Below are 72,089 nucleotides of genomic sequence, written 5' to 3' on the forward strand. Positions count from 1 at the left end.
TCTATACAAGTTAACTCCATTAAATAACAATTTAACAAATAATCTTGGATAAGTAAAAAATCCTTAGTGGATTTTACATGACCTCTTCCACTCAAGTTAACATCATCAAATAATTCTTTGGAAAGCAACCTTAGATGGGTCAAATATCTTAGGTGAATGTCTCTCAACCTCTTCTTAATAGGATAACTTCATCAAGCAACTTCCCAACGCATAGCTTGGGATAGTTTGAATAATATTTGATAAGCTCTCTCTAGCCTCCAAAGATGCAAGTCTACCTATGTGAGAAGCTTCATTATGAATCACACAACCTTAAAATAACCAGCTATTTTTCTATAAAAAAATATCATTAATCTAAAATCAAGAGTAGACATCTCAAGTGGCCAAATATACAAACAAAAATTGCTAAGATAAATAAAAAAAAATAATCAGGTATCCTAGAACACTCCATAATAAAAATATCACATGATATTAATATCTTCATCACCACTGGACAAGGCCTTTCTCAACTCACTTTCAACACCATTATTATCAAAATCAAGAGGGGAGTACTCGGAAGCCTAACTAGGAGATAACCCTTCAACCACAACCCCTGTCTTGTATTGTAACAACCAAACTCATTTTCAAAAGTCATGAACAAAGCCGTCCTTAAGGCACTAATGCTTCAGATCATTCGCTTCAACATCAAACAGTTTATCATATGTGTCTTCAGCACAATTACAAATCTCTCGGTGATATGCTAAGGACTTCATGAATTCTTCTAAGGCCTTCAGTGATATGGCCTATATATGAGCATCAACATCTAATATGACTGCCTCTTTCTCCATGTGATGATCTTATCGTTCTTTATTCTCCTTCTCAAGAGATTCTTTATCAACTGGAAGGGTTCTCTTCTCTATTACAAGTTCTTTCAAAGCTTCATTTCACTGATTAGCATTTGTAAGAGCCTCAATCAAATCAATATGAGAGCAGTAATATTTTTTTATTTTGTAAAGAAAGAATGTTAGACATCATTTTCAGCTTGACACTCTTCTAGTTGGCTTTTCAATGCTGACATCTCTTTAATCTTTGCCTTCAATCTTCATGCATACCCTCCTTATAGATATTTAACATTCTTAAACTTAGCATTCCACTCATCCAACATTATACCAAATTAGGACTCCACATCCATCTTCCAGATCTTGTAGTAGATATACAATTATGAACATATGAGAAGAAAAAGAAGAAGAAGGGGATTAATGTAACTAACTGCATCATTTACACATTGTTGTCTGGTACAAGCATGCTTTAGCACCTCTTCGAGGAAAATCTCACTATCTAAATTAAGGGAAAAAATATCAGTCATCAAAGGAAGAACAACCTTTTTATATATTTTGCTATCACTTGGCATGGTCACTACATCATTTACTCTTCTCTTCTTTATGAATAATGATCAATCATCCCTTTATCCTTCTAAACGATATTTGAATGAATATCTACATCATTCACTCTTCTCTTCTTGATGTAGCTCATCGTGAAGACTTTTTATATCAAAAAAATTAAGAGTTTTTAATATCTCCTCCTCTCATATATAAGGAAAGTATGGCTGATCCTTTAACCTCCCATATCTCTTAGGAAGGCCCCAATCATTCTTCATAAAAGGAATGAGCTGGACCAATTCTTAGAGGGATCACATGTTAAAAACTTCCAACCATTATTTATCGTTTCATGAAACATGCAATCAAGAATCACTTGTAAACCTACACACCTTCAATAAATGATCAATGATCAGCCTTGCATTCACACTCCCTGTAGAAAATCGTCAAACCCATAATAATTGTGATAGCTGTACATAAAAATTGGGTCAAGGTGACATCACATGCCCTTAAAATCTTAAGCAACTTAGGGGTTGTAGGGAACCTCAACTCGGCGCCAAATATCAGCTCGTATATGGTAATAAATCCATGAGGAGGGGCCTATGCTCATGTGCAATAATCACTAACTCATTGGGTAGATAAAACCTTTTATGAATAATAACCAAATTATCTGAAGTAATAGAGGATGCAACTTTGGCAATCAGTATTAACTTCCTAGTGTCATTTGCCTTCGAAGGGACTAGCTCAAGCTCTAACACTTCACAAGTAAGATGAACAACTTCTGGCATGTTTTTCGACCTACCTGGAGAAGAAAAAAGCAATAAATAGATAAATACTTGAATAATTTCATAATCATGGTATTAAGGAACTTTGAGGAAGAAATTTATTGCGGCATAAAGAAAGGAGAAGAAGTAGAAAAGAAAGTAGAGAGAGTATATTAGATGGATCCTCTAGGTTTTACCAAAATTGTCGGAAAATTAAAACCACTTTCTTTAGATACTAGTCAGGGCGCTCTAACCTTTAGTCAATTACATCACTTTCCACTGAGGGAGAATTAGAGCTTGGCTAAGTGTGCCCGATCTTAATCCCTGCAATAGGTATTTAACATCACTTTCCAATTTGCGCGCCCTCTTGGTTCGTAACCCAGAGGGGATGCCCACATTGATATCTTGGGAGCAATCATTCCTCATGATTATCTAATAATTTTAATTTTTCATCACAACTTTGTAAAACAGTTAAACACATATTTTCAGACTCAGCAAGTTATGACATCTGAAAACATGGAGGTAACTAATACATCATCAAAAATTGCCTTGATCGAGCATGAATCTTAAGGCATATTTTATTTGGCAACTTCTAAAATAAAATTTGGGACAATCCAAAGTTTAACTTTAACAAGTTTATAGCCAAATTGAACATCTCAAGGAGACGAGCTCAACGATACCAAAATCGGTCCAATCCGAGCCCAATGGATCAAAATTAGGGGACCAAATCATATTTAGAAGGTTAAAGAATAAATTGGATGATTAAAAGATCTCAAAGTATGTCATGCTTATAGTCAAATTGACCAGCTTGACGAGATAATTACAACGAGCCCAATATTGCATTATTTTGATATCATTATAGTACTTAAATGCTTGAAAAAACTCCATGATAGAGGGAATCAGAATGGGTTGCCTGATGGAGCACTCCATACCTGCCCTATATCTTATCCATTTAAAAAATAATAAATAGGACCATACTCCCTTCATGAGGGGGACCTTTTGCTAGAGATTGGAGAGCTTTGAGGCTTCAAGGATCCTACAGTTCTACTTAGGCACCATCGCTAGACCTTCGCTCGGCCGCCTATTGTCATTGGTTCGACGATCATTGTCGAACCATCACTCGACCACCATTAAATCGTCGATTGTCATCTGTCTTCCGTCTAGCTGCCTACCACCGTCAGACCAACACTCAACCACTGATCTCCATTGGACCATCACCTGGAAACTAATCTTAGACAGACCTTCACATGGTTGTGGATAGCAGATTGTCATTGGACCACCAACTGACACTGGACTTTCATCAAATTTCCAACCATCGAAAGACCTTTGACTGCTACCAGACCTCTGTCGAAACACCGAGCATTGTCAAACCTTAAACTGCTGCCAATCCTCCGTCCCATTGCTGACTCTGTCAGCCTTCTCCCGACCGCTGCCACCAAACTTCTTACCCGACCACAGACATTACAAGCTCCTGAGTATTCATGCAGAGTCCGACGGACTCTCTAAACTGTTGTAATTTCATCATCTCCAAGTTAAGAGACGGTCCAACCTTTGTAACTCCCTCAAATCTAGTAGAATCTTATCATCTGAGTCAGACCACATGATTTTTCCCTTTTTGAGTTTTTTATGTAAAAAAATTATGATGTTTCAAAGCTCTCTCTAACTATTTATTTGTTTGCTAGATATTCATGCATCGTTAGGACGAAAAACTCTCATGCTACCGCCGTAAATATTCTAGCCCGAAACAGATACTATGAGTGATTTCATTAACTTGTATGGGAGTGTAAGAAGTTGGGTAGTACTCATGTAGCGAGGAGTGTCTTCGATTTTCTCCTATTAAAGAGAGAGATGATGCAAACTAAAAATAGTGAGAATCCTAATCTGGATGAGGATTGAACATGTACATAGGCTTCGTTAGTGGTTGAACCACATGAATATCTTTATAGCTAGTTTACCTTACAAATTTACTTGTTCAATCACTTTAATGCTCGAGTGATATATGTTCTGGTTGGAATTAATGCTTAAGTACTGTTGTGTAGAGTTAAAGAACTTAGTTGTGCTTAATTCTCGTTTTCATTCACTCCTACCAAATTCTTGTACTAGTGTCATATCTCAAGTAATTTCACTATTGAAAGATTTTGTGGATTAATATGTATGATTCACGATCAACTGATGAAAGATCCAATGACTAGCGAAGCTCAAAAAAACACTCTTGACAAGCTTAAGAGAAGATTATATAGTACTTTAGAGCATATTAAAATCATTAAGAAAGTCATGTATTTGCATAATGATTAGCTCAAATTGGCTCAAGCAGTCGGGCCATAATATAAAAATCTTCAGAACATCAATATGTGTATATTTTATTTGTTTTCCAGTGTAAAATTTTCAGAATTTTAAAGAGCTTTAGTTATTTTAATTTTATTAACCTAAGGAAATATTGAAAAGAATTCTAAGAGGCCGTCATAATCCAAGATACATTTAAATCCTTTCACAATGGAAAAATTATCATGCATGGAGTCTAGACATAGAGTTATATCCCGACATGAGAGTGTACACAATGTATAAATACTATTTATAAAAATACAATATGTACTTTTATATATAATGCATAAACACTGTGTTTACTCACAACCCGAACATAAAATTACACATGGAGTAATTTCTCTTAGCAATGAGAGAGCAAGTCCGCTCATGAGGAGAAGCCCTGTCAATTCATACAAGTAGGTTGCCAGGTATTTCACCAAATAAAGGGGTCAAAAGCGAGTTCCTCCCTGCTTCGAAAAAGCTTTTCGCTTGGGGCGAACGCGGATCTAAATGACATGAGTGAGCCTCGAATAATTTTGAAGCAATATTTTTAATCAGCTTATTAAATAAATAAGCCAATAAGATGACTTGAACGCAATTATCAAGCCAAAAACATTATTGATAAACACAGACAAAATTGGAACCCCAATATCACATCCTCACCATAATAATTTATGACTCTTGAAATATTCAAATGAGAAAATATTTGTAGGTGTCAATCACATTAATATACAACAAGGATCAGTTAATACAATATTTCTTTATATGGAAAAGAACATAAGAAAATTATGCATGGCTTAAATTAACCCATCCCAGATACATCTAAAGCTAATTTGAAGTCAAGCACCACAATATAACAAACAACAAGAGTACTTTTCAAGTTACAATCTAATTTTTGTGGAAATTAGTCATTACAAGGGCTTACTGGCACTGTTTGACATTAGCGATGCAGCAGCCGCAGTAGCAGTAGCAACGATGCCAGCCGAAACTCCTGGTTTTGAGAGATGCAATAACCTGTGAAAGAATAAAATATTAAGTCCAGTTGCCAACCAGAATAACTCATACATGAAACACTTACGGAGCTAAGTATTCACAAAAAGCCGAAACTGCTGCGACAACTTCATTATAATTTTCAGCAGTTGCAGGGGCTGTAATCTCCACCATGTGTATGTTAGGAGTAATGGGCAAAGCTTCCTCTATGGCATGAAGCTTTGGCATTTTATGTGCTGAAGTTACAGTGACAATGATCTGTGCACCTCGATGAAAGGTAAATGCAAAGCCCACCTTCAAGATTTCATGGTCCAATTTATAGCCAAGGCCGTAGAAGAAACGCAGCACATTATTGCTCACTTTGCTTTCCACCACAGTTCTAACCAAAACTGAAATTTGGTCGGCTCCAGATCCTCTCATTGCACCCCCAACATGTCTCACAGTCCTTTTAAAGTTTTTAGATTTAGTTTCTCTTAAATAATGCCAATGTTGATAAGGTGCTCAGAAATATGTAATAAAAATGAAAGTTTTTACCATGATGGTGTTGGGTGCGCCAAATCACACAATAGACGAACCTCAGATGGCACAACACCTGAAGTTATGAGAAATCAGTTCATATATCTGATGACATGAAAGCTTCAGGCTTCGTTTGGAACGACTTTCTTACTGTTTGTTAAAGCAATTTTTTAGTATAAATTTTTTTTTTGTTGTACTAAAAAGCTGCTTTCAGAAGCAGTAAGAAAGTCGTCCCAAACGAAGCCTAAATATGATGAAGCTGCTTCAGAGTTATTGCTCACCAAGATTTGGTCCACTTTTTAGGCACAGTTCATGGACTCTGACTTGCTCTTTGGGAACACCACAAAGACCATGAAGAAGGATCTCCAGGGCATTAACATGCTGAAAAAGTATAATTGCCAGAATGATCAAATGGAAACAGTTAACCAGATTATAAAAATTATCATTATTAGCTTTACCCCTATATTTGGAGCCAACTTCATGAATCCAGATTTCTTTTTCATTTTTTTCAAGTGCTATTTAAGGATTTAAACATATTCTCTATAAATAATATTGAATAATTTGTATCCACATTATTTTAGATCAATATGATCTTCCTAATCTTCTAAAATTAATTTTATTTGTTCTTCTAATAGGTGCATTTTCTATCCTTCAATATATCTATACAAACAACCTATATATTTTCAATTATTTTATTTTCAAGAGAAACTATGCATATTATTTCTCTGATATAATCATTCCTTTTTTTTTTAAATTTCTTAGTTATAAAAGCATCAGTAGCGCCCATAGTGAAACTAAGCAATGTATTAAGACCTAGCTAGTTGGGCTGCTAAGCCCTACTTTGAAAGAATGTGGAAAGGATTGTCAATAGAACTGTCGCTAGCATTACCAAAATTTAGACAACAGGTACGCATTTATTTATAGACAGGAGCTTTTAAAATAAACATAAGTGAAGGTATAATGTTAATAAGATTATTAAGCAAATATATGAATTCAAAATTGAAAAAATCAGAAATAATCAAGTTATGGAGATGGAATTCGAGAAGATTGTGGCCAAAGAATAATGGATTGCAAGATTTAAGAGAACAAAAAAGGTAATGATATAGCGTATCATATGAATGAAAATAATTAAGATAAAAGATCAATTATAAGAGCTAGGACTAAAGTATAAGGAAAAAAATCAAAGAAAAAATACTTAATTAGAAGAGCTCAATCAAGAGCTTATAATTTAAAATATTTTAAATGTAATTTGTGTTTTATTTTTTTACCTAGAATTTTGTATGGAAAACCATGACATGTTTGGTGCGGATGAAATATTACTAATAAGTGGTTGGAACTCTTCCTCCCTAATGAGAACCGACCCCTTTTTTACTTTTTTTTTTCCTTCAATTTTCTCCTCCAAAGTGGTTGCCTAAGAATCTCGTAATGCCTGTAAATATGGAATAAAATACTATATCATATACTTTGATGAAGAGCATATATTTTGATGAAGAAATGCTCTTCATTTATTTGATAATTGATAAATTCAAATAGATTGCCTAACTTGTTGAGTTAGATAATTATCTTTATGTTTCTTTAAGCTATTATTAATCCTTTTAAACACGTGCTTCAAACTCTTCGCATCTTTTTCTCCATTTCATAAGCATCCTTCAACAACAATAAACAAGCAACCAAAATCTTAGAACAATTCCTAACACTTCCTCATAGCTCTAGGCCAAACTAGGAAACATTAAGACCAAGTATTGTTCCCTCCACCCCGACATCCCTATGAACTCTATCAAACTCTATCATCAACTTCGGAACATAAATTCATATCGTAAGCTAACACTTCACCATCATTTTCAGCCATTTACCCCACATAAAACTCAATCCCTAAAAATGATCTTCCAAATCAGCACAAATTAATTCAAACTGGGTTAGAATTGGCATTCTTATTAGTATATCCCTTTAAATCCCTAAATATTTCACCTTAAATTTTAATACTCTTATTTGAACATTAAAACAATGATTCTTAGTCTTCTATAGCCATCAATATCATCAAAAGGCTACCCACCACCATTATTTTTTGTATCAAAGAGAATCTAGCAAAGAGCAAATCTACTTAAAGCATTTGGAAAACCAAGGAAATTTTTTTCAAGGTTAGTAAATCCCTTTATATGAAAAATTAATTTCATATTAATAGCAAGGATATCAAGTGCATTACTTGCAGGCCTATTGTGATAGTATTGAAATCTGGATAGTGAGCTCTACATATATAGCCTAAAAAATATCCCTGGTATGAATCTATCTTTAATATTTTTTTCATGAGTGATAAGTCTTGATAAGGGAGTGCACCATTTTAAGAGAATAAAAAAATTCCCTTGATGCAAACAAAACTTTGCGAAGCCTTCTTTATTTTTATATTAAATGCTTATAGTAAAATAAGCTCCTTATTTATCAAAATTTAAACATTGTCATCTTAAGAATTTAAGCTAATAGATCTAGACATATCTTTCCTACATTTAAAATTGCAAATAAAAATGTGTATAAAATTCAATATGTTTAAGTTAAAAAGAGCTTTATCAAAAAGATCTAACTAACTGAGAAACACTGATGACATAAGAGATCTTTATATCCCCTCCTCTTCTAAAAGTTAAATCTAACTTGGAATTCATTTTATTTTTACATATATATTTTAACTTTCGCTCTCTCTCATCTATAGCCCTTTCCCTCTCATTTCTTTTCTTATTTAAAAAAAAAAAAAACTCATGGTACCCAAATCCCCACGCCAAAAGGGTTGGCAATGCAGTAATGAAAGTAGGCATTTGATTCGTGAGCAATAACAACACAGATGGAAAAAGTGAACATACCATGCATTAATTCAACAAAAGGTCAAAAAATTAACAAGAAATGTTAAAAAAATATATTACATAGACTGGGGATAATTTCACAAGTATGACACATCTCCACATCCCTCCACAACTCCTACAATTCCCTTACAACTTCACCCTCTAGTAAACCCACAATCCCCATGCCAAAAGCCCATTATAGGGTGAAAATATTGTATTGTGAACAAGTTCAAAAAAAAAAAAAAATCGTAACTCCAAACCACTTATCCAAAACTAATACAACAACTCCCTTATTTTCCTAACATTCTACACCTTTGGTCTAGAATTCCTCGCTTTTTTCCTCCATCGATATTTTCTTTTTAAAAACAAAATACTTCAGCTCCAAATCTGTCCAAAAATTTTAATATCAATCCCATTTATCCCTATCTCAAGGGGTCATCAATCTAGTTAACACCTTCACCTAAAAAATCTTATAAAACCTACATAAAAAATGGGCAAGCCTAATCTGAGTCATTTTGAACATTTAATCTTGTAGTGGAAACTTGAGATGGATTGTGCATGAGGGGAAATTGAATTGATGTGCAAAAACGTTACAAAAAAACAGCATACTACAAGAATCAAAAGTTATTAACAAGCGTGACTAAGATTTCAAAGCCAAGCGGTAAAGAAATGGCAGACAATATTATTAATATTTCTAAGTTGCAGGTAATTTCTTGCTAACCAAAAACTAAAAATTCTTTCTTCCCATCAAAGCACAAACGATGATTGGTAAGAATTTTAACAGATTGGTATGAATTTTAACAGATGTTAACAATTTATTTGATTATACATGCTAATCTAAGTATATTGCAGAATGATATGCTGGGTAAAGAACCTTACTATTTTTGAGTTGCAAAGTCACACCCACAAGTGCCAAGAGGACCATTAGTGAGTGGATGTGCAAGCGAAGAGGGTCTATGAAAGTATATAAGATAACAATACTTAGAAATATTATAAGTGACGATTATATGATGATGAATCTTATGTTATGTTTTGAAAGATGAATATATACGGCTTTGAGAAAGCTAGGTTATGGTTTGTGAGGAATTCTCAGGGGGTTTCCCAGATATTTCAAACTACTCCAGTTGGTCGTAGGCGGTAGGCAAATGCAAAAGAAACGAGTTTATAAAATAGGCTCACAGGCCTACACCTATGAGGGACAATCCTCTTCTTCCTCCAACAACTCTGCAAATAGTCATAAGAGTTTGTATAGTCAATAGGTGGATAACTTGATAGCAAAATTGCCATGTTAGAAAATCACAAATGGATATTAACATTCAGATACTAGATGAACTTCAGAGATTGAGAGATCAGATTGGTGAAAATCAGCCTGCGTCTGTATTGGCCAAGCAGGAGAGTGACGATACAGATTCCGCTTAGATTGTCCTCTTAGGTTTTCGATACACTTTACTTTTTTATATATAAGAACTATGTTTAATTTAGCAATGTTGTAATTATTGTAGAACAATTGAAATGTGATTGTAGAACAGTATGTTTTTTATATTTATTTTAACAGAGTTTATTGAAATATTAGCATTATTAACTACTACATTTAGATTATTAAGTACTAATTTTAAACTGCCTGAATTGTTATTGTTGAAAAGCTAAATAATAAATTGTAGGTGCTATTTTTTTTATTTATACTATAGGTTTTCGATGAATTTACGGCGGAATTTCCACCCAAACATCGAAACGACGAAGGTGTATCGTATATGGTGACGAAAAAATTCATCGCAAATTATGGCGAATTTGAAGCGGCAATTCTGCCACAATTTGTTAAAGCATTTCAGCCGCAAATTACGGCGGCATTTGCGACAGATTTTGCTTGTTTTGCAACACGACTTTTACCATCAGAATGTATTCTGTCGCAAATCTGACACGGCTACATTTGCAACAGATTTATCTGCCGGAAATAGCTGACATACCTGTAGTACCAATTTTTCTCTCCAATTTTCTTCTCCTTCAGATCTGCCACAGCTAAAAATGTAATTATGCACTTCTTGTGTTAGTGACCTCATTTTCCAAGGAAATATTCATTTGAGCTTGCTCAATTTGATTTTTCTTCTGCTTCCTCCAAGATTTTTAAGTTACTACAGGCCAATTAACCTTTTTAAATTACAATAATAGTCCCCAGTAATAAAATTCTTAGTAGTTTGAATGCAACTATAGGTGTCTGTGTAACAATAAGATTATAGATATAGAACTAGGTGATTTGGGCATGTAAAGCAGAAGGATCGAATTAATATGAAACAAAATAAAAAGGTAAACCATTAACAACATGGTTAGAAATAATAACAATTTAATTAAAATTGGATGAAGGACCGAGGCTTCGCAAAACCGAACAAAACGGTTACATGCTATATTTAACTATAATGAAGCGGGGAAAGAATGATTCATACAGCGGAAGGGGGCAAAGAATGATTCATACAGCGAACCAAAATAAGGCCAACGATAATATTAAGTCAGGAAAGAATGTGGACAGAATTTCCTAAGCGTGACATGTTCATAAACGGGAGAATAAGATGCAGGACTATACACTAAATGCATTTTAAAGTGTAAAACCAACAGGTATTTGGAAACTAGGAGCATACCTGGGTTTCAATAATCCCTTGCACGACACACTCCATTTCGACAATGTCCTGTATGTGAGAGAAGAAGAAATCATCAAGCAATTCGAAATTTTTTAGCATTGTTCAGGTAGAATAGTTGGTTTGTTAACATTAAAATTCATTAGATGTTGTACTGTGCCTAAATTTATTTGACGAAACATGTTCATTTGCAAAGGATTCAAACTCTGGACTTTTACATTCTACAAGAACATAAATCTAAGTAAACAGTAACCAATACATGTAAAAAGTTCAATCCTACCACTTTTTTCTCTCTAGATGAACTCCATCAGCTTAATCTAGAATAACAAAATACAAAGAAATCAACATGCCTTAACCAGAGCTGTAAATACTTTATTCCCATAGAAATGTAAGCACATTCTTCAACATAGAAAAGGCCTCATTACTAAACAGACTCTCCGTAAAGTTTTCTATAAATTATGAGTCACTTGAAATCAAATTACAATTCATAACAGCAGTATTGATCCTTCCCTTACCATTCATAGCAACAGCATTGCAGAAGTAATCCAATTTGCATGGGAAATGCTAACGCTAATTCCATGTTGCCCTTTTAGGCATTTCCACAGACATTCCGAGGAATAGTGGCGGAGCCAGAAATATTTTTTAGAGTGGGCACAAATTAAAAAAAAAATCCCTCAACTTTTTTCATCCGGGCTTGGGACCGGCATAGGCAGTTTTAAATTTTTTTTTTAAACATTGAATATTAAATATAAGATAGAAAACACTTATAACTTATAGCGTCTACTCTTCATATTTTTGAAAAAGATTAACAATTACATCGTTATCAATACAATCTAATATTTCCTTCTCAATATAGGCGAGCAAAGTATCATTCATCCACTGATCTCCAATCCTATTTCGCAGTCGAGTTTTAATAATAGCCATTGCAGAAAATACTCTTTCTACTCCTGCTGTTGCAACCGGCAAAACTAAAGCAAGTTTCAATAGCCTGAAAATAAGAGGATATAAAATATCCTTCTTATGTTGTATCATTGTCTCAGCAAGACATTCAATATCTTTTAACATTGAGAAATGTGAATCTGACTGCATATCCATGATATAAGTTTCCAACTGATTATCTAGAATTTCCAATTCAACAGGAGTAAAATCACATGGATGAAGATGTGCCATTTGAATTAATCTGTCTTTATTGAATGCACAAAAAGCATTATTTGGATTCAAACAGGCAACTGACAAAAGTAACTCAATATTTGTCTTTGTGAAACGATCATTTAACTCTTGAAGTTGCATATCAACAACAGTGTATAAAATTTCAACTTGATAGTGATGTAAATTTGTCATATCTTGAGCTCTACGACGAGGCCGTCCCCGAACAACCCATCTATCATTCATGTGAGGAATATCAATTTTTTGTTGCTCACAAAAATAAGTTAGTTTGGTCATAAACTCTTCCCATTTATAATCTCTCATATCTTGCAATCTTTTTTTACATATTCCAACCAAGGACATAGCATTTATAATGTCCTGTTCTTTTCTTTGCAAAGCTTGTGACAACTCAGCTGTTATACCAAGCAACTCCTTCATCAATAGTAAGCAAAATGAAAATTCGAACGATTACATTGTTCCTAATAAAGCGAATGCCTCACCTTTTTGCTCAGAACTTACACCATCTTCAACAACCACTTCTAAAATATCAATAACTGAGGGGAACATTGTAATCAATCTAATAATTGATTCATAATGTGATCCCCACTGTGTATCACCTGATCGCTTCAGAGTTATTTTTTGATTCAACCCTTGTCCAGTAATTAGTTCTCCATTATGTAATGCCGTTAAAGTCTTCTCCCGTTGTTTATCTCGAAGTTGGTCACGATGCTTGCATGAAACACCAACAATATTCATCATATTCGCAATTGCTGTAAATAAAAGAGCAATTTGAACATGATTTCTTGCAACAGATACCAAGGCTAACTGGAGTTGGTGATATTCTTTTGAATTTCTGGTGCTGTTAAGTTAAAATTTTCTGTAGCATTTTTTAGAACCACATTGTTTATCTCATTGTTATGTTCAGCTAAAAAGTGTAATAGTTGAAGAAAGTTTCCTTGATTCCTGGATGTGTCAGACTCATCATGGGCTCTAAAAGCAAGTCCTTGCCTTAAAAGAAAACGTACACAATCAACTGATGCATTTAGACGAGTGTGATATGCAGCTGTGGCATAATCTGTTTGCTTCTTAAACACAAAACTGTAGGCTCCAAAAAATTCCATTTTGTGTTTATGATGATCCCAGCCTCTCCGCGCCATCGGTTTATTTTTTTTTTAAGTGTTTATGTGACGATCACGGCAGGGAGTTTTAACGAGATTAGGTTCCGAGGGAATTTTCAGAAGGCAGATTGAGTTTTAGATAAGACACTACCCAGAAATTTCGCCCTCATTTTGTGGGACTTTTTGATCTGAGTTCTGGTTTCCTATAGGCGCAAGCCCCTATAGTTAATTACCCCTCCTGATAACAGAAGAGAACTTTCGATTAAGGCTAGTCGTTAAGGATGTCGTATAGGTTATGAACCTATCGTATAATAGCAATAATTTTAGGGTTTAAATTTGATCTTATTGATTTGGATTTTGAAATTTGGAATTTATAAATTATCACTATAAACTTAAAACTTGTGGTGGGGGGAATGAAGGCGAGCCCGATCAAGATCCCATGGTTCCGTCGTCCCGGGCTGTCATGATCCCTAGTCTACTTAGTCAGAGGAGGTAGTCGACCCAACCTGACAGAAAGTATCTTGTCGGCAGCCATGGGTTGCTTCGTCCAAGAATACCTTGTAGACCTGGGTTGATGTTTGTCTAAGGCGATATATCTGAATCCACCTTAGCTCACAGAAAGCTTTATGCCTATCGAACATACCCTATGATTCATAACTCAAGGGTTTGACGCCTTTAGGGAACATACGGGCTTTGGCCGTGATCGTAATATAATGGTGCCATTTTGCGGCAAAACCATCCGATCAGAGTGCACGTGCCACGTCCCTGTTGGCAAGAGACTATTTGAGGATGAATCGTAGTGATACATCCGACATACATTTGCTCTTTGTGAGATGAGGTTAATTTCAAATTTATCACTCCCGATAAGCGATTGCGAGAGGCGGATGATTTTTAGTTTTGAGTTTTTTTTTTAAATGATAGATTTTATTTCAAAAATTTGAGTTGTTATTTGATTTGAGATTTGACCCCTCCGGTTGAGATTTTCTGTTAACACGGCCATCATCGGGGTAATATTAAGATCACTTGTATTTTTGTACGATTTTGGGAGGCATTTTATGATTCAAGTTAGGTCGATTCCAGTCCTTTCGAAAAGGAGGATGAAACTTGAATATTAGACCAGCGCAGCATTCTCGAATCATTATATTTGGGACTTAGATATAACGATTGGAGCACATGCGGGTTGTAGCATTTGACCCTGCGCAACATTCTCGATCATTGGTGTTTATGCTTTTAACATGTTGACCGGAGCACATGCAGGATGGTGTTTAGGTTTAAGGGATCATATTTAATACATAATGGGCATTTTAAAATATTTAAATATAAGGGGCATTTTAAAATATTTAAATATAATCAATCTATGCAAATGATTTTATTTTAACAATGCCCAAGATTTTATTTAAGGGGCCTACGAACGCCTTCTGTCCGCTTGCACACATGTTGCGGATTCGGTGGCGTAGTTTTCAGCTTTTTAGATCAGCACAATCAAATGAGTGTTCTAGTATATTTGAGTCAAAGGAGACATCTCATAGCATTGACAACTCATGAAAAATTGATTTAAACATGTTATATAACTCTCCAATAATTGAAGGGATTAAATTAGACCATCTTTCTTTTCATAGGAATTAACTCATTATTTTCCTATGCCATATTCATAACATCTCCTAGAATATGGGTTGTGAACTTCTTGCACACTCGCAATAGTTTTGAGGGGAAACAATTTATAATAATATGCATAACTGAGTGTGAAGGTAAGAAATTTCATTCCTAAGTTAGATCTATCATTTGATATTACTATTGAATGGAGATATGTGAGACTCAAAACTACTCAAGTTTCCTTTGAGTGCTAATTTAATATATGAATGTATAAAATCTCAATATGTTTGAACAATATTGATCTATGCTACATAAAAAAAAAACTTATTTGGAAGGTTTCGCGTGGAACTCCTTTGGAATGACACCAAAAAGGTATTTTCTCTGTCTTCATGATGTATTTCAATTTGGTTTGCAACATGTAGATGTGTTGTTGGTTCATTTGTTTGAGAGAGCTACGTAGAAAGTTTGTGTTCCTATGTTTGAGTTAATCTGTAGCCCTTAGGATAGTTGCCAATTTGAAGGTTTGTATATAGACTAGACTAAAAAAATATTCATTCTACACTTTATTTGATTTTTTATTGCATTATTTAATTAAGTGAATTATTCGTTAATTGGTTTTAAATTAAATTCTTATTTTACAAAATTCACTTAAGTCCAAAAATTCAATCCCGATTGAGAGGAGGGGGTCATTTTGTGTCGTGAGAGGCGGTTTCTGCCGAGAAGAGTGTGATCGTGGGTGGTTATGTGCGGTTGATCGTGGCTGATGTGGATTGAGCGGTTGATTGCCTTGGGTAGTTTTAGTCTAAGTCGTTGAATGGACGACAGTTTTAGGTCAACAAATGCCCCCAACAAATATGATATGCGCTCTATAGTAGATCATGTTTGTTGCAAGCTGGTTAACTCTACAGATCTCTAAAATTTGATTTTAAATGTCATGTAGAGAATCTTTTTAGAAATCCATGATTTATCTTTAAGATTTGTCATGAATTAACATTTCTTCTACCCTTGTGCTTTCATGGGTTTGATGAAGAATATATATCAGTAACCTATACACTTCAATTTTGTATTAGGTCCGTGGCAAATAGTTATCAGTCCGGGGCTTTATGCATGATGGACTTTGACGATAACCATATTCCCTTTAGTTCAGTCTATGACTTTATAAGAACTGTGGGATAACTTCTTCGGTCCTAAGCTTTGTGCTTTGTCGGACATGCTGAAGAAGAGAAGCCCCTTCGATCTTAGCTTTGTGCTTTACAGATTTATTGAAGGACAATGCCACTAAGTTTGATAGGAGTTTTCATTGTGGCTTGATGCTTTTGACTTGATTGAGATTTTTCTGAATTTTGCCTCAATGCATTTGTTAGTTAAGAAAATCTTCTAAATCAGAAATGATTTGATTTGTTAAATTTGACAAATATCAAACTTGATAGTATTTGTCATCATTCTTAACAAAATAGGTGCTTTTCTACTACGGCATCTTATTTTGGCTTGTTGAGTAGTCAAAGCTGTCAGTGACTCGGCCGCATATAGGCTTGTTGAGACTGATATCGTATCTGTTTAAGCACTGGACTTGTACTATAACAACTCATATTTATCAAAATTGATTTGTTGAGGTTGTCAGATAAAAATATTTTCTCAATCTGACTTCAAAATTTTGGCAACTTCGAAGATTAATCTTCACTTTTTGTGATGATCATATATTTTCTTGTTTGAAGGCACCAGCTTCTGTCCTGTATTTATGTAATTGTAGCTTCATGAATAATTTTAAATATTTATTTAGGGTTCCATGATAACCCAAATAAATATTTAAAATGCCCCCTGCCTTGAAGGGAAATTTCATCCGTCATCATATTTTTGACAATTTTAAATTTAAAAAAATGCCCCCTGTCTTGTGGGAGAATTTCTAAGATATTTTAGAAATATTATCTCTCTTTACAAGGGAATGATTTTCAACTTGCTTTTTCTAAGAATAATACTTCTTCAGATATCTCCCATTGATTGGGGGCATAGGTCGTCGACCTTCCAGATCGATGAGTTGATAAGCCCCTCCTTGGTATACCTTCTCGATGACAAAAGGACCTTCCCAATTTGGTTCAAATTTACCACCAATCCTTCGGTGTAGGATAATGGGTCTTCTCAGCACCAGGACCAATTCACCTTCTTGAAATGCTCGAGGGCGTACCATACGATCAAAAGATTTCACCATCCTTGCTCGATAATTTTCTAAATTTTGTTGAGTTTGGAGTCGGACTTCATCCAGTGCATCAAGCTCTTCCATTCGCAGGCGAGCATTTTGTTTTTCTGTGAGGTCGTACTAAATAGCTATTTGAAGTGATGGTAGTTCAACTTCAAGTGGTAACACAGCTTCAGCTCCAAACACCAATGCATAAGGAGTTGCTTTTGTTGGTGTTTTGTATGTAGTACGATATGCCCATAATGCTTCTGTCATCTTAGTATCCCATTCTCTCTTATTTTTAGTGAGGATTTTCTTGAGCAACTTTACGAGCGTTTTGTTGAAGGCTTCTGTCAATCCATTGGCCCTTAGATTATAGATTGATGAATATCGCCAATCAATTTTATGTCGTTCAATGAACTTATAAATCTTGGTACTTTTGAAAGCTGGACCGTTATCTGAGATTATGCAGCGTGGTACACCAAATCTGTAGACAACGTTATAAGTAAAGAAGTTGATGACATGATAAGCAGTGACTTCTTTGAATGAAACTGCTTCAGCCCATTTAAAAAAATAATATGTCGCCGCTAATATAAAGCGATGTCCAGCAGATGATGGTGGATCAATGGGCCCTATTACATCTGTCCCCCAACATTCAAATGGCCATGACGCTATAGTGGGATGCAAAGGATTTGGAGGTTGATGTATAATATTGCCATGAATTTGACATTCATGACATATATTTGCATGGTTGGTGCAATCTTTTACCATTGATGGCCAGTAATAACCCATCCTTTTAACTTTAATGGCCATTTTAGGACCTGATTGATGTGCACCGCATAGCCCTTCATGAACTTTAGAAATTACTTTATTAGCTTCAGCTTTCCCTAAACATCGTAGCCATATTTGTTCAAATGACCTTCGATATAGCGTATTATTGACAAACGTATATCGTAATGCTCTTTTCTTGATCTGTGTAGCTAATGATTTATCAGCGGGAAGTTTATTTTCTCTGAAGTAGTCGATGAAAGGCTGCCTCCAATCATTTTGCTCTTTAATTTCTAGGCATTCAAGCCAGGACTCAGAAGCTCTACCAAATTTTCTTCTTGTAAACATCTGAAATCTATCTTGTTTGTTTTTAGGAAAAATTTGTTGGGGAGATTGAGGAATAACTGAAGTTATGTCCTGCTGGCTTGGATTTGTTGACCCCTCTACCTGCGGGGAATATAGAATTGCTGGCTCTAGTACTCGACGAGTGTTGACACTGATTAGTACTGGCTCGTCATTTATGCTCGTCATTTCTTTAGCAAGTTTTGCTAAAGAATCTGTTTTACTGTTATGAGCTCGAAATACTTGGATTAATGTAATATTTGTAATTTGCTTCATGAGCTCGAGAACTCTTCTATGATAGTAAATCAACCATATTCTGCAAATTTTATAAATACCCAGTACTTGATTTATGATGAGTTAAGAATCACCAAAAACTTTGAGATTTTGAATTTCCATCGAAATAGCGATCTCAAGACCTGCTATTAAAGCTTCATATTCTGCTTCATTGTTGGTTCTAAGTTCAGTTAAACCAAATGAAAATCTCATTATTCCTCCATTCGGTGCTATGAAAATAAGACCTATACCAGCTCGAGCTTTGGGGAGGTTTGGAGGTTGGGCAGGTTTTATTGATGATGCACCATCAAAATACATTTCCCACATCTGTGATTTCTCTTCTTCCAGAACAACTAGAATTTGTTCATCGGGCAGATCGTCATTGAGCGGCGAGTCTGCGGAAACGGGATGTGCGGCAAGAAAATCTGCTAAAACTTGCCCTTTCACTGCTTTCTGGGGGACATACGTGACATCAAACTGTAGAAGTATCACTGTCCACCTGGCTAGGCGACTTGTCAACGCTGGTCTTGTCATCAAGAATTTCAGTGGATCGATCTTTGATATTAATGTTATTTTATGAGACAACATATAATGGCGGAGCTTTTGGACAACAAAAATCAACGCCAGACAGTGTTTCTCAATTGGAGAGTAGCGTATTTCTGCTCCGATCAATCTTCGACTGATGTAATAGAGTGCATTTTCTTTGCCTTCTTCATTGTGCTGAGCTAGCAATGCTCCAAGGGACTCTTCCAACGCTGCGGTGTATAGGATAAGAGGCTTCCTTGGAATTGGTGCTGTAAGGATGGGCGGGCTTAACAACGCCAGACAGTGTTTCTCAATTGGAGAGTAGCGTATTTCTGCTCCGATCAATCTTCGACTGATGTAATAGAGTGCATTTTTTTGCCTTCTTCATTGTGCTGAGCTAGCAATGCTCCAAGGGACTCTTCCAACGCTGCAGTATATAGGATAAGAGGCTTACCTGGAATTGGTGCTGTAAGGATGGGCGGGCTTAACAGATATATTTTGATACTGTCAAAAGCTTCTTGGCATTCATCATCCCATTTAAAATGTATATCTTTCTTCATCAGCTTTGTAAATGGTTGACATCTGCCTGATAGATTTGAGATAAACCGCCGTATAAATGCAAGTTGTCCTTGTAATGAACGAAGTTGATGAAGACTTTTGGAGGAGACATTTCTATGATTGCCTTAACTTTGTTAGGATCAACCTCAATCCCTCTATGCCCTACAACATACCCAAGAAACTCCAAAGGTACATTTGAGTGGATTCATTTTGAGATTGCATTTCCTAATCCTTTCAAATATAATTCTTAAATCTTCAAGATGATCTTTTCGTTCTATACTTTTGACAACGAGATCATCCACATAACATTCAACTTTCTGGTGGATAAGTTCATCAAATATATGCGTCATGGCTCTTTGGTATATAGCCCCAGCATTCTTCAAGCCAAAGGGCATGACTGTGTAGAAAAATATGCCAATAGGAGTCCTGAAAGAAGTGTGCTTTTCATCTTCATGTGCCATTTTGATTTGGTTATATCCTGACGATCCATCCATAAATGAGAATATATCATAATTGGATATATTGTCAACCAACAATTCTGATATTGGAAGTGGGAAGTCGTCTTTTGGACACGCCTTATTCAGGTCCCGATAGTCAATGCATATCCGGATTTGTCCATTCTTCTTTTTCACCGGGACGATGTTGGCTATCCAATCAGCATATTTTTCTTCTCGAATGAAACCTGCTTCGATGGAGCTTCTTAGTTTCTGCTATCACTTGCTCTTCGATCTCCAACCTCATTCGCCTTGGAGCTTGCTTAACAGGTACTGCACCTGGTTTGATTGCTAATTTATGAACAGCTATATCAGGGGATAAGCTTGGCATTTCATCATATGTCCAAGCAAAGTAATCCCTAAATTCACTAAGTAATGCTTTCATTTTCTTAACTTTATTCTTGAAGAGAAGAGCACTAATGAAGGTTGGGCGAGGGTCCTCATCAGTTCCCAAGTTTATTTCTATCAGTTCATCCATAGTAGCGGCCTGTCCACCATCCTCTAGTTCTTCTGGTGCAGGTTTAGCCTCCATATCTTTTTCTTCATTTATATCCATGTTCTCAGTCATCGAATTTTTGTCATTTATCATATAACATACATTTTGCTCAGTATGTTCTGCTGCTATAAATCCCAAGCCTTATGTATCACGATTACCCATTTTAGATAATTCGTGACACCACATTCTTTGAAAGAAACGTGCTTGTCGCCAAGTGACCATATTATGAACTCCAGCTTTTCGTATCATTAGCTGAATTCTTTTGGGACAATATCTAGGCATTTCTGTAAGAATTATTTCTGCATCTTCATCAAAATTCTCAAGCTCATTGATATTATCTTCTTGATATTCACCAAATTTATAGAATAAGCTTCCCAGTCCACTACTTCCATGTAGGGGAGGTACATAAAATATTTTAAGTTCTTCAATATTATGAACTTAACGGGATATGATTTCTCTGAAGTGTTGTTGAGGGATCAGTGTAACTACAAAAGTATTCTCCCTTGGCTTTTCTTTAATCAAAGGCTTGTAGGTTTCAAAAATATCATCATCTTCCTCCGTGTCACTTCCCAAATGTAGTACAACTTTATTTGATTTAGGAGGTGTATTAACTCTTTTAGGAAGATTTGGTGTTACATTCTTTTTTCCTGCAAGTTTTTCAACTTTTTTGAATAGTTTTGTACTTCTTGAGCTCAATGCTTTAGTTTCAGAAGATTTCATCGGCTTTACTTCATTTAGAATGAAGTATTTTGCATCATCATAAATTTTTACTTCGTGTACTGCGAAGGGTTGTATATCTCCAGAAATCCGGAATTCTTCTCCATCCTTTAGATATTTCATGCATTGGTGCATAGTTGATGGGATAAGACCGTTCTCATGGAGCCAAGGTCTACCCAAGAGTGCCTTGAATGAAGTGTTTGTATCGATGATATGAAATTTGGCCTCTGTGTACAGCTCTCCAAATTTCAAGGGAAGAACAAACGACCCTACAGTTCTTTGTCCTTTCTCATTGAACCCGTGCACCATAAGTTTATCTGACCCGAGATGTTGAATATCAAGGGATAATGATCTCAATGTGCGCAAGCTCATAAGATTTATTGAAGACCCAGGGTCAATCAAGATTCGCCTTATTATGATGCCATCACTTTCTGCCGTGACATATAAAGGACGATTATGTTCTGTAGTCCCTAGCATGAGGTCTTCTTCTGAGAATGTAACAACAGGTTCATTTCTGGCATGAAGAACTTCGCTCAAACACCTTTCTGCGAAATATGCTTCATATCTCTTTAGATTTTTTAGAGCCTGTATTAAGGTTTCTCGAAGTTCTTTTGACATCAGAAGAGCTTCATATATGCTGAGCTGTGCTGGGATTTTTCTCAAATGAGAAATGATATTATATTCTATCCCTTTATTTGCATCATATTTCTTTTTATGATCTTTAGGGATAATTTCTTCATTGATGATTATATCTTTTCCCTTATCTTTATTTGATAATCCCCTTTTTAGTGGTGGTGACGGCAGCACTTTATCACTTCTTAATTGTACTTGATCTACTTCATTTAATTCAGCATCATCTGATAAAGTTTTTGCTGAATGTTCAGAGTCATCATTTAGCTTCACACGCTCCATTCGTGAAGCTATTTGCTGACCTGATTCATCATCATTTGGAAAACACAGCTCTTCTTTCGAGTTATAATCTGTTTGTAGTACTATCAGACATGATTCAGACATCATTTTATCAGTCATTTTTATAGGAGACATTGTTATCTGACCCCTATCATGATCTTTTATAGAATCTTTTTGGGCTGCATTCGATGCCACTTAGATGACTCGACATGTTTCTACATGAAGTAAATCTTCATCTTCTTGCTTATCATCTTCCACTTCTAATTGGTCTATTTGAAGCTTGGACATAAAATCCGCAAGTGTTATAGGCCGCCTCAATGGTTGACGATAATCTTCCAAATTGTTGATGATCTTTTGAAGTACAGACCTCTTCTTCCTCTGTTTGATATGCTTATTTGAGTTATTGGGCTTTTTAGAGGATGTCTTATAGAACTGCTTCGTATTAGGACGCCTCCGAGTTAATGATCTGGAAGTGGATGCACCTGAACTTGAAATTTCTTTTAATTCAAGTACTGGTTCCGTAAATGATTTCCATTTTATACTGTGAACTCTTTCTAGTTGTTTGATCATCTTCATCATCTTCTTAGAGATAGCGGTCTGCCATTCATCGTTTTTTGGCTTTATTTTCTCCTTCATTTTATCTCCTTCCTTAATCTGGGGTATAGGAGAAATCATAATCACCTTCACAGATTCTTTATTTGGGTGAATTAAAACGCTATTTGATAACGTGAATTCACCATTTCTGTACTTTCTTTCCAGCCAATCTTTGAATACATAACAATCTTCAATAGGGTGGCTGATAACTCGGTGATACAGGCAATAACTTGGATCATCTTTCTGATCAGCTTCTTCGGGTCTTTTACACTCTGGTAATTTAAGACCAGCATTAAGTGCTTGTTTGAATAGCTTTGACACACTTTCCCTTTTAAAAGAATATTCTCTATTCATTTTCTCTGTAAGGGGTGTGATTAGATCACCGGTTCTTGGTTTTGAATATTCTCCTCCATTATGAAAAGTCTGAAACTTATTATTTCCTTCCAATATTAGTTTTGGCTGGGGTTTGGTGTACTGTTTTCCTTCATCATCTTTAGGAGTGGATTGTTTTTCTTTGTCAATCTTTAAAGATGATGTAGAATAGATTTCATCTCTTCTATTGTCAGCAGCTTTATTCTTTCGGGGTCTATCTGAATGATATTCAGACTTAGACAAGTTCAACTTTTCAAATTTAGCTACTCTGTCCAATAGCTCTTGATAAGTGCTGATGGAGGCCATGCATAAAAATGATAACATCTTATCATCGATGTTTCCCATCAGTAGCTGAACGGCGTGCTCCTCTTCCAACTATTGTTCATATTTCATACTTATGTTGCGCCAGCGGGTGATGTACTTTATCACCGACTCACCCTTTTTTCGCTTCTCTAAGGCAAGGTCAACGATAGTAGTCTTCTCGGTAGCACTTGCGAACCTTTTCACGAACTTATTTTCTAGTTCTGCAAACGTCTTGATAGAATCATTAGGAAGCTCGGTGTATCATTCAAAAGCAGTCGCAGTCAAACTGCTAATGAATTGGCAGAAGAGTAAAGCATCCACGCCCCCAGTATTTCCACAGGTTGCTTTAAATTGGGTCAAGTGTTGTTTAGGATTGCCAGTACCATTGAAAGTATTGAATTTAGGCACTGAATAACCCTTAGGGTAGGGCACCTGATCGTATTCAGCCGGATACGGGCGACCCTTGCTCACAAACTTCTCTACATGCTCTAAGGCAATGACAGCTTTAATCTTTTCATTGATTATTGATTCTAGCTGTGGAGTCATCATCGGCTCAGATGTGCTTGCAATATTTTGATGAGTTTGTAGATTAATAAGTCGATTAGCCTCATTTTCTTCTTCATTTCTGGTTCGTATTCCGGACATCTGGGGTATTGGTTCGGTTGGCAGATTAATAGGAATACTACTTGATACATGCTGATTAATTGGCTGGTTTGTTATCTGATGATTAATTGGTTGAGCAAGAGCAGGAGTAGTAATGATGTTCTTTTGCATTAACTGCATCATCGCAGTCATTTGTGCCATCATTTCTGTCATCTTGCTATTCAATTCTGATATCTCCTTATCCTTTTCTTTCATTTGAAGTTTCAAACGCCTTTGTGCTTGCGCAAGTGTTTCAGTAAGCACTTCTTCTTGATGATCATTTTGTCCATCATCTGAAGGGACTTCTTCTTCTTCTAACTGCTCGTGCGGAGCTTGATCTTCTTGAGAGGTTGTTTTAGAAGAAGTGGGCGCTGCTTCGTTGCGTCGTCTATAGCCACGTGTTTGATGTGGCTCATCATTATGCCCCACCATATAAATTACCTCAACTTCCATGGTGTCTTCATCATCATCTTTTTCTTGTATAGAAATCTCAGAGCGACGTTTCCAAAAGATTTCTGGCTCTTCATGTGGTATAGGAACTTCTTCAATTGGAGGAGTATGATCAAAGTTGACCTTCTTCTGAGAGGATGAAGTTGGCTGGCAATAGGATTCCTTGGAAGATTCTCCAAGGTGTCGACTATTACGAATATCAGTAATATGTACCCAATGTTGAAGATTCTTGTGAAAGGCGGATCTCTAGGAGGTTGAACCAGATGTCACGCCTATATCGACTTTCTTATCAAATAATCTTCTTTCAGGAGTTCTCGGTCTCCAAATTTCTTTACCTTTCCACTGGGACCTTTTGAAAGCGGATTCCTGGATGCGAGGTCTAGGTTTCACGCTCCAATGTTCACCACGTGGAGCTGATCTTGATTTCTCTTGAGTTAACATGGCAGATGGTAACTCTCTTTGTGGGATTCTCGTAGTTTTGTTTGTATATGGCCCATTATATTTCTTCTTCATTAAGCCATTCTCCTTTGCAACTTTTAGAACTTTATGCACCCTGGCAGATAGAGTTTCATATCTTTTCTTCTGAGGAATAGGAGTTTGTCGTTGTTGTTTCCAGAAAGATTTCTTTAACTCGCCAGTAGGACTATTCCTCTTTACCAATTTTAGATTTGCAAACTTATTATGGGTGGGAACATTAACTTCTGGCTCTAAGGCTGGGAGTGTTGATGGATGTACAGGTAGTGGATGTTGAGCTCGTAGCTTTGCATTCAACTTTCTCCTCTGTCTTCTTGTAAGCCTTCCTCTAGATGAGGAGGCTTCAGCATCATTCTTCCCGGGTGCAGATAACCCGGTTGGCAGTGTGGTATCCCTGATAGGTATCACAGATATTCTTCCTTCAGTTACGATCCTCTTAGTGGAGGAAGCCTTGGGTTGTGATAACCTTTCGAAGACTGAGGTCTTGTTTTGTTGAACTGCCTTTGCAGTAGCAGTTCTACCAACTCCTGCTTGTTGCACGGAATAAGCACGTCGTGCATAAGTATCAGCAGAATTAGGTATTGCAGGATGGCCTCGAACAGTCATGTCGTGAATAGGTACGGCAGCAACCTTTGCAGTAGCTGCAAAAAACTCTAAGCTTCCAAATCGGATGGTGGCTTCAGAGTTTCCAGTGTTGATAACAGCATTAGCTAGCTGAATGCTAGCACCTCGTCCCAGTTGGACGGTGAAGGACGCATTCTGTAGTTCCATTCTGCATAAATGAAAGGAAAGGGTTAGTATTCAGAAGTTGATACATCACCCCACACTTTCAAAGTGCAGAGACTAGACAGAATAAAAATATACACAAAAAAATTATATTTAATTGCAAATTTTTAAACCCTAAATATAATGAATTTATTAGAATTTTAATAATTTATCGATATTATAGTTTGTATATAACTAGTCAAAGATGGAAAGAGAAACCATCCCCAGCGGAGTCGCCAGAAATTTGTAGGCTCCGAAAAATTCCATTTTGTGTTTATGATGATCCCAGCCTCTCCGCGCCATCGGTTTATTTTTTTTTAAGTGTTTATGTGACAATGACGGCAGGGAGTTTTAACGAGATTAGGTTCCGAGGGAATTTTCAGAAGGCAGATTGAGTTTTAGATAAGACACTACCCAGAGATTTCGCCCTCATTTTGTGAGGACTTTTTTGATCAGAGTTCTGGTTTCTTATAGGCGCAAGCCCCTATAGTTAATTACCTCTACTGATAACAGAAGAGAACTTTCGATTAAGGCTAGTTGTTAAGGATGTCGTATAGGTTATGAACCTATCGTATAATAACAATAATTTTAGGGTTTACATTTGATCTTATTGATTTGGATTTTGAAATTTAGATTTTAGAATTTATCATCATAAATTTAAAACTGTGGTGGGGGGGAATGAAGACGAGCCCGATCAAGATCCCATGGTTCCGTCGTCCCGGGCTGTCATGATCCCTGATCTACTTAGTCAGAGGAGGTAGTCGACCCAACCTGACAGAAGGCACCTTGTCGGCAGCCATGGGTTGCTTCGTCCAAGAATACCTTGTAGACCTGGGTTGATGTTTGTCTAAAGGGATATATATGAATCCACCTTAGCTGACAGAGGGCTTTAAATAAAGGACCTTCCCTTCACCAACGAGGCTAATTTAAATATTACGCTAGTTACAAATAATAGCATTACTATTATTTTATGAAATAAATAAATAAATAATAATTGCAAAAAACTTAGAACGATTTTTGGCTAAATGAAATAAATGATGGCAAAATATTAATTACGTGCAACAATGTAAAAAAAATAAAGAAATTCATACAAAACATATATAACTGTAACTTCTTTAACTCGCATCAATTTTGCAGCAGATTATACTTACAAGAAGCATTGCTAAAGCTTGGAAATTTAGCATTACACCTTAGAATGCTTGATTTCCTTCTCCAAGCAAAACAAAATAAGACTAAAATTACACAGGATTAGTATATTTCAACAATAAATCAGAGGAAAGACAGAAGAAATGCCTTTATTTGATCAATATAAGGTGATCTAGTGGGAATAATATGACCCATATCATGCTCGATGGTTACTGAACTATTTTTATCAAACAAGTCAGCAAGATCCCTGCTAACTTCACAGTTAATCTGCCTATCTCTTCCCCTGCCATCACCAAAAATATGCAGAGATGGGCATTTGATAAATCCTCCGACGGACTTGCTAGATACAGTAGAAAACCCAGAGCAGAGAACGGCAAATCGGAGACCAGATACTTGGCCACTTCTTTGCTGCTGCTCAAGAAACAAAGCAGCAATGGCTGCTCCCTGAGAGAATCCAAGGATTCCATCAAACGGACCATTTTTTAAGACCACATCTTGTAGGTAAGAATATGACAGTTCAAATCCTTCAGTTTGCATTTTATACTGAAAAGGATCAAACTGTTGTTCTTTTTCATCCGATGATGTTGAATTAGGAGAAATGAGCCATGCAAATCTTTTCTTGCACTTCTCCAAGAGTACAGGAGAAATTTGTTGTTCAGTTGGTTGATAAATAAATGGTAATTCATGAGGAGCATCAATGAAGATGAACTCGACATTATTCTTGAGTTTTTTGGCCAGTGATGATGTTCTTCCCTTAAAACTTGAAGCATTCTGTCGGAAGCCATGCAAACACAGGATTCTTAGCTTCCTGCGGCGATCAAAAACTATGGGACAAGAGAAAGATGCATATCAAGAATTTTTTATTTGTATAAACTAAGGTTTCATTTGGGACGACTTTCTTATTGCTTCTTCAAGTAGTTTTTTAAAATTTTTTACTAAAAAACTGCTTTAAAGAGCAGAAAGAAAGCCGTCCCAAACGAAGCCTAAGTTTGTTATAATTGGTGTTTGTTGTGCCTTCTATAAATGAATACAGACCTTACCTGATATAGTAGAGTGTTCACGACAAGGCTTTGCACTGCTATCATGTGAAGTTTCTGCTTCAGTCTCAGTAACATCAAATGACTCCTGTGAGAGTTCCTGATGCAACTGACTATTTTGCACAAGAGGAACGGGCTTTTCTACATTGTCGTGTTTCTGGCACAGCTCACATATGTATCTTCCTCTATAATTGCCCTGAATATCAGTGTTGACACAATAATTAAAGCAATAATTATATCAGGACGAATTGAAGCAGCAATGTCCGACAAATGAGCTAATGTTAAACAGTTTTGTCCACTGAATAGACTGTACTAGTCATAGAAAATGAGGATATGTTAAGAACACAGTATTGCCAAAGGTTTTACTGCTAGTATCACTAGTAAAGTTCCTGCTTGTATGACCAGAAGAGTGTAATGAAAGATTCTTGAACATTTAAATATAATTTTGCACTGGCGTAGGAGAAGGAGCCAACCTGACAATTATAGCAAACCAAAACCAACATTCTGCAGTAGAAACACCGACAACGAGATGAATAATCATCAAAGGGAGAACCACATATAAGACAGGTTCCGAGCACATCCTTGTCCTGACTTCCAACAGAAATCCTGTAGCATTACATGTGGATATTATACAAAATTTCTGACTAAACTATAGAATAGTTTACATCAAGAAACTCTGAAACTGAATATCTATAAAAACAAGATAAAAGCATACCTGTGATCAAAGACAAAATTTTTTCCTTTAAAGAAACCACCATCAGGAAATTGCTCCATATATCTCTGTATACCACCAAATAACTGCCAGATTCCACAGCAGATTAAGACTAAACTTTAAGCAATACCAAGCTCCATATATATATATATATATATATATATAATACTATATATTATAATATTAATATAATATAGAATGGGAGGCGGAAGAAGCCCGATCGGGCAAGCATCAGAGGAAGTCACGCACGGAGGCGAGGGAGTCGGTGGCCAGGTCGACGGCGGGTCAGGCGGCTGCCGTTGTCCTTGGTCGGCGAAGGGTCGGCTGGAGTTGGCGGGGCTTAGCCGAAGCAAATGAGTAGATCAAGTGGACCTAGGGCACGACGGCTTTGCCGTCTAAAGTCGGAGATGGAGGGGGCGTCGGTCGGAGATCGGCTTGAGAGTTGTAGAGGGACTGGAGGTCGACGGAGGCAAGGTCAGAGGTGACTATGGTTGGAGTTGTTTGGCCGAGTCGATGTCGAGTGCCGGAGATCGAGAGCTCTGAGGTAAGTCACAAAATCTTCTTTTCGGTTCGATTCTGATCGCATGAGTTTCTGTGTGCATTTGTTTGAGAGCGTGAGTCCCGATTGAGAGGAGGGGGTCATTTTGTGTCGTGAGAGGCGGTTTCTGCCGAGAAGAGTGTGATCGTGGGCGGTTATGTGCGGTTGATCGTGGCTGAGGTGGATTGAGTGGTTGATTGCCTTGGGTAGTTTTAGTCTAAGCCGTTGAATGGACGATAGTTTTAGGTCAACAAAAACCAATATGCTGACTTTGATTCATTAAGTCTTCACAATTTCGTCGTGCAATATTGTGCGCACTATTATGACTCCCAACATGAAGGTCAAATCTATTTGATTTTTTCCAATTTGAAAATCCATTTTTATTGAATGCATCGTCATCCTCATTTCCTCTGCCTGCTGCTTTAAATAGATAACAATATAAACAATACGCCTTATCTTTGCATATGCTATATTCTAACCAATTAGAATATTTATCAAACCACATAGCATTGAATCGTCTATCCTTTACCCCAAATTTAGTTTTAGGAAATTCATGAATGTGAGGTTGGAATGGATCGTTTTGCAAGTAAGCCCGACGAACTTGATCTTGAATATTAGGAGAATATTCATAAATAGGAATTCGCAACCCAGGATCAGATGGAAGGTTCTCTAAATTTACTTCTTGATGATTCAATTTCAATCCGAATTCTTTTTGGATTTTGCTCCTCGGCTTCTTTGTTTGCCTCACTAGCACTTTGCGAAATCTTCTTAAAATACTTCTCCATAACAAAACCTAGTTAATATTTTGCAAAAGTCAACCGATCAAGATCTTTACAAATTATATGTCCCGATCAACTCATAAGATCGAACAAGCAGGTCCTTTCCACATAAAAGCAAATGCAGAGATTTATAATGGGGAAAAGGTAAAATCATTACGACATCATTCAAAGAAGCTACAAGGAATAAGGTAATGGCAGATAATCAACTTTAAATTTCAGCAAAGAAAATCCTCTCCATACTTCACCGATCAAAAAAGACAATAAAAAACTACTAGGAATCAGATAGATAAGAACCACTGCGGCAAAAAAATCAATATGCTGACTTTCTAGACAGCCACTGCGGCAAAAAATCAAATAGACAAGATTCAACCATGAAATTCAACAGTTAAATCATGCAGAAAAATTTTAGATTACCTAAAACTTGAAGTGAAGCTGTCAGCTGTGGAGGGCCGGAGACCGAACGAAATTATCGCGGCTTACTACCTTACTGGCTTCGATTTCGAGCGGAGGACTGCCGGACTGGGAGGTGCGAACAGGGCGGCCAAAAGCGTAGGAGAAAACAAGGTGTGCGTGCCCTAGTCGCACTATCGCATCGCTACCAAGTAGGGAGGCGAATGAGTACGAGCACTGGAGCAGACGAGCAGTCGGTTTCCCTATTTACCGAGGGGAAATTTTAGAAAGAAGGGATTTAGGCTTCGTTTGGGACGGTTTTTTTATTGCTTTCTAAAACGGAGTTTTAGTACAAAAATAAAAAAAATTGTACTAAAATTCCGTTTTAAAAAGCAGTAAAAAAGCCGTCTCAAACGAAGTCTTATTTTAAAGCCAATATACAGTTTTCAATTTATCTAGGGGGGGCACGTGCCCCCGTGGGCCCCCCTTCAATCCGCCACTGCCGAGGAACATATGCAAATAAGAAGCCAAATGAAAATGCTGAATTACATAGCTCACCTTGGCTTGTTGGTTGAGAGCTTATGCTTCCAGCTAAGAGGTCTTGGGTTCGAGTCTTTGTGTATGCGTTGTGTGTGTGAGTTTGCCTTAAATGACCTAAATGTCCCAAAAAAAAAATGCTGAATTTGTCGGATTTCAATTTATGAATGACATTCTACAGTGAATTTCCAAAACTAGACTATTAAAAGAAAAGAGTTCAATCCTAGAAAACCAAAAAGGATTTTGATGATGCTTATTAGAAAACAAAGCTTTTACCTGAGCCACACGAGGAAACCAGTAATTAAAAAGAAGCCATCTTGCAAATTCTTCTTTTAAGACGGGAGTAGATTTATTTGCCTAGCTATTACTTGTGACTAGATGTGTTGGAGGTGAAACTTAACAATAGCGTGCAAGGTAAGCTTGTTGTCCCAGACGCTCATGTTTTAATTACCATTGTACCACTTACCAACTATGATGCACCGACACTTTCCCTCAAAGAGGCATGCAGTGTCCGACACCGTATACGACACGATACTCGCCCAACACTCCTCCGACATGTATCGGACACGCCGAAAATGTGTCCGATTAAAAAATATTAAATACAAATTGGACACGCGTGTCTGACACGCGTATCTTAAATATTTTATAATTTTTTTAAATATAATTTCTTGTATTTGGCGGGATTTAAACTAAATTTCTTATTTCCTATCCACAACACCGAATCAACGTCCACACTTAATACCCAATAATCGAATATTCTCATTTTTATTTCTTTTTGACAGGGAAGGTATTTTCATCTCCTCTCTCGGTGACTGATAAACGGCATTGACGTCTAACTCTCGACATCCTAATACTAATCATTTTAAGCACAAATTCTAGTTAAATGAATTATTATTTTCAAATTATTTTAAAAATTATACTTATTTAATTTTTATACACTATTTTTTAAATATAAAAACTATAATACCGTGTCCAACCCACGTCCGTGTCCTATATTTACAATAACTAACCTGTCCCGTGTCCGTGTCATGTCGTATCCATGTCACCGTGTCCGTGTTTGTGCATCATAGCTTGCCAGCCCCCCTTTCTCCTTTTCTGTTCATGAAAGTGGGTAAATAATTAAAAGGAAATAATTTCTTCTAGGGAAAATTGTGCAAATGCCACCCAAATCATGCATTTTCATAAATTTAGCACCTACCCTAAATAAATGAATTATTAAACTTGTGCATTTGCATGTCCCACAATAAATCCGTTGGGATTTAACAAAAAAAAAAAAACACACACACACACACAAGTTTGGCTTTGCTGTAAATTTCAATATTTTAGTAGAAATTTGATGAATGAAGTAGGAATGCAACGATTCTGTAAATAATTAAAATTAATTAAAGGAACACAACAACAATAAGCTTCTATCCCACTACTAGCAATTGACTATATGAATCATTTTTCATCATTATGTTCTATTAAGAGTTAAATTTTCATTAATCTAATAAAAAAATGACATTTTTCATAATCTCTAACAAAGTCTTCTATATCTACCTTTCTTAACATACAGATAAATACATCTACTCTCCTAATAATGTCATCAGAAGGCCAACATTTTATGTAACCAAACCATCTAAAGCGGCTCTAGCTAATCTTCTCTAGCACTAAAGCTACTACAACCATTTCACGTATATACTCATTTCGCATTCTCTGTAAGTGTAAAGCCATTGATCCATTTGAGCATCCTCATCTCTACAACACTTTAACTTAATTTTATGCTTCTCTTTTAATAACAAACATCTGTACACCATAAAGCGTTGCAGTTCTCACCAACATGTTATTAAATTTTACCTTAAGTTAGAGAGGTATTTTTCTATCACATAATAGGCCCACTGCATTCCTCCACATCAACCATCCAACTTAAATTCTACTAATGATATCCCTAGCTATTTAACAATCACTTTGAACAAGAAACCCAAGATATCAAAAACCTCCACTCTTTTTAATGACTTGATAGCCCAACGTCACAATCCCACCACTATATCAAATACTACTAAAATTACAATCCATTAATTTAGTTTTAAATCTACTCAAATGAAATCCTTCAAACTGTATGGTCTAGAGGTGCAAACGAGTCAAGTCAAGCTCGAGTCAGACCTAGCTCGAGCTCGACTCGCTATCCAAATATCAAACTCAAATTCAAGTCAATCTCAGAAGCCGAGCTTGAGCTTGCCTTGTGCCATTAAAATGATCCCATCGAGCGGCTCGTTAGAGCTTCGTCACATCTGCTTCTGTAACATCAAATCTGCTCCAGGATCGTCCGGGCCGATCTGGATCGTCCCAGGACGATTAGTGTAAATTTTGTTCCAGTTTCTGTCCAGAAGTTACAGGAATGATTTCCTGTAGGGATCGTCCTGGCCGATCTGGGATCGTCCGGGACGATCCCACGGGACGATCAGTGTATGGCAAAAGTGAGAGAGCAAATCGTCATGGAAATTAATTATCGTCCTGCGAAATCGTCCCAGGACAATGTGGAATTTGTTCAGATCGTCAGGACGATCATGCGATCGGCCGGGCCGATCAGAGTATTTTAAAGTTGAAATCAGCTCATTTTGAAGAGAGAGAAAATCAAAATAAATATCTAAATTCAGCTGAGGAGAGAGAAGGTCGAGGGCAATTTTGGAAAAGTTGATTTTCGGGCGACGCCGGGCCGTTTTCGTCCGACAAGATTGTTCGAGAAAGTGTTGTACACAAGGTAAGGCACATTCCGCCTTTCTCAATTTTCAGAACGGTGAAGTTTGAACGACTTTTCAGTCAGGATTTTGTTTCCGTTAGCGAATTTCATACGTCCGAAGTCGAGTTCCTGCCAAGCATCTACATTCCCACCAGACATTTCACATTCCCGCCTTCAGCCTTCCCAAATCCCACCAGATATTTCAGGTTCTCGCCAGGCATCCGAGCCAGCTTGTGAGCAATCAAACAGAGCTTTGGTTGTTTTGAACTCGAGCTCAACTATACAATGAGCTCGATAATCTTGACTCTCGATCTCGTTATTGAGTCGAGCCTAAGGCGGCTCGCGAGTCGACTTGACTCAGTTGCACCCATAGTAAGGTCAACTCCATAATTCAAGTTCATCAACAACCTCTCTATTTTTATCAAGAAGAAAAATATCATTAGCAAAACCATACGCCAAAGTACATCATTCTTGCAAATGTCTAGTAAGAACATTCATGACTAAAGCAACAAGATATAGGCTTAAACTTGATTTTGATGTAACACAACTGAAATAAGAAAATACTTGGTTAAATCACCTTGCATTTGAACAAAAGTAATAGCTCATGTATACATATCCTTAATGACTTCAATATAAATATTACTAACCCATTTCTTCTCTACTTCAATATAAATATTATTAACTCATTTCTTCTCTAGAACTCTCCAGAGCACTTCTCTCAAAACTTTATCATATGCTTTCTTTAAATCAATAAATATCATATATAGATTCACCTTACTCTCTTTATACTTCTCCATCAAATCTCTTAACAAATGTGCTTCCATAGTAGACTTATCCGACATGAATCCAAATTGATTTTGAGAAACATTAGTACCAAATTTTAACTTATGCTCAATTACTCTCATAATTTTAGTGTATGACACAAACTTAATTCCTCTATAATTCGCATACTCTTGTGCTTCACTTTTATTCTTAAAAACAGGAATCAACACACCCCTTCTCCACCTATATTGATATTTTGTCTTCAAAATAATATTAAAAATTTTAATAAGCTAAGAAATTCCTTAATCTCCTAAGAATTTCCACACTTCTATTAGAATATCATTAGATCCTACTATTTTTATACACTTCAATTTTTTAAAGCCTCTTCAACTTCGAATTTACTAATATGACAAAACAAAAATATCTATTTTTATTTAGGATGCAAAGATCACTAAAATAAATCTTATTCTCATAATTTTCATTGAAAAGTTTATTAAAATATCTCATCCATGTATTTTGAATATCCCCTTTTAAGAAAAGCACTTTTTGATCTTCATCCTTAATGTATTTCAGTTGAACTAAATATCTACTTCTCCTATCTCATTGCTTGGCTAACTTATACATGCATCTTTCTCCCTCAATATATTATATATCATGTAAATCATTAAAGGCTAAATTCTTTACATCAAATACTGCTTTCATAGAATCCCTACGAGACCCTCTATATTTTCAATTTTTTTTAGTTTTTATTTATATAATAATTTCTTATAATAAAGATTTTATATTTTTTTTTTTTGCACATTTTAATTTCACCACTAACTATTTTTATTATCAGGAACACGAAATGAAAAGAAAAAGATCTAATAGCCAAAGCGATGGGTGATTTCCACTTTATCGAGTCTTGCCTAAATGCATGAAAATCATTGTAGCAATTGACTGGATAAAAATAGATGGTTTGAGTAGTGAATCCCATGAACCCTCTACCCATCACCTTGCTTCATAGGACCATATAAATCACTTGAGTAATAAGAAATTTCAATAAATTCCCCTTTACTCCCCATCAACTCAACCGTCTCCCTCTCCCTATAGATAGGGGGTTGGCGTCAAACTTCTCCACACTCATCCACATCTCTTTTATTTTCTAATGCTCTGGCACTACTCTTTAGTGCTCTATAGCACTCTCTAGCCTCAGACATCTTAAATGATTCATAATAAAGTATTGTCCGTCCTTTATTTAATAGCATGAAATGAATCATCATATTACTCTGAGAGAGTACAATCAGATGCATTAGTTGCTTGAGGAGCATAAAAACAACAATAAATGCATATATATAGCCTCACACAACATGCAAGAAAACATACAACAATCAATAAATTAATAAAATTTAAATAAGATCATTATCATTTAATTAATAAAATTGCAAGATCTTTTATTCCAGAAACTTTTGCTCCAAAAGATTGAATTTAATTCAAACCAAATGGAACTTCTCTTACAAAATATGTTTAGATCAAAGAAATAAATGATAAAGGTTTTACAAAGTAAAATGCCTTTCCCTCAAGTGTTTGTCCTCGAATCAAGTTTCAGTCGTTACCAATCACAAATGCCACTCAAAAAGACGATTTGCTAGTAGAGTGCCAAAATATAAGCCACAAATGAGTTTGAGTGGGTAAGGAAGCTGTAAATGGAGAAAATAAGTTTCGAGAAAGAATAAACTCATTTAAAACATAGCATGGCACTTACAAAGAAGGATATACATTTCAATTAAAATATTTTTTCTAACCTAGAGGAAGTAATAATGAAAAATAAGATTTTAAAAACCGAACCGGCCGGTTCAACCAGGAACTGGTTAGCTGGTTTGATTAGTAAATTCCCAAAACCAATTTCAGATCGAACTAGCTTGAACCGTGTCAAACCGGAGGTTCAACCGATTGATCGGTGTCGGTTTTAAAAACCACATGTTTTTAATTAAATTATTTACATAATTAAATAAATTAATTTAATAAATGTTAATATAGAATATTTGAATTAATGAATTAATTTAAATTTGATTTATTTTAATTTTAAAAACCACATGATTCATATGAGTTAGATTTTAATGATAATTATTTGTTAAATAAGCATCAATCAAGCTTTATCATATAGCCCCATCATTTCAAGTTACTTCTTTACTCATATATATATCACAAATTAGCAATATTTTTAAACTAATTTTATAATTTATATGTGAACTAATTTTATATAAATTTGAATTAAATTTAAAGATTGATAATATTTAAATTTAAAATTTGTACAATATATTATTTGTGTATGGAATTTATTTATTTTTTAATCATAAATTTATATTTTTGCATAATTATTATATCATTAGTATGTCATTTACATATTATTTAAATAATTTTAGTATTTATTACATCATCCAATTCAACTCATATTCTTAAATCGAGCATCTCCTTTTTCGGTTTTATGCCCGATCCAATTTTCACAACCATAATTAAAAGAATAAGATTCATCTTTTTAATGAAATAGCACTTCACATACTTAATAAGAGCTGAGATAATGCATAGTACCGACAACAAATAAGTTAAAAGAATAATTTCTAAGAATGCATTTGATTAGAAATACCATAAGTTGTTGATGCAAAAGAATGGCACTCAAATGCACCAATTCATTATGATAAATTACTCAAATTAATTTGAATATGATTGTTTGCAAATTAAAGCATCAAAATAGTACAGGTTGATGGTACAAATTAAGTTTATTGTCAATTGAATTGTTAAACGCCTTATAGGATAAAAATATTGCTGTGTGTGACTCATTTTACATCATTAATTTATCCAACATTCTGTCAATCAGCTTACACAATTTGATGGATCAAGCATAGCATTGAAGATTCTAATTAGTACAACAGTTGCCCTAATTGTAGCTACAACTTGCGGCTTTCATCACTTTTTGAATGCTACCAAAGTTTTAGATTTCATTAAAAATGAAGAAAAAACAAAGCCATGACCAAAAGTTACCTTTATTCCACGGGATGCTTTTTTGTTTTGTCTCAACTGGAGATAATATCTAAATTCAATTGCTTGTTGTATCTTCACCTTTGGATCAGAATGGCATAAATTATATTAGGAACAGAAACAAATGAAGTTTTTAAAAAGGGCAGAACATTAAATTATGCAACAAAATCTGAACGCAAAGTATGATGTACAGGCCAAAATGGCAGAACTACAAGTTTTGTTGCAAAACAATGATTTTGACTGTAAGACAATAATAAGCAAAAGGAGTGAGAAAACATAAGCAATCAATGTTACAAGCATTCTTAGGATAAGCAAAAGGAGTGAGAAAACACAAGCAATCAATGTTGCAAGCATTCTTAGGAAAAGCTTAGAAACTAACAACTAGAACAGGAAATAGCATCAAAATGATACAAAGCTGTTAACACAACCATCTAGTGAAATATACAATTGTATGGGAAATGTGAACTATTAGTCAATCTTCACAACAGAATTCAAAGTCGGGAAAATCGGGTTCCAATCAAGTCAATGTATCAACAGTGGATTCAAAATCTCTACAATCCCAATACTCCAAATACTAAGGGACAGTTCCGATTTGAAGAAAACAAAGAAAATATAAATATATTTTACTTCATAATTTCATATTTGTTTTTTTTGTTTCGATGTGATCAATAGGTTAATAGACATTTCGGGAAATGGAAACAAATGCATATTTCCTTTGACAATTCCATATCAGCTACAGTGAAAAAGAAAACAAAAATTTAGTTGGTCTTCGTTATGACACACATATCCCCATCTCACAAAAAAATTAATGATAATAATAATAATTTCTCCTGATCACAAGAAACAAAAACATAATTTCTCATCAAACCGAGCAAGAGGCAACAACAACAACATCAAGCATTTATCCCACTACATAGGGTCAGCTACATTAATCATTTTTATCCATTGTGTCCAATTAGGAGTGAAGTTCTCATTTAAATCTACTAAAGATAGATCATTTCTAATATTTCTTAACCAAGCCTTTTTAGGTCACCTCTTTCTTTCTTAACATAAGCCAAATCTAATACATCTATTCTCCTAACCGGATCATCGGAAGGCCGACGCTTTATGTGACCAAACAATCTAAGGTGACTCTGATCTTATCTTCCATTGGAGCTACTCCAACCTTATCACGTATATGCTCTTTTCGTATTCTATCTATAAGAGTAAAGCCACTCGTCCACCTGAGCATCCTCATCTTGCAATACTTAAATTTATGTTTCTCTTTTAATGGCCAACATTTCATTCAATTTTGACACAATAAAATAAGTGGGTGAAAACAATTTTTAAATGAATTACTTTACCATTTCCATTTCTTCTTCTTTTTTTTTTTCATTTCATTTCCTAATGCAGCTACCTTGCACAAGTTAAAATAATGGTAGCAAGGTGCAAATACTTTAAAAATCATGATAGAAGGATTATGATACCTAGATACAAGAATGTTATATCTTAAGGCCTTCTTACACATGCTTTAAGGATCATTCGGCCATTCATCTGCCTTCAAATAAATACTTACAAAGGAGTTATAGTAATAATAAAATATCTACGAAGTTAAACCAACATAAAAAAGGGATATTTAATCATTCCGAGAAAGTGATATAAATATCAACCTTTCAATGACCCAATTAGATGAGTAGATTTATTAGATATGGCCTATGTTAAGAAAGGTAGAGGTAGACCTAAAAAGGTTTGCCTATAAATTATTATAAATGACAAATTTTATTAGACTTAAATGTAAATTTGACTCTAAATAGGACATAATAAAGAAAAAGAATTCATATAGCCGATCCCTCGTAGTAAGTTAAAGACCTGAGGATATTCTTGTTGAAAGAAATTGATGCAATTTTTACTTATTAAAGAGAGTAAAATAGGTAACATGTATCACTGTAGATGAATTTTTTTCCCCCAAATTGGAGCAACATCATTAGATACCTATCATGGTGAAAGGAGACAAAAGACAACAAAACGAAAACTGCCCAAGAAAAGAGGCAATAGACTATTTTCCTAGGTAGACGTATTATAAAGAATCTCTCCATCACCTTAAAGCCCTTAAATGGCGCCCCACCACACTTGACTGTTTCCTTAGAGAAATCTAAAGTCTTAATAAATGCATGAGAAATCAAGCACAAAACTTTCGCGGTTCAAAGCAAAAACACACAAGGGAAGAGTTCAAATTTTCACAGGTGAGAGCTATTCAAATTTTGTATGTGTTGAAAAAGGCTTGTTCTCTTAAACCATATAGATGGAAGTCAACATGAGGAACAAGGGATGCTCATTTTTACTCCAAATGTCTTAATTCGCATGATAGTGACAAATGTAATATGTTTTTTTTACGATGAGGTCACCTCATTTCAAAATTTCGTTCAAGGAAGAAAATTCATTGTAACAACATTTATAGAAGATATCCTCCAAAAGATTGCATGTATTGTTTCCATAATGAGATATCAAGAATATCTCGGATAATAACCTAAAACAGTTATACGATCATAGTGGATAACGAACCACTACATCCACTATGTACTGGCATCCAGTGTATGCCGCACTTATCAAACATAGGTCTCCGAATGAATACCTCATCATCTGAGGAGCAACTGTGCTCCATAATAGTAAGAATTAACTCATTAAATTATCGATTATTTCACAAATAGCATCAGGGAAAGTGGCTCTCAAATAATTAAGCACTGTTTCATGTCACTAAAAGTTGATTATCTAAAGTCAACATTCATTGCAAACCTAAAATAAAAATAAAAAAGGCACAGGCGAAATATCAATAGGAGAGAACTGACAAAATCATTTGAAAAAACTAGGCTATTACATAGATACACCATCAAATAACTACTGGAATGCTTATAAAGAAACCTAAATCAATACAAACTGTGATAGAAGTAACTGTGATCAATACAAACTAGGCCACAACCAAGCAGAGAAAGAATGACAATGAGGATAAGTTATATGGAGGTGTTCAATATAAACATGAAGCATCTGCCCATCCCATGTCATTAGTGTGAATTTATTATTGTTATACTCCTTTATAACATCATGGATAGATAAAATCTCTTAAGTTTAAATATTCTCAATGATGCATGGCATTGTAGGCACTTATTGTGTCAAAAGTGTATCGATTAAGTGATTTCTATAAAATATTAGCATTTTCATTATTTTAGTCATGAGTTTATCAAGCGCCTCCTTAGAATGCTTCTTCGTGTAGTATGTGATCTACATCTTCTCTTCACTATCATGTTTGGTCCTACTTCACTGCCCATATGTGGGGTTAGTTGGTTGGACAACATCATCTACAAAGTAGGCTTGGGAGGGTGCACCAGTTAATTGATTGATTAAGCTAACTCCATTGATTGACATAAGTCATCGCCAATAGGCTCAACAACTATCTCATCCATTGTGTCCTGTATGGTGAAGTGATTCCATGTACTTCAAATTTCTATGCCTAATGTGATGTTTTAACGAAAAATTTCTCGAAAACTTCATTAATGGAATCGGTTACTTTGAAAGAGAACAAGTTTAGGGTGCTACTACAATAAGTTATTAATAATGAAAGAAACTATACACTTCATTGATGGCATTTACAACTTCTAAACAAAAAATTATACATGTATTATTTCATCTCAAATTTCATCTATTGCAGCAGCAACAACAACAACAAGCCTTTATCCCACATTTATCCCACTATGTGGGGTCTATAACATGAATCTTTTTTCTCCATTGTGTCCTGTTAAGGGCCAAATTCTCATCTAAATCTAATAAAGAAAGGTCAATTCAACATAAAATTATGTGACATTGTTAATACCATCATAATTTCTTATAAAATATCGCTCTAATAGCCCTTGGAATTTAATCAGATGCAATTAGGATATATAATTGAGCATCTCAACCCAAACTGCTTCTATTGGATAACTAGTATAACATGCTAAAGTCGACATTCATATTTTTAAACCTAGTCATCATAGAAACCTTTGCGTGCAACATGCCCAAATTTTGATTAAGCAAGATCATAATATCACACCACATATGCCTCTCAAGCACTCCACTATAAATATCCCCATAAAGAACTTGCTCCATAAGAAATTACACAAAGACAATATGATGCTCAAGTCATTTTGGGGTTTTACTTGAGTTCCTCGACTCAACCATATTATGAAACATCATCACCAACATATTGAGAACTAGAATTACCACAATGTACTATCTTCCCTTTCAACATTTTCTTTTATATGGTATTTAACTTGCCTGTTGTGCTAATTCAGCCAAAGTTCATATAGCATATCAAGAAAATACTAAATATGTACAACCTTCTCATAAATATTATGATAATATGTTATATGATACATGAAATGAATGACTATTAGTGTGTAATTGATAAAAAAATTTACCAAATTCATTCGATCTATGTGGAAAGTATGTCACATTTGTGGATTCATGATCAAACACATTCTGCGCATAAATGACAATTGTTCCTTCATTTTGATTCAGTGATTGTTTCATGTCACTTAAACTTCACCTTCTTGTTGTTCGTGTAGCCGTGTTTAAATTTACAGACAATTTATTTTGTCCAAATGACCACTTGAAAGGATTTAAGCTAAACCCGCGAAAAAAATCTCCTATCAAATAGGCCCCTCAAATATAAGTATCGTGTTATAACCTAAACTGAGAATTCTAATGACAAAAGTCACACTTAACCCCCTACATTTGCTTCATATCAACTTAACCTTACAAATCCTACAAAAGTTCCTCTAAACAAGACCTACACAATCACTTCTGCTCTAAACACTACTGATGAAAACTTAGTGGAAACTGACACCAACCTCTCCCTTGCTATAGTGGGACACCCATCTCATATAATCACACCCTAACCCAAAACAAAAATGTCAATCCTAAGGCCAAAAATTGGCCACCATCTACTCCAAAAATTAATTTCCTACCTGAGGTTTGCCTCTTGGATGTGAGAGTCTTTCATGGAACAGATCATGTTCTACTTTGCGAGGATATGATTTGGTCAAGCAATCTTTCTTTTTTTTATTTTGGAAGGAAAATCAACAGTGATCAAATCAATGATCAATGGTTCTACAATATGCATTCCCTTTTTGAATTTGAAGGAAGTTGTTATAAATTCTCTTTCTCCAAGCCGGGGAGAATTTGGCTCAAATGGGATGCAAACAAAATCTCCTTTAACCCCATGTATACCGACAATCCACTCATTCATGGGCAGATTCACTATGGCTATAAGCAAACATTTATTCTTTTTGTGTATATGCTGTAAATTCTCCATCTGATAGAGCGAACCTCTGGTCCACTATCAATAGTATTGGTCCCCAAACAAACCTTCCTTGGGTGGTATTGGGTGATATTTTTAAAGCCGCTGGGATTACTCTTATCCCGAAAATTCAACATGCAAATAGTATCTCTTCATAATACCTTATATAAAATTATTGTAAAACTTCTTATAGCCAGACTTAATTTCATCATGCTTTACATCATTCATCTTAGCCAAGCAAGTTTCATTCACAAAAGAATTTCTACAGATGATGTCACATTGGCTAAGGAAATTATTGATGATTTCAAAAAAATAAAAAAGGCAAACTTCTTCTGTGCGAAAATTGATATCTTCAAAGCTTTCGATACTATCTCCAGGGACTTTATTCTTACAAGAATACAATAAAAAGGGTTCCTAAACAAGTTTATTAGAAGGATCAAAGCCTGCATTGAGAATGTCCATTATTCCATATAAATCAATGAAAATCTTGAAGACTTTTTCTCCTTTTCTTTTGGAATAAGGAAAGGATGCCCCTGTTTCTCCATACTTATTTTGTATTATCATGGATGATCTCTCTAATCTTTTTCTACAAGGAATCAAGAAGAATAATTAGTTTGCTACATATTTTGGGGGCCTTCATATTTTTCATATTTTGTATGCAGATGTCCTACTTGTTTTTGGGAAGGCCAACAACCAAAATCTTCTAAGTTCTAAAGGACATTCTCAATCACTTTAAACTTCTATCTAGTTTAGATATTAATTATGCTAAGAGATCCATTATCTTCCCCAACAACACTACCATCTTCTCCAACAACACTACCAACCAGCTTGATCTAAACCAGGTGCACCATATCCCAAATACAAATCAAAAAATCACCTACATAGGGATCCCCATTTCCATGAAGAGGATCCACACTCAAGACTTCTCTCCGCTATGAACAAAGCTTCCAATTTGCTAGATGGTTGAAAAGCAAAGGCTCTCTTTTTAAAATAAAATTACAATATCCAAAATTCACTATTTGGAACAATATAGCATACTAGATCAGAGAAGAAATCTCACCTAAAAGTTCCTATAAAATGTTAAATGATCTTTGCTCTAGGTTCTTGTATCATGGGGACATCCACCACAAACTCATGATCTAACACTTGCAAACCTATAGAATTTGGTGGCCTTAGTTTACTTGCTTTCCTTGCCATGATTTTTTCCGACAATTAATCTTTGATTTGGAGACTATAGGAGGCTCAAAGTTTTTGATCTAAATGGCGGAGAGGCAAATATGGTTCTATTTGGAAGGTTTATATTGTTAAAGGCTCTAAATATTAGGAAAGTATTAAAATGGTGGTTTCCACTATTAGACTATTGTTAAATATCTTGTTAAAGATGGGGGAAAACTCTCCCATCTTTGGGATCCTTGGGAAAATAGGATAAGTTTATCTGAGATAAATGATGTATCTATTATGTCACCTGAACAGAATATTTTCCCCCCTCTCTTCTATCATTATAAATGGGAGATAGCGCACCCCAAGATTTATCCTTGCTGCTAATCCTGAAATTATCTCTAAGATAAATATTGGTGATATTGTGGAAAGTGATTCGATTTTGTTCTCTAGCTCCCCAAAGCCTAATTTTAAGAGATTTATTCAAGCTTACTATGCCAACAATGTTAGGGTCTCGTGGTAGAAATATATATGGTGCAAAAGATGATCTTTATGATTTTACGCATATGCTTGCCAGGCCATGGTAGGTGTTTTAAAAATTGATAAGACTTTATCTCTTCGTTCTATTCATTCTCACTAGAATTGTTCTTTTTATTCTCTAGTTGATGATAGCCCTATACACTTATTTTTTGAATGTGATTACACATTTGCAATCCTTTGCAATATTCTACATGCTGCTGATTCCTTTCTTATGAGACCGAACATTCACCAGGTTTTCAAAATGATTTATGATATACATAATATACCTACCTGCACTAAAGACAGCTCATTCCAATCTCTATGATGTGTCATTTACTTTATGGAGAGAAAGAAATACTAGAAGGTTTGAAAATAAGATCAATTGCATGTCTACATTATATCATAATATTCAAAAGGCTATAATCCAAAAACTTATCGCTAAAGACTACTATGAGCAGCTCTTTTTTATTCGTGCCTAACTGGATATGATAGGGACTTGTCCCTTCCAATGTCACTCGTAGCCCGTAGAAGGCCTTAATGGCATCTGGGGCTCTTGGTTTTGATCTTCACAATGATTCATTAATGGACAGTACTGGCCCTTCTCATTCAAGAGTATTATACTTTCATGTCCTATATTTCATTATTTCTCTTTTTGGTGGGTTTGAGCATGTTCAATTTTGTTGCATCTCAAGGGTCTTCTTTCTATATGTATTGAGTTATATTTCTTTTCTTCATTTGTAACTATTCTTCATAGCAAATGAATGGGCCTTGCCCTCAATTTACTTAAAAAATAAGCATTATAACCTGGACTACTTTGATACAGGGATTTCAAAAAGATAAAGACCCCGACCTATAAACCCCAACTCGTTGACATAGCGACAAACCTACCTTGGCACGACTTCACCTAGCACTACCTAATGCAATCGGGATTTTTGCTTGATTTTCTTTCCCACAATTCCCATTTCACCTTCATTCAGAACAAGGAAAACCTAGGGCATCGCTCTACTCCTATTCGCCTTCCCCTTCTTCTTGTAGTCGCCGAGCATCTTCCCCCTTCTCCCTAAACCTTAGCCGCTAAATTCTGAGGAACTGTAAAACAATAAATTCTAAGCAACTTTATGACTGGTATTTTGAATTCCAATTATCACAATGCGATTAACTTATTACACACGGCATTCCTGCGATACCTTTTTTTCTATGGTTTACAGCTTAAGCTCATTGCTTGAGAGGGTTAATCGATCCCATATTGTTTTTTTCACTCCATATGAAATGAGCGACGCAGAATATGAAAAAAAAAACCTAAGTGGCAGAAGATAGCTTACAATGATTGAGTCTCCGCCAATGAAAGAATGAATCTCGGCAATTCACGAACAGCTTCCAAACCCTTCCCAAGTTTCCAACTTGTCATCCGCCATTAATAGCATCCTCACAACGTCCACACCGCCAGAAGCCACTGTTCAATACCTGAAACTCTGCGCAAAAAGAACAGTTAAATAATGATACTAAAAAAACCCAAAAACAGCATCTTTGAGCGTATACGAACTCCAACACCTGCAATAGCTCGCTTCTGCCCGCTCAAAACAAGAGAGAGAAGCAAGCAGCAAAGAAAAAAAAATCGCAAAAGTGGCAAAAAGGAAGGCCTAAAAATGAAAAAAATAGCACTCTGAGACCTGGAAGACAAAAATCCAAAAGTTAAGAGCGGCGGGAGTAGTAACTACTAGCTTACGCTTGGTATCGCCTGGGAGGGAATAGAATTAAGGGGAGAGAAGCCGTATATTGGGAATCCTGAGATGGTGTTCTTCACTCCGATCATTCGACTCCCCGCCTCATTTCGGTAAATAAATGTGATTAAGGAGCAGGTTGTGAAGTTGTTGTCTAGAAAGTTGCTTTCTAAAGTTGTTGTATAAAAATCAATAAATTTTATTTGGGTGGCATAACTGTCGAGTTGTTGTGCTGCTGCTGTATGACAACAAATTACCTGGTTACCCTTTTATACATTTAGATAAATATAATAATCAACTACTTTTTTAAATAAAATTAATTAATTTTATCAAATCTTTTATATATCAAAATACTACAAAATTTTGTACTCAAAACCAATTTATATTAATCTGATGTAGATGTTGATCAACAGGACTTTCTGGCAACCATTGCTGCAAATTACAAAGGGGGGTGTGTGAGGCCTAGGGAACATTTTCATTATCCAACAAGGGCCATTTGAGCACCACAGCAACAGAACCATATTCGCAGTCAAATTACCTGCCTCCGATATTTCAAATGTAATTAACTTCACACTGGTGCTCCATCTTCACAAAATTAAATTCATCCATATTCACAGTCAAATTACCTGCCTCCGATTTTTTTAACAAAAAATAAAATAAAATTTTATGCAATTGATTGACTTTCATGTAAATTTGATTACTTAATGTTGATAAATATTAAAGAAACAATTAGTAATGTGATGATCACTAAATGCAAGAAAATATAGTTAATTAAATTGTTATCGGTTAACTTTCGGATGGAAAATAGATGAGAGTCAACAACTTAAACAAAATACAGCATGCTCTTATAACTTATAAGAGAGAACTTTCAGATTTAACTATTGCTTATTAAGCATTACACATTCAAAATGCCGTTGTCTAGTAGGCACACAATAGATGTCTGAACTTCCCAAGAGATAATTTTGTAACAGAATATCACTTCATCCATCCCAAGAGCATGTGTCATTGTCTAGCATGCACCAATGAAATGTCACGGGCAAGAACAATTTTTTAGGAAATTATAATGAAGAGACACAAAAACAAATTATTCAACATAGGGAGAAACGAAGGTTATGGTCTGGTTGTCTTCCAAACCAAAGAGAATTCTAAAACCATAAAATGAAACAAAACTATTAAAATATGAGATAAATTAAAAGACAATTGTTATTTATAGGATTTGAAACAATTCTTTTGCAGTTCAGATATCTATTAGAAAGCAATCTTTTGTATGATAAGAAGCTGAAAGTTGGTAAAGCATTATTTAATAACCTCCACCAAAATGTTTCCACCCTTGCATTCAGCTTTGCGTTTTTCAAACACTTCCAAAACTTTTATTCTTCAAAATGTTGATTTCCCGCCGAATAAGCCATTGCTGAAATAGACTTACCTGAACCTTCTTGAATAAGTTCCAGTTCGTCATCCTAACTATTTGAAAAAAAAAGTTGAACTTTACAAATTCTCTCTATTAGCTCATCACCAAAGTATTTCTTCATCTCAGCCACATTCCAACTTCCTTCCATTATAAAGTCATTAACAGTTTTCACATTGCAGTCTATGCTCCCCACGAACGTTGGCCACTTGTTAAGGCTCATATCCATGATCCATATACCATTGAAGATATCAATTGACTCCCCATTTGCTATCTTCCATCTCACTATCTTTTTAAGACACCTACCTACATCCTTAATTAGTTTCCAAGCTGGTGAACAAGATTTCTTACCAGCATTTTGATCCCAGATCTTTCCATATTTCGGGTATAAGCATTTATGCAACATAGAGTCTTTATCATGTACATATTTCCAAGCTAGCTTTGCTCTTAAAGATCCCATTTTGATAGAACAAGTGTATTTGTGCATATGTAGACGATGTAGATAGATTGTTTAATATATAAGATTTATAACATGATTAATCAATGTTGTTATTTCGTTTTCTTATTGATCTTATTTATATAGTAATGCATGACAAGCATTGTAATGTAAAGGTGAGCATGCATGCCTCTCACCTTTTAAAAAAGTTGCTATAAAAATTAATAGAACCATCACAAAATGAATGTGGACTGATAGATATTTACTTGTGTAAAGAAATATTATGAACAAGATACTCCAAAGATATCATTTCTCTGTGCATAAATTTAAAAAGATATATTAGTAGAATAAAAGTAACACTTTTAATATATAAGATTTATAACATGATTAATCAATGTTGTTATTTCTTTACAAATATTAAAAGTAACACTTTTAATATATAAGATTTATAACATGATTAATCAATTCCATTCCTGCATATATGTATCTATATGTAATGAGTCTTTTAAATTAATTCTATGCACAAAAAAATGTCTCAAAAAAAGAATTACAGAATCCTAATTGAACGAAAGGAAGCTATGGAATTGCTTGAGTGAGGCTCCGTGGAAAAAACTGATTCATTTAATGATTGCAGGAAAAACATGAAACACTGAAATGAAATGGCAAAATACTTTTTCATGTGATGTTCTAACTAATCGTGACTCCATAAACAAAAGATAATCGATGTGAATGACAGTACTATTTACTTGCAAGCACAGATTCTAACATATTGTTAAAAAATTTATTGTAGAGAATGCGGAAAGCTATGGAAGAAGAAACCTGCAGAGAAGATAATCACAATCCATTTGATATCTTTCGCAGCATTTAATACCATCAATCAGGCGAATCTCTTGCTTTGATAGAATTATATATCATTATAATTCAGTATTCCAATGAACGAGAACTGCTCCCAAAAATAAATTGAAAACAACAATTTTTAATGTTTTCTTCTTATAATATAAAATAGAATAAATCACTAGTGCATTAGTTCATCCCAAAAATAAATTGAAAGCCTTAGAATATTAGAAATTTAATTAGTCATTGCATTTTGTCGGAAAGAACTGATACTTTATGGAAAAAATAGTATATGAAAACAGAGTTGAGTGATTTGTGTATAACATGCAAAACCGTGCTACATGATAGAACGAGAATTGCTCCCAAAAATAAAGTGAAACAACAATTTTTGATGTTGTCTTCTTATAATATAAAATAGAATAAATCACTAGTGCATTAGTTCATCCCAAAAATAAATTGAAAGGCAAGCAGTTGAAGGACATCTGAAAATGTTCATGGTGGCTGGAGCATTTCTTTTGTTTCCTTGGAAGGCTAGAACAGACCTATCAATTTTTACCAATAATTACATTGCATGAAGGACTTCTCCTTCGCTACAAAGAAGAAGCCAAAGAAACAATACCTGATCAACATTGATGATCCACAAAATGAAGCACTAGTACTTTTGGTTATTCTTCCATTCTCAGTTTGGTATTGCTCTTAATTGACTTCCTGTGAGTAATCTTGATTGTTCAAGAATAACTACAACAAGTATCAGAGCAAAGGGGACAATACCAACGCAAAATTTTCTTAGCTAATCAATTTTCTTAAAAAGGTCCTTAGCTAATCGATTTTTTCTAAAAAAAACATCTATATATACATGATATGAGACTTTCATGAGTACTATGTCTTTCTTTATATAAAAAAAAATGTTCTTAAATTATTATAACATACCAATATTAGATACAGATAAAAGAGTAAGCAAATAAAGGAGTAAATATACAACAACAACAACATCAAGCCTTTATCCCACTACGTGGGGTCGGCTACATGAATCCTTTTTCTCCATTGTGTCCTATTAAAAGTCAAGTTCTCGTTTAAATCTAATAAAGAAAGGTCATTCCTAATATTTTCTAACCAAGTATTTTTAGGTCTACTTGGATCCTCGAGAAGCTTGGTTGAGAACAAATATAGTTGCATGTCTTCAAATACTTCAGGTGTTTGTTCAAGCACTTTAATGGCAGTCGAAATGGAGGATTTCTCGAGTATTGACTTTGATTCATTAGTTTCTGATGTAATGTTGGTACAAGAATTGACAAGCTGAGTTATTTGACTTCTTAGAAATGTTGAACCAAAGATTTTTTTCCTTCTACCGGTTGACGTTGTAGATGAAGGACGTTTCAATTGAATACAGTCATTAATGCTTTCAAGTTTCTGTGAAGGATCTTCAAAAGACTCAGAACTTACATCAATGTTCTCAGAATCTTCAGTAACATTTTCATCATGGAGTCCCTGGTTTGGAGTCCAAGCATGATCTCCGGTAGCAACAACACCTAGGAACATAAGATCAAGCTTATCTTCAAGCTCAGGATCAATGCCACAGTATCTAAATTTTTTTGCATTTGGCACAACCTATAAAGAAAATTTTTATTTCAAATAAGTAAAAAGTATAATATGAAGGTTCAAAGAGAGAAATAAATGTAAATTAATATTTACCTCTAATTTCTCTTTCCACCATTCATCGGGTGCGTCAATGGTTTTTTTCCTAGGATCCCAACCCAGTCCAGTGGATCCACGCTTCAATTCTTTCCATAATTTCCAATCTTTTTTTAACTGATCCCATTTATTTTTTAACTGAACTTTATCATACTCTCTTCCAGTTTTATCATAAAAATTCTTAATTAAATTCGTCCAACCCTCTTTATTGAAATGTGTGGTTGGTCGGTTACCAAGTTCAATCTCCCTTAGACATAAATCACAGAATATAATCTTTACATCTTTCTCCCATGTTGCGGATGGTCCACCATCTTTCGGCTTACCCATTTTAAATCTTACTTGTTGTATTATAAATTGACTGAAGAAGGATTGTAATGGATAGCATATGAGTACCTAAAATAATTTAGAAGGAAATTACAATTTACTTTGAGATATAAAAAAAGGTAATAAATTAGGAGAAAACATACATAAAGTTGTCTGATACAATATAGACCTTAAAGTTCAATTTTCAGGTCTTTGGATAGTTGTCACAACAGAACTGTCCATGAACTAATACAATTAACCACCCTAAAGCCTAAATCACAATGACCAATCTCTCTAGGCTCTGGTTGGAGTTCTGTTTAATGTCAAAAATTTCTGTGATATAATCAAGGTTTGAGATGATTAATAAATTCGTTCTTGATATAGATTCAAAGGCCATGATAATAGAATAAAGAAAACCACTCCATCCCCATGTTGGGCATGCAGAAGAAGCTCCATTAATGAACTAATGATAATGATATGTGATAAGCAAATTACAATTAATAATGTTATAGGTCCAAAAAGACCATGACAGAGTCACAGAATAAAGCATACTAAAATTCGCCTTCGTCTCTCTCCTTTTCACCGGAATAGAGACGCAAGCAAGAGAACTTTCCTTCTCGTCTCTCGCTCTCTCTACCTTACATCCAGAGTGAATAAAAAAAACCTAAAAAAACTCAAAATCTCTCTTCTTCCCAAAAGTTACGAAAGACAAAAGGAAGAAGATGAAAAAAAACTCAAACCTTTATTTGCTTACAGCCAAAGACTAACGGGAAAAAATCCCTCCCGTCGCTCTCATTTCGGGCCGCTTTAACGAAAGGTAGCAAGGGGAATGGAGGCTTGAATTTGAACAGAAGATCGTAGAAAAAGTCGACGCCTTGAAAACAATTAAACGCTGGGTATAACAGAAGATCGTAGAAAAAGCAATGGGTGCTGAGTTGAAGTGCTCGTTAAGAAAATAAAAAAATGCTCCACATTCTCCATCGTTCGGAGACAGACCGAGGAATGGGGATTTGCGAATAGGGGAGGCGGGAGGTGCTGGCTTGAAGTGTGGTCGTGAGAGGAGGGAAGAAGAGTCGCAAAATGCAAAAAAAAATCGTAGATGAGCGAAATAAAAAAGGTAAGAATGACGAATCTCATACCGGCTGAACTGACGAGCGACCTCCTACCGAATGGAGCCGAGGATGCAGCCCGCTGGAGACGATCGCGTATGAGGATTGCGAAGATGACTAGCCTTTTCAGATAATCGGCTGTGAGGAAGATTTGCACCATCAAAATGTCCTGAAGATAGGTATGCTAACGAAGACGAGGGCTGTATATGGCGGAATGATCGGCAACTTCCGCACTAATTGGGGCAGTAGCGTCATTTTTAGGCTTCGAAACAGCAGAAAGCAGCCGATCGCGGGAGATAAGGTTCGGTCGTGAGAAGCAGCGAGCGGCAGCAAAAATTTTCGTAACGAGCTCTGCCGCGATCGTCCCAAATAATTGTTTAACTGCATTTTAAATAGTAAAGCAGCCGTGAAGCGGTCCCAAACGAAGCCTAAGTGATGCATGACTTGAGAAAGCTGTAACCAAAAATAAAAATAGTTCGAGTATGAGACACAATTGGTTAGGATTATAATGTTTATTTCATTTATTGGACAACATTAATACTAGAAAATTCTCCCAAAAAAATACTAGAAAATTTAATACTTCTAGAAAATAATTATCTACTATCAAGTGTATCACCTTTCAGAGAATTTATTGGCGAATCGAGAGAGAATAGACTTGAGAGAGCTTTAGGGCAAAAATTAGGGTTCTCCACCACCACTATTTTTCTGCCGTCTAGGGAGGTTTTCCTCTCCTTCCACAACCTCATGGCCTTAAATGACTTCCCCCCTCTCCCCAATGATTCTCTATTGGGCCCTCCTCATACCGCTCATGCAACTTCTTTGGCAAACAACTTCTCCCCGACGGAGCTTATTCCGGATGAATTTCTTATGACCTTTGTTCCACCTAGCCAAAAACTATCCTTCACTATGGATGACCTCTCTGAATGTACATATCTATGGAACTTATCTTTAGTGGGATATTCCATTGGTCAAAAGCCTTATTATGAAAGGCTACTAGCTTCTATGAATAAGTTATGGACGTTAAAAGGTTATATATCCCTACCTTAACTAGAGGAATGATTTTTTTCTATTAAAATTTATAAATATGGAAAATTATAACATGGTCTACTCATGCTGGTCATGGTCTTTGCTAGAGAAGTCGTTCATTACATATAAGTGGTCCCCCAAATATAAACCGAAAAGAGATGAGTTCACTTACATTACTCCTTGGGTAAAAATTCTTGGCATTCTTCTTGCCCTCTGAACTCCACTTGGTATTTTGAAAATAGCAAGTTACATTGGTTTTCCATTATCAGTGGATTCCTTGACTGCCCAACGCACAATATTAACCTTTGTCATGGTTTGTATTCATATTTCCAGAACCTCTACCCTTCATAAGGATATCCTTTACTGATTGATGGTGAGGAGTTGTGCTTGAAGGTTGTCTATGATTGGAAGTCTTCTCCTTGTGAGTCATGTGGATCCATAGTGCATCCTTCTTACCTCTGCCCTTCAAATCCTAATCCAATCCTTATTGTGCAAGACATGATTAAACCAGGAGGTAGGAGTAAAAGTGGAAATCCTCGAAATTGTTCCAAGTCGGCTAGTTGGAATGTTAGAGGGTTTTAAATCCTTGAAAAAGTAAATGCCTACAAAGATTTTATTAGCCAGCATAAGCTAAAAAAGTTTTGTGTTTTAGAAGCCAAAATACTTCCTTATAGTTTTTCTGAACCCTGGTTTTTGAACTCTCAAAAGCTTTTTGAAAATAAAGATAGCTGTCATAATTACAATCCCTCTTCACCCTAGAGGATCTGGCTCAAAAGGGATTCTTCTTTTATCTCCTTCACCCCTTATCTTCTCACACCTCAAATTATTCACGGATCACTTAGCTCTGGATATTCTCCACCTATCATTCTTTCTTTTATATATGCGGAAAATTCTCCTTCTGATGGAAGAATTATTTGGTCCCAACTCAAAGATTTGGCTATCTCTATTAATCAGCCTTGGATTTTCGTGGGTGATTTCAACTATATAGGTTTGATATTGAAAAAGCAAGGAGAAACTAGTTGCAACATACAAGGTTGGGAGTTCTAAATTATGCTATTTTTTACACGGTATGTATGATCTTTTATTGGTGGGATTATTTTACACATGGTTGAATCAGAGGGTTAAAAACCCAATTCATATTAAATTGGATAGAGCACTAGTGAACTATGAATTGTCAAATTATTTTTGGGCTTCTTACTAAAAGGTGGAGCCTTTCAATTGTTCGTATCACTCTCCTCTGATCATTTTCTCGTCTCTTATTCCCACTAACCTTGTAAATTAGACTTTAAAAATTATTTGGCATGGATGGATGGTTACTATGAAGCTGTGTTGGAGGCTTTCTCTACACAAACATAGGATTCTCTAATTGGCTCTTTATACTTTAGTCAGTAAGCTTTGAAAACAATTCTGAAAAGGAAATATTGGTCTACAACTAACTTCTTATTGTACTGCATTGGTCGACAACTAACTTCTTATTCCCATTTCACCTGCTTGGTGCAAATGGATTATTGGTTTTTGGCGTTACTTTAACCCATAATGTTTTAAGTCTTAAGCATGTTCTTAAAGAGTTTGTTGATGCTACTTGTCTTAAGATTAATCCTAATAAAAGCTTGTTGCAGTCCAAGCTCTATAGTATGTGATTTTGATTATGACAAATATTATTGATTGAATTATTACTTTTCTCAATAAATATTTTGGACATTCTTTTATCTATGAACACTAACATTGCAGAGAAAATATATATTGCTCAAGGCTACTAAAAACTCAAAATTAGGTAGAATAAGATGTCAAGTAAAAGAGTATGTACTTTTATTTTTTATTTATTTTTTTAATTCTTTAGTCTGCCCACATAAGAGTGTATGCAATTGGATGACCATACACACACACATTGGGGGAGTGAAAAAATTTTAAAGTTTATTTTTTTTTGGACTAATCATATTATATGACTTACAATCATACTATATGACTTACAATCATAATGTACTATCATTTTGATCTAAAAATTTGAGACTTCAGATAAATTAAGATATTCAAAATTTAAATTTTGAACTAATCATACTGTATGATGTGATTCATGTTGTATGAAAATTCTAAATCTTACTTAAATTAATCCTCATAATTAGTCAACCAAATCATGGTTAAATTAACGATAACCAATCATATTTTATGATGTCAATCATATCATAGGATTAGCAGAGATGAAATTTGGTCGTCCCAAAGATCGTACCAAACAAAATTTTAATTTTTGAACTAAATATAATATATGATATTCACATTGTATTAGATGACCCACTTAAAATCAACTAATCCTATTATACTATGAGAGCAGTATGGGATGATTGATAGAGATGATTTTTAATCATCCCAGAGATCCTCCTCTACGAATGTAGAGAAATTAAATAGATCGTACTTGACATCCTCACAATCGTACTGTATGATATGTTCAAAATTTAAAATTGCTCTTCTGATTGAGTATTTACATCATACTAGATGGGTCTAGTTTTTTTGAACTGATCATATTTCATGAATTCTAATCGTATTGTATAAATAGAGAAGGGCATATTAAATTTTTAGGGTTTCTTGAAACCTAATACTTAAGCAATATTTGAAGAATCTCTTAGTAATAAAGAAGATTGTGTGATTGCTAAAGGAACTATGAGAGATATACTTTTGAGAGAAAATCAGGGTTTAAGAGGAAGGAGAATGTCAGGTTGAGCATGAAGGAGTGTGAGGGGATCACATGATTACTCTAGGTTATCTACACCCTTGCTCCTCATGTGGCCTTGGTGAGTCCTTGAAGGCTCTATTAGGGGAGAAGCTTTGAAGTTAAGTCCACGAGCTACTATGCCTTCTCTTGGCGGGAGTAAAATATTGGAGGTACACTGCCTTCTCTATGAGGGAGAAAAAGCTTTTGGATTCTCTATCTTCTCCAAGAGAGAGAAAAATGATTAATGGTGTGTTTCTATCACTGGGATGGTGACATAGCTTCCGGCACTCCATCGTATCAGTTTTGATTAAAGTGAGTCTGTAAGAGCTTCTCTACCTTGTTGTGGTAGCAAAAGGAGTGGACGTAGGTCAAAGTTGAGCGAACCATTATACAAATTTTTGGTGTGTTGTTTCCACTTTTTGCACCTTTACGTTTTTCTGCATTTTATTTCTGTGATAATTGCTAGAAAAAATATGAGATTATTGCTTTGTTTTGAAAGTTGGAATATCATTATAGCTAATTAATATATTAAACAAAATCATTCACTTACGCAATCAACTAGAATTTGGTAATGTCAATTATTGTAAGTTATATTTCAAAAATATTGTTATTATTATATTGAAGTAAGATTTTTTTTTAATTGCCAATTCATCGCCCTATTGGTGCGCCTCGAGCTAGTCCTATGAGGTTTAACAACCTTCTTAAACTTTCAAGTGGTATTAGAGAGGGTGTTGAAGTTTAAATTTTAAAATCTTCAAGAAAAGATCAATGGCATATTTTGGTAATCAAAATATTGCAAAGGGTTATTAAATGGTCTATCAACCACTATTTAATAAATATACTATTTAATTTCTAAAAATTTTGCATGTCTAACTTTTGTAATCTATTGATTATTGCATGTGATTTTAGTACAAAAAAGTTGTATTGGACCATCTAGTTTGATTAATGACAATAAAATGTAATTAACGTTTAATAAATTGAGCAGTGGGGATAAAGACTTAGTTCAATTAAATGCTAAATGCTTGAACTATTTTTTTTGTTCTTTAAAATCTGAAGATTATATACACGTATCAACCTATACTATGGGGAAGGAGATATCGAATAAACTGTGAATAACATGCGAGGGAACTAATGAAGTAAAGTAGTCTAGGTTAAACATCCTACTTCATGACTATGAGTTATTTCGCATGAAACCTAGTGAGTCAATTTCAAAAATGTACAGTAGTTTTACATAAATAGTGACATCCCTACATGCATTGGGTAGAAAACTTTATAATTGCAAAAAACTTAATAAAATCCTACATTGTCTGTCTAGTGCATATGATGCTAAAATCACTGTAATTACTGAATCTAAGGATTTGATTGTCTATTCTATTGAAAATTTGCTTAGGTCACTCATTGCCTACGAGCAAGGAGTGAATCAAAAGAAAAGTGATCTAGGTGAAAAGAATGAGAAAAATATAGCACTTAAAGAAAATGAATCAGCAAGTGACAACTATGCAGCTACCCCAACCTAAAAGCTCACCCAAATTTAGAGAACGGTGAAGAAAAACAAAAATTCAAGAGGGATAGAAGAACAAGTTAAGTTTTCATTTCTTTCAATCAAAGACATTAACACCTATGTGATGCCTACTAACTAGAAAAATAAGTTAAGTATTCATTTCATTCAATCAAAGAAATTTACACCTCTAGGACACTAGAAATTCTTCATATGGACCTATTTGGACTAGTTAGTAGAACTAGCCTAGGAAGAAAGACGTATGAATTTGTAATAATAGATGACTTCTCTAGATTTACTTGGGTTAGATTCCTAGTATGTAAGAGTGAATCATTTGAGAAATTTAGAACTTTCTCTACCTAGATTCAAAGGAAATTAGGATGTGAAATTTTAACCATTCATAGCAATTATGGTGGAGAATTTTAAAATGATATGTTTGAATCTTTCTCAAGAGATGGGTATAGAACATAACTTCTCTACTCCTAGGATCCCTCAACAGAATGAAATAGTTGAAAGAAAAAAAAATAGAACTTTGGTAGAAGCTGCTAGAGTCATGCTAGCTGAATACTCACGCCCTAAACAATTTTGGGGAGAAGCACTAAATACTGCTTGTTATGTTTTAAATAGGATAAATATTATATCCAAGATAAATAAGATATCCTATGGACTCCTTAAGGGTAGGACACCCAACCTTTCTCACATGTATATTTTTGGGTGTAAATGCTTCATTCAGATCAATAGAAAATCAACCTTAGGAAAATTTGATTCAAAATTTAATGAAAGAGTCTTCTTAGGTTATTCATCTATAGGAAAATCCTAAAGAATCTTTAATAAGAAGACCTTGATAGTATAAGGGCCTACCCATGTGGAATTTGATGAATCAGATAAGACCTATAAAACTAAACCTGAAGAAAAAGTAGTAGAGGTCATTCAAGGGGTAGAACCCATTACTATTGGAGATATAGTAAAACCTCATGAGCCACTACCTTGAGAATGGAGATATTCTTCTAGTCATCCTAAAGAACTAATTCTGAGAGACCCATCTGAAGGTGTTAGAACTAGGTATGGACTTAGTAAGGAAGTTAGTCATTCTACATTATCTCTATGATAGAACCCACCAACATAGATCAAGTCCTAGATGATGAATTTTGGATCCTAATAATACAAGAAGAGCTAAATTAGTTTGTTATAAATGATGTATGGGAACTAGTCAAAAGACTAAAGGACCAATGTGTGGTTGAAATTAAGTGGGTGTTCAAAAATAAATTGAATGACTCTAGGATATTGATAAGAAATAAGACTAGATTAGTAGCTAAGGGATACAATTAGATTGAAGGAATTAATTTTGAGAAAACCTTTACCCCTGTTAGCTAGATTAGAAGCCATTAGGATGCTTCTAACTTTTACCTTCTTTAGGGGATTTAAATTGTATCAAATAGATGTTAAGAGTGCCTTTCTAAATGGGATGATTAAAGAGGATATTTATGCTGAGCAACCCCTTGGCTTTAAAAATTCATAATTTTCAAATCATGTATTCAAGTTAAAGAAGAAATTATATGGACTAAAACAAACACCCAGAGCATGATATGAAAGGCTAAGCTTATTTTTACTAGATAGAGCTTTTGAAGGTTAGTGTAGACACCACCCTATTCTTCCAAAAGGTAAGAGAGGAATTAGTCATTGTCCAAATTTATGTAGATGATATATTATTTGGATCCTCAGATAAAAACCTATGTGATGAATTTTAAAAATAATAAGTAGAAATTTTGAGATGAATATAATAGGAGAGATGAGTTATTTTCTTGGATTTAGTATAAAGTAGATGGATAAGGGAGCCTTGTTTAACCAATCTAAATACATTAAGGACATCCCTAAGAAATATAAAATGGACAGTGCTAAGGCAATAAATACTCCCATGAGCTATACTATTCAGTTAAGTAAGAACCCAAATTAAAAGTCAGTAGATCAGAAAAAGTATAGAGGAATAATTGAATTTGTTCTCTACTTGACTGCTACTATAATGAATATAATATTTAGTGTGTGTCTTTATGCTAGCTTTTAGGCTGATCCAAAAGAATCTCATATCAATGTTGTAAAGAGAATCTTAAATATCTACTAGGCATTCCAAATCTTGGTATATGGTACCGTAGACATAGTTCATCCATTGAAACCATATAATATTCAGATTTTGATTTTGTAGGATATAGGGTAGATAGGAAAAGTACATCATGAACATCAGTTTATTGGTCAATCATTTGTTTTCTGGTCTAGTAGTAAGTAGAAATTGGTAGCCCTTTCCACCATTGAGGACGAATACATTTTTATAGGAAGTTGTGTTGCTAAAGTCTTATGGCTAAGGCATTAAATCTTAGATCTTGGACTACCTGTAGGCAATATTCCTATCATGTGTGATAATACTAATGCATTTATATATCCAAAAATCCAATTCAACACTCCCACACAAAGCATATAGATATTAAACATCACTTCATAAGAGATCATATAGCCAATGGAGATATAGAATTGCATCACATAGCAACTAGAGACAAATTGGCAAACATCTTCACTAATGCCCTCACTTATGACACCTTTAGCACCTTGAGGACTAGACTAGGTGTTATAGACGTTTGTGCTTAAATCATGATGACTCAAATTTTTTTTATTATCATTTGAAATCAACCATTCGTATGTGTGACATTATATATCTTTGTCTTTGTGTACATTGATTTATGAATTATCATTTTTTATATATTTTTGTTTAAAAGGTATTTTCTGATCACACACACACACACACACACTCTTCACTAGATAAAAAAAACCACCTAATTAGGAATTATCTTACTTGTAGTGCTTGTTTGCTGTGTTTTATTATTATTATTATTATTATTATGTCTTGTAATGTTCACCTTCTTTTTTTCGTGTTCCCCTCTTTTTGGTGTTGTCAAAAGGGGGAGAAAATGTATTATTTGGTAGTATATTTTTTAATAGATTTTTAGAATGAGATTGCAATCTAGTATCCTTAATATGTAATTTTAATGATAACAAATATTATTGATTGAATTGTCATTTTTCTTAGTAGATATTTTGAATATTCTTTTTATTTGTTTGCACTAACATTATAGGTAAAATATACACTACTCAAGGCTACAGGAAACTAAAAATTTGATAGAATAAGATGTTAAGTAAAAGAGTAAGTACTTTTAATTTTTTATTTATTGAGTGTGACTATGTAAGAGTGCAAGCAATTGGGTGACCGTGCATACACATAGAGGAATTGAGAAAATTTTATATTTAATTTTTTTTAGTAATGATATTGTATGACTTATAATTGTACTGTACGATTAGTTATAAAGAGAATATGTTTAACAACTAATTGAACAAATAATTTCTATGAACTAATCATACTGTATGATTAAGATCATACTATATGATTCATTTTGACCGGAAAACCCTAGCCACTAGATAAATAAAGTAAGATATTTGAAATTAGAATTTTGAATTAATCGTACTCTACGGATGTGATTTGTACTATGTAAGAATTTGAAATCTTACTTAAATTAACCCTCATAATTAATAAATTAAATTATTTTTTAATTAATGATAGTTCATCATACCCTTATGATATCGATCATACCGTATGATTGATAGAGACAAAATTTGGTCCTCCCAAAGATCGTACCAAATAAAACCATAATTTTTGAGCTAATCTAATGTATGATATTCACATCATACTATACGACCCACTTAAAATTAACTAACCATATTGTACGATGTGAGAAGTACAGGATGATTGACAAATCACTCCATAAATCATCCTATATGAATGTAGAGAAATTAAACAAGTCATATTACACAACCTCACTGTCATATTGTACATTATATTCAAAAAATTGAATAATTTGTCTAAATGACTGTTTGCATCGTACTAGATGGGTCTAGTTTTTTGAACTGGTCATATAATATGAATTCTAATTATATAATATGAACATAGATGACCAACTTGAATTTTTAGGGTTTCTTGAAACCTAACACTTAAGCAAAGTTTTAAAAATCTCTTAGTAATAGGGGGAATTATATGACTGTTGAAAGAATTATGAGAGAAGTGCTTTTAAGAGAAAATAAGGGTTATAGAGGAAAGAGAAGGTGAGGTTGAGCATGAGGGAGGAGTGTGAGGGGATCACATGGTTGCTTTGGGCTATCTATACCCTTACTTCTCTTGTGGCCTTGGTGAGTCCATGAACACTCTCTCGGGAGTGAGGCTTCGAAGTTAAGTCCTCGAAGTACTTTGCCTTCTATAGGAGAGATTAAAGGATTAGAGTTATGATTCTTTTTATAGGAGGGAGAAAAAACATTGGGGTTCTCTGTCTTCTCTAGAAGGTAGAAAAATGATTCAAGGTGTGTTGCCATTACCGGGAAGATGACATGGCTTCCGGCACTCCGCCACATCAGGTTTGGTGAAAGTGAGTATGTAAGGGATTTTTTGTCTTGCTTTGGGAACAAAAGAAGAGTCACTTTGTTTTAGTGTAATACCCAGAGTGGAGGACTCCAGGTAGTAGATGTAGGTCAAGGTTAATTGAACCACTATAAAAATTTCAGGTATGCTTTTTCCACTTTTTTCACCTTTACTTTTTTCTGCATTTTATTTCTGTCATAACTCCCTAAAAAATTTAAGATTATTACTTCATTTTGAAAGTCAAAATATCATCACATTAAGTTTAATATATTAAACGAAATCATTCACTTCTATAATCAACTAGAATTTGGTATTGTTAATTACTGTTTTATTTCAAAAATATTGTCATTTTTATCTTGAAGTAAGATTTTTTTTTTCAAATTATCAATTCATCCCACTCTTGGTGCCATGCTAATTCTGTGAGGTTTAATAACCTTCTTGAACTTTCAAAGCTCCATTATAATTTCTACTAACTCAACCTTTTAAGAAGATATCTGCCCTACTCTTTGCATAAAAAAAAAATTAAAACATTTTTTACATACCTTATGCTTCCAATTTCTTAGAAAAAGATAAACTCTACTCACTTCAAACCACTACTGAGCAAGATTACTACTTTTCTTGATGGTTGGAAAGTCAAATTATTGTCATTCTCAAGTAGGATGCAATTTTTAAAATTTAGCATCTCAAATAGATTGGCATACTAGATTAGAGGTGCAATTACACCCAAAAAACTCCTATAAAATAATTGTCAGGCTTTGCTCATGGTTTTTACTTCCTAACAATACAACTAATAGGAGAATGAACATGATTGCTTGGAAAACTATCTATAAACCTACGATTAATGTTGGTATACGCATTCAAGCTATTGATGCTCTATACCATTGCTATAATTATTCTCATATTTAGAGATTTATCATGCAGGATTATGCTCTAACTGAATGGTTTAGAAAGAAGTATTTTTCTCAATAGAACCCCCCCCCCCCCCTTTCAAAAAAACCCCCCCCCCCCCCATTCACAGACCTCTAAAATGTGGAAGAACATTTTTTTCTCAATACTCTTAATTAAAAATAATTTATCTTTCTCTACATCCTATAACCGTAATCTCTCATTGTTTTGGGACCCATGGTGTAAAGGTAAGGCCCTCTCTTAGATATTTTAACACCACCCATATTTTCTAACATTGGCGTGAATAATTATATTCATAGGAATGACTGGGTTTTACCCAATTTCAAGCCCATTTCTGCTAAGAATCTCATTAAGGATTTTTTCATTTTATATAAAAGGGAGGTTCTATGGGGGGGAAATTCAAATCCTACACACAGGAATTTTAGTTTGGCTTTTTACTCGCAAATGAAAACAGTGTTATAGCATAAGTACATTTGGCATAAACAACTTTCTAAGATTCTATACTTATTCCTAGATGGAAACCATTGAAAGGCTTAAAAAATGGCTGGTATACTGAGTAAGAAATTAATTGATATTCCCTCATCTTGCCCTTTCTATCAAAAATCTCTTGAAACCCATAAGTACCTTTTTTTAAGTGTGATTACGCAATTTTAGTGGTTAAATGTTTACTTCTGTTGATAAATTCTTTTTTAATGAGACCAACTATTTTTTAATTATTTGATTATTTTGACATTAGACAATAGTTCAATAAAGGAGAAAAACCATTTTGTTTCATAATGATATGTTGCATGATTCACCACTTATGGAGAGAAAGGAATAATCATCGATTAAATGGAAACTGGGCTAGTCCATCATCTATGATTAATTATGTAAAGATTGTTATTTGGCTAAAGGCTTCCAAATGGAAAATATATGATTTGATCAAAAATGCATTTCCAACTATTATGCCATGAAGTTTGGTTCTTCTTCACGAGTTTTCCTTCTTCCATCACTTGGACTATGATGAATGAAGCCAACCACTTACCTTTAATCCCTTGAAGGGTCATTATGGAAACTAAGGAATTTTGCTCTGATGGTATTATGATGGAGAATGAGCGTGTTAATTCCTATTTTTAAGAATAAAGGTGATGCACAAGATTGTGCGAATTATAGAGGTATTAAGTTAATGTTTCATACTTTAAAACTTTGGGAGTGAGTTATGGAGCATAGGTTGTGGCGTGATACTAATGTTTCTCATAATCAATTTGGATTCATGCCGGGTAGGTCGACTATGGAAGCCATACATTTATTAAGAGGTTTGATGGAGAAATATAGAGAAAATAAGCAGGATCTACATATGATATTTATTGATTTAGAAAAAGCATATGATAAAGTTCCAAGAGAAGTGCTATGGAGAGTTCTTGAAAAGAAAGGAGTCAATAATGCTTATATTCAAATCATTAAGGATATGTATACAGGAGCTATTACTTGTGTTCAAACACAAGGTGGATTGACCAAGTATTTCCCTATTTCGGTTGGGTTACATCAAGGATCAGCCTTAAGCCCATATCTTTTTTGCTTTAGTCATGGATGTTCTCACTAGACATTTGCAAGAAGATGTACCTTGGTGTATGCTTTTTGCTGATGATATTCTTCTTGTTGATAAGACTAGAGAGGGAGTTGAAGGTAAACTTGAATTATGGAGGTCAACCTTAGAGTCTAAAGGTTTTCGCTTGAGTAGATCTAAAACGGAATATTTGGAGTGTAATTTTAGTAGTAATAGACCTAGTGAAAGGATTATGACTTTGGGCAATCAAGTCATTAATAAGAGTACACGTTTTTGATATCTTGGATCTATTGTTCAAAGTGATGGTGAAATAGATGGTGATATTATCAGCAGAATTCAAGTTGGATGGTTGAAGTGGAGGAATGCATCGGGCTTGTTATGTGATAGAAATGTACCCCTCAAACTTAAGGGAAAATTCTATAAGATGGTAGTGAGGCCTGCAATGCTTTATGGTGTCGAATGTTGGCCATTAAAAGAGAAGCATAATACTAAGTTAAGTGTGGCAGAGATGAGGATGCTCAGGTGGATGAGTGGCATTACCCTTAGAGATAGGATACGAAATGAGCATATACGTGAAAAGGTTGGAGTAGCTCCAGTAGAAGATAAGATTAGAGAGAGTCGCCTTAGATGGTTTGGGCACATAAAACGGCGGCCTTCCGATGACCCAGTTAGGAGAGTAGAGGTATTAGATTTGACTTATATTAAGAAAGGTAGGGGTAGACCTAAAAAGACTTGGTTAGAAAATATTAGGAATGACCTTTCTTTATTAGATTTAAATGAGAATTTGACTTTTAATAGGACACAATGGAGAAAAAGGATTCATGTAGCCGACCCCACGTAGTGGGATAAAGGCTTGTTGTTGTTGTTGTTGTGGTATTATGCTGAAAGTCATTATCACCTTAAATGTGGTCCTCATTTTAACCAAATTTATCATGGATGGCCCTGTGACAACCTGGGCTCTCCTTTACTTGTATTTGTTCCTAGATGTCAAAGAAATTTTGATGGTTGGCTTATAATCACCTAAGTCCAACTTTTACCCTTATTTCCATGTTTTCATGATTGTCTCTAGTTTTAAGTTTTTCATTAATTTTGCATTTTTACTTGTATGTGTAATTACAGTTGTTTTTTAATGTTCTTGTGACTTTTTGTCATTTATAAAACATGTTAAGCCTCAAACTTTCCCCAAAAAAGAAAATTTGTTGGCTAAACTATACATAGAAATAAAATTCAAAGCCTATAAGGAGAAAGGTATTAGAAAAATGAAAAATCGCATTTAATTAATTGCAAAGAGATTCTTACAAAAAATAGAATAAGAAACATCAAGGTAAAAAATTAAAATATAATCTTCAATATATTCACTATGATAAATGGCATTTAGGATATTCAATTTGGTGTTAAAAAAAATTCAACTTCTACAAAATTGAGCATAAGCCAAAAACTATCCTCTGAAGAGACAACATAACTTCAATCCTGTAGTTGCATGAGATAATTTTAAACATCCACGCAAGAATGGGAAACATTAATAACATAGAGGTTGATATCACATGTAGAATGGCAATGGACGCACCGGATAATACTATTCTCAGCCTTTCTAACAATAACAATAAAATCCAACATCTTAATTTCAATAACCATGATCTGCTTCATAATACAAAAAAAAAACCTTTGATATATCATATTAGTGGTATGAATAAATGATGCATTATCAAATAACATAACCTCAAGTTTAGGAGCATCCCAAACAGATAATTCCATCTAATGTATTCACCATTACACAATAGGAGGCCCATGAAGCTTCTAATATAGTGATATGTATCATTTCTTTTTATAACCAATTGATAATGATTTTATTTAATTCTTTAGTATTATATTCATTAATGACAAAGAAATGTACATCACATACATAAATATCTCAGTTGTAATATCATTTGTCTATTAATATGGCATGTGGATCATCCTTATTAGTTATTCAATATGTTTATAATTATGATATTATTATTAAAAATGTTCATATTCCTGTAACGCCCATTGTATTTCTCCTAATAAAATTTGATGCAATATTAAGAATGAGAGTGGCTATCTAAATATAATATCATAATATATTATCATAAAAGAAGATTAAGCTTTCATATGTCTAGTGTGATATGTTTTTGTTTTAATGATATTAGGGGATTATTATCTTATTTTATATCTATAATTAAGGCTCGCAAGATTATATGATGTGGTTTCAAATATAAGTTTAACAAGTGTTCTAGTAGTTCAATAGTTTGTAAATGTATTTCTTGATGACCTACCTAGCTTATTGACTAAGCCATCCTATATTTTGAGTGTAAACCTTTATTCTATGGAAGTGTACATGTCATGTCAAGTAATAAAGTAATGCGTATAGCATATTCCCATGAGGATAGGAATTATCCTAAGTTTTCTTTAGTACTGCTTATGTGAATTACCTATTTTATCTTATAGGTAAAATTGTAAAGGTGTGATAATGAAAGCTATGAATTATAATTTCAAAATGAAAATTCTATTTTTTAAGGGACTTTGGACCTACAATAGTTAAAAACACATGATTGTAAAAAATAGATTTCTTTTAATATTGTTATGAATCAGAGCATAAATTTTCGGCTACCACAATAGTGTATTCCATTGCCCCTTCTCAACTTTACAGTATTCATTGGAGTGTCAAGCTAAGATTTATCTTCAGTGCAATGATTATATCTCCTTAAGATTCAAAGACTCTATCCATAATACGTCTATGTATGGTAGAATCTTATTTTAAAACCCCTAATTATTCAATTACTCCTCCATTGAGGCGTAAGAGCTGACAAAGTTTTAAGTTTATGCAAGGTCTATATATAAACTAAATTAAGTATGAAGGATTTAGTTTCTAACATACTATATACACAACCCAACTTGAAATTACCTGATACCACACATGTCATACCCTGTACAGTTTTGTCAAGACTAATCCCAAAATTTGGTTGGAGAAGCATTGAAATAAAACTTTAATTTTACATACTACATAGAGCTACTATTGAATGCAATATAAGCATAAGACAACTGACTTTCAAAATGATTTTTTTATATATCATTCAAGATATATACAATATGAAGTATCAAACAATGCTTGTCAATAGAGAGAATAAAAAAAATAAAAGTCAAGCATGTAGAAATCAAAACTAATCAAAATATATATATATATATAATACATATCAGAACATGCTAGTCAAACTATTCAACTTTCTCCTTACCCTTCCTTTGACCTATAAATCGAAGAAGAAGTAGGAATGAGCTAATACTACTTAATAGGCTATCATAACCTAAAATAAAATGCAATAACCAGAATAAAAACTAAAAATGCTATGGTGTAACAATAAACTGAAGTATTATATGAAAAGATGAAACTAAAGCATATACTAAAACTGAAGGCATTTAAATAATTAGTAAAATTTATTGAATTATAAGAAAATACAACATAACTAAATCCCTCCTCCATAGCCCGCTAGCCCTGGCATAACAACACTTTGTTAACATAATCCCACCTCGATAACGCACTTGCTTCGGCATAATAGAATCCCATCTCGGTCGCCCACTAGTGCCGGCATAATTGAATCTCACCTCGATCGTCCACTAGCGCCAACCTAACATCACATCACATTTACTTCAAATTTTTTAATTTAATTTATTAATGAAAGAATAATTGGAAAGGATTAAAAATTTACCAAAATGTCTCAATAGTAGATAACAAAAACACTATTGAGCAAAAATTCCCTATTTCAAAACATAATAAAACTACTATAAATTGTGTAAAATATCATTCTAAAGTCTTAATTGAACGAAAGTACTATTTTTAGATGTCAAAATAAATTTTTGAATAGATAAAAATTGCAGCTTTTTCAAAATCACATAGTTAAAATTTGTTAGAATATACTCAAAATGTTCATACTCTCAATCTCTATAACATATAAAAAGTTACACGGTAAAACTTTTACCAAAACAAAGTTATTACCTTTTTTTTTGGTAACATAAATAGAAATTTGAGAAAAAAAAACTCATAAAAATATCAAATTATTGAAAACTGAAATAGGTAAAATGCAAAGTACCTCAAGATGAACAAATTTCTCAATTGAGCTGACGGACACAAATGGCTCTACGAATGCCAAACCCTAACTTTTCTTATTCTCTCTCCTGTCTTTTCTCTAAAATTTTATAAATCCTTCTTTGTTAAATGAAATGGCTTTAATGAATTGGGTGGATTAGATATTTAAGTGCTTTTGGATTTTTTTAACTAAAATAATAATAATATTATAATCATTTTTAGTACAAAATTTATAGAAATTCTTTTAGGGCTTCAAAATTATTAAAAAAATATTTATAAACTAGCCAATTTTATTTAAAAAATTTTAGTGGAATTGGTTTGTATAATAGACACATGATTGTCCCAAAATCCCTATTTGTACCAACATGTGCTAATTTTTTAAGGAATTTATGAATTTCCAAAAATAAAAAAATAGTGAAAATAAAATAAAATAATATATATGTTATGCCGAAGATAGTTTGGACTTTTAATTACTCCTAAAATAATTTTTGACTATTATAAGTAAAAATTATTATTTTCAAATTTTTGAGTCATAAAAATTCACCCACCTTAAGAAAATTGTGTCCTTGACATTTCTAGACCAAAATAAGTCAAAATAAACCTAGATAGAGCTGTCTCATCTTAAAGAATTCTCCCAAGTAGCATGTCTCATAGTCTTGTGCTTCCACTACACCTTGATTATCAGCATTTACTTGCTCCTAAATTTCCTGACATCGTAAGCTAAAATATTTTATGGCTCTTCCTTATACTACAGACATTGATGAACCTCTACATCATCAATACATAATCTCTTTCCAAAATAAGATGCCCACTTCCTAAGAGAAGAAACATAAAATATAATGTGCATATCTAACATATGATCAGATAATAATAACCTATAAGCAAAACTACCAATCATCTCAATAATCTCAAAATGTCCAATGTAACTTGGACTCAGCTTGGTGATTCTTCCAAATATGCTTACACCTTTTATAGAATTGACTTTGATATAAACAAAGTAACCAACATAAAATTCCCCCAGCTTATATTTTTTACCATAATACTTTTTTTATCTATCTTATGTAGCTCTTAATCTTTCTTTGATTAGATTTATCTTTGTTGTAATATCAACCACAAAAGTAGATCTTATTACCTATTTATCCCCCATCTCTATCAAATATAAAGTGTTTCTACACTTTATCCTTTAAAGGGCTTCATAAGGAGCCATACCTATATTAGAATGATAATTGTTATTATATGTAAACTCTAATATATAGTGGGATATGATCCTCCCAACTACCACTAAAGTCCAGAACACATAGTCTTAAAAGATCCTCCAATACATGAATAGTCCTTTCAGACTCTATGTTTGTCTACAAATGAAAATATATACAAAAATATAATTTGTATAATGTCCCTGCTAAATGCTTATCCATAATTTGAATGTAAATCGACCATCACAATCAGATATAATCACCTTTGGCACACTATGTAATCTGATAATATCTTTGACATATATCTGTAATAACCTATTAAATAGATCAGTCTATCAGATTGGAATTACATATATTGACTTTGATAAATGATCAATAATAACCCAAATAACATCATATCCCTGCCTTGATCTAAAAAACCCCATAGCATAATCCATCATCACCACCTCCCATTTCTACTTAGGGATAGGTAACGACTACAAAAGACCACCTGGTGATTGATGCTCTACCTTTACCTATTAATAAGCCTCACATTCTAAAACAAACTATGATATATCCTTCTTTAATCTAGGCCCTGAAAACATATCTTTCAAATCTATGTATATCTTACTACTTCTTGGATGAAAAGTGTAGCCTAAATTATGTGTTTCATATAGGATCTCAACTGTCAGATCACCAACTAATGGAACCCACAATCTAACTTTATAGAGAATAATACTAGAATTAGATTAAGAGATTTTAGATCTCTTTCCAACCATAATCTGACCACTTAACTTTAGATACTTTGTATTTAACTTTTGAGCTTCCTGAATTCTTTCCTGAAGTGTAGGTTGAATAATCATATGAGCTAACAAACCTAGACCTATATCAGTGGATACAACTTCTATATCAAGCTTCTTCAAATCTTGAATAAGAAGGTCTATAAAAGTAAGCAATAAAAGAAAAGTACTTGATGACTTCCTATTCAAAGCATCAGCTACCACATTCACCATACTTGGTTGATTCTTAATAGACATATCATAATCCTTGATCATCTCTAACCACCTTCTCCACCTCAAATTTAAATCTTTATGAGTGAATATGTACTTCAAACTCTATTGGTTAGTAAAGATCTCGCATCTGACTTCGTATAAGTAATGCCTCTAAATCTTCAATGTAAATATAATAACAACTAACTCTAGATAATATGTTAGGTAGTTTCTCTCATATTATTTCAATTGCTCGGATACCTATATAATAAATTGAACATACTGCTTCAATATGCATCCTAAACCTCTCAATAATGCATCACTAAAAACATGAAATCCCTTTGTTGAGTGAATGGTCAGAATAAGAACAGAAGTTAAATGATCATTTAGTAGTTGAAAACTTTCCTCGCACTCTAGAGTCCATGTAAAAGTTATTAACTTCTAAGTTAGTCTCATCAAGGGAAAAGAAATATAAAAACCTATGACCAAAATTTTGATAATAATTAGCCATGTCTTAGAAACTGTGAATCTAAAAAATTGTACTAAGCCTTATCCAATCAGAGTTAGCTTGAATCTTCTATGTATATACTAAAATGCCTATGTTACTCATAATTTGTCCTAGAAATAAAATGCATGACTAAAAACTTATAATTCCAATATCTCATGCTAAATTAAATCTTCACCACATCCACTGCCCTCACTTTTAGTTGATGATAACCATATCATAAATTGATCTGAAAAAATATTAAACTTTTAGCTGACTGATTAAACAAGTCATCAATCCTAAGTAAAGAATACTTATTTTTGATAGTGGCTTTATTCAACTATTTATAATAAATGCACATACGCATTGTACCATCCCTTTTCATCATAAATAGAATAGGTTCTCCCCACAGAGGCACACTGGGTTGAACAAAGCCTAGATTCACCAACTCTTATACCTGCATCTTTAACACCTGAATCTCCTTAGGCAACATTTGATATGGAGCCTTATATTGGTGGAAATTTTGAAAAGGGGTTTTTGAAAAAATTAATCTTATTTGGGAAATTAGATTTTAAATTTATAACCTCAAAATCTAACGCCTCATTATAAATAATATATAGCCCCTAAAGGCAAAGATATCATTCACTAATGGGTTCAGATAATGAAACTAAAAATTTCATCTTGATTGTAATAATTGAATTCATGAAAGAGTTATATATGACCAAAAATGAGTTTATATCACTATTCATCCACTATAGTACCGATGATAAATCATTAATTTCATATTCCAAATTGCAATAGTGAATGATATTTCTCTTCAAGGAAAGAAAATATCACTTACTGTCGTTGTCAACTCAATTTTCCAAAAGAGGACTAATTCAAATTTTAAAAATTGGTTTTGAAAAGGTGGATGTGGATTCTAAATCTCCTATGAGTGTAAGCCCTCATAGTTAATTACATCATAGAAAATCAGAGTTGCCTAAGGAAACTCTC

The 72,089-nt window shown here is 34.3% G+C and overlaps 3 protein-coding genes across 14 annotated transcripts; all 3 read right to left on the minus strand.

Moving 5' to 3' along the window:
• Window positions 1–5,125: 5,125 nt before the first annotated feature.
• LOC110102321 (mediator of RNA polymerase II transcription subunit 18) lies at window positions 5,126–46,531 on the minus strand. Of its 11 annotated transcripts, none has more exons than XM_028697858.1 (10): window positions 46,440–46,531; window positions 46,036–46,177; window positions 37,732–37,809; window positions 32,243–32,327; window positions 11,385–11,432; window positions 10,719–10,770; window positions 6,208–6,307; window positions 5,945–6,002; window positions 5,499–5,855; window positions 5,126–5,434 (listed from the first exon to the last, which is right to left on the minus strand). In XM_028697858.1, exons 4-10 carry the CDS (start codon window positions 32,260–32,262, stop codon window positions 5,332–5,334), a joined length of 738 nt encoding a protein of 245 aa, XP_028553691.1. In that variant the 5' UTR covers window positions 32,263–32,327; window positions 37,732–37,809; window positions 46,036–46,177; window positions 46,440–46,531; the 3' UTR covers window positions 5,126–5,331. The 11 variants fall into 11 exon arrangements, with proteins under 11 accessions (XP_028553691.1, XP_028553687.1, XP_028553689.1 ...); XM_028697854.1 differs by having other exon boundaries at window positions 46,036–46,185; XM_028697856.1 differs by having other exon boundaries at window positions 46,036–46,185; window positions 46,384–46,522.
• LOC110102320 (rhodanese-like domain-containing protein 6) lies at window positions 27,161–29,142 on the minus strand. 2 transcript variants are annotated; one of them, XM_020830619.2, is made up of 4 exons: window positions 28,992–29,142; window positions 28,750–28,882; window positions 28,280–28,472; window positions 27,161–28,063 (listed from the first exon to the last, which is right to left on the minus strand). In XM_020830619.2, the coding sequence occupies exons 1-4, from the start codon at window positions 29,048–29,050 to the stop codon at window positions 27,363–27,365; spliced, it is 1,086 nt and encodes a 361-aa protein (XP_020686278.1). In that variant the 5' UTR covers window positions 29,051–29,142; the 3' UTR covers window positions 27,161–27,362. The 2 variants fall into 2 exon arrangements, with proteins under 2 accessions (XP_020686278.1, XP_028553685.1); XM_028697852.1 differs by having other exon boundaries at window positions 27,161–28,010; window positions 28,275–28,472.
• LOC110102325 (L10-interacting MYB domain-containing protein-like) lies at window positions 46,118–51,535 on the minus strand. The gene is made up of 3 exons (XM_020830629.2): window positions 50,805–51,535; window positions 50,246–50,720; window positions 46,118–46,185 (listed from the first exon to the last, which is right to left on the minus strand). Exons 1-3 carry the CDS (start codon window positions 51,129–51,131, stop codon window positions 46,118–46,120), a joined length of 870 nt encoding a protein of 289 aa, XP_020686288.1. The 5' UTR covers window positions 51,132–51,535.
• Between the last annotated feature and the right edge of the window lie 20,554 nt (window positions 51,536–72,089).

Source organism: Dendrobium catenatum, unplaced genomic scaffold (genome assembly GCF_001605985.2).
Source record: "Dendrobium catenatum unplaced genomic scaffold, ASM160598v2 fragScaff_scaffold_1019, whole genome shotgun sequence".
Lineage (NCBI taxonomy): Eukaryota > Viridiplantae > Streptophyta > Magnoliopsida > Asparagales > Orchidaceae > Dendrobium > Dendrobium catenatum.

What these genes read in the sequence shown, in the direction of transcription:
- LOC110102320 (XM_020830619.2), bottom strand. Translation starts at nt 29,050, where the DNA reads ATGGAGCAATTTCCTGATGGTGGTTTCTTTAAAGGAAAAAATTTTGTC. An exon ending in AATTTTGTCTTTGATCACAG is followed by an intron (nt 28,883 to 28,991) that starts GTATGCTTTTAT and finishes GTAATGCTACAG; the next exon opens with GATTTCTGTTGGAAGTCAGG. An exon ending in TGAACACTCTACTATATCAG is followed by an intron (nt 28,064 to 28,279) that starts GTAAGGTCTGTA and finishes CTTGTCCCATAG; the next exon opens with TTTTTGATCGCCGCAGGAAG.
- LOC110102325 (XM_020830629.2), bottom strand. Translation starts at nt 51,131, where the DNA reads ATGGGTAAGCCGAAAGATGGTGGACCATCCGCAACATGGGAGAAAGAT. An exon ending in GGTGGAAAGAGAAATTAGAG is followed by an intron (nt 50,721 to 50,804) that starts GTAAATATTAAT and finishes TTTTCTTTATAG; the next exon opens with GTTGTGCCAAATGCAAAAAA. An exon ending in CAAGCTTCTCGAGGATCCAA is followed by an intron (nt 46,186 to 50,245) that starts GTAGACCTAAAA and finishes CTTTTTGCGCAG; the next exon opens with AGTTTCAGGTATTGAACAGT.
- LOC110102321 (XM_028697853.1), bottom strand. Translation starts at nt 11,961, where the DNA reads ATGGAATTAGCGTTAGCATTTCCCATGCAAATTGGATTACTTCTGCAA. An exon ending in AAGGGATTATTGAAACCCAG is followed by an intron (nt 10,771 to 11,384) that starts GTATGCTCCTAG and finishes TTACATTTTTAG; the next exon opens with CTGTGGCAGATCTGAAGGAG. An exon ending in GAGAAAAATTGGTACTACAG is followed by an intron (nt 6,308 to 10,718) that starts GTATGTCAGCTA and finishes ATACTTTTTCAG; the next exon opens with CATGTTAATGCCCTGGAGAT.